General features: G+C 62.3%; 2 protein-coding genes and 1 long non-coding RNA gene across 7 annotated transcripts; 1 reads left to right on the top strand and 2 right to left on the bottom strand.

Annotated features, from left to right (window-relative positions):
* Positions 1-14,226: 14,226 nt before the first annotated feature.
* EBF4 (EBF transcription factor 4) lies at positions 14,227-32,243 on the bottom strand. Of its 2 annotated transcripts, none has more exons than XM_090035249.1 (17): positions 31,843-32,243; positions 27,302-27,458; positions 27,036-27,099; positions 26,872-26,927; positions 26,547-26,620; positions 26,139-26,207; positions 20,427-20,508; positions 19,778-19,895; positions 19,120-19,253; positions 18,527-18,623; positions 17,208-17,296; positions 16,893-16,958; positions 16,632-16,809; positions 16,342-16,527; positions 16,034-16,237; positions 15,873-15,947; positions 14,227-15,352 (listed from the first exon to the last, which is right to left on the bottom strand). In XM_090035249.1, the coding sequence occupies exons 1-16, from the start codon at positions 32,214-32,216 to the stop codon at positions 15,877-15,879; spliced, it is 2,019 nt and encodes a 672-aa protein (XP_089891375.1). In that variant the 5' UTR covers positions 32,217-32,243; the 3' UTR covers positions 14,227-15,352; positions 15,873-15,876. The 2 variants fall into 2 exon arrangements, with proteins under 2 accessions (XP_089891375.1, XP_089891374.1); XM_090035248.1 differs by having other exon boundaries at positions 18,527-18,653; positions 31,843-32,240.
* A 2,837-nt stretch (positions 32,244-35,080) lies between these two features.
* LOC149869909 (RING finger protein 145-like) lies at positions 35,081-47,561 on the bottom strand. 4 transcript variants are annotated; one of them, XM_090035234.1, is made up of 10 exons: positions 47,298-47,561; positions 44,387-44,495; positions 42,791-42,882; positions 40,561-40,796; positions 40,029-40,201; positions 39,547-39,687; positions 38,897-39,079; positions 38,211-38,358; positions 37,418-37,774; positions 35,081-36,445 (listed from the first exon to the last, which is right to left on the bottom strand). In XM_090035234.1, the coding sequence occupies exons 1-10, from the start codon at positions 47,461-47,463 to the stop codon at positions 35,888-35,890; spliced, it is 2,163 nt and encodes a 720-aa protein (XP_089891360.1). In that variant the 5' UTR covers positions 47,464-47,561; the 3' UTR covers positions 35,081-35,887. The 4 variants fall into 4 exon arrangements, with proteins under 4 accessions (XP_089891360.1, XP_089891359.1, XP_089891361.1 ...); XM_090035233.1 differs by lacking the exon at positions 47,298-47,561 and adding an exon at positions 46,350-47,289; XM_090035235.1 differs by lacking the exon at positions 47,298-47,561 and adding an exon at positions 46,816-47,289.
* Positions 47,562-47,645: 84 nt separating this feature from the next.
* On the top strand, positions 47,646-63,527 carry LOC149869908 (uncharacterized). Its single transcript, XR_016440657.1, has 3 exons — positions 47,646-61,477; positions 62,713-62,849; positions 63,094-63,527. It is a non-coding gene; the product is annotated as an uncharacterized LOC149869908 (long non-coding RNA).
* Positions 63,528-68,222: the final 4,695 nt, after the last annotated feature.

Raw genomic sequence — 68,222 nt, 5'->3', positions numbered from 1 at the left:
CCTCCTTCGCGCCTGCCCCTCTCCCCTGCCCGGCGGGGCCTGGGGCGGCCAGCGCTGCCGGCCTCCTGCAAACCCGCCGCAGCGTCTCCCATAATCACAGATGGGCTAGAGCTGGCGGGGGCCCCCGAGGGCACTGCACCCGGATCACCCCCCGGGCCCGTCCAGCCTCCTCCCGCGATGGAGAGCAGCCCCGGGGCCGGAGCCGGTGAAGGCAGGCTGCTGTATTTTCTGACAAACAACACACAACTTTTCCCCCCGCCCAAACTGGCCCCCGATATTTGGGTGTTTACGTCAAGTAGGGAAGCTGATTTTCTGCCTGGGAGTCCTGCTCCACCTCAGGCAGCTGAGCGTATCAATGGATGTAATGGCTCCTTGTTCTTCGCTCCAGAGCTACTTATCATCTCCTCTTGTTTCTCCTTCACGACTCAGGCTAACTTTTCTGAAGGCAGTTTATCTGTCTGCCAGCTGCTCCTGTTTTATAACCTTGGAGACGCTTTAGCTCTTTTCAGAATCATAGCTCCCCGCTGGAGACCAGGCTTCAGCAGCAGCTAGGGGTTCAGCTCGAGTTAAGCCAAAAAGGGAGGATGAGCGAGCTGAAAATTTGGCTCTGTGCCTGATCTCAATGGGGAAAATCTCGTCCCCTTCCCCTCTTCATTTTGCCTGTCAAAAGCAAGGTGTGTGTTATATTCCAGGGAGGGTTGTATGCCAAAAAATGTGGCATATGGCCCCCAGCTAGCCCTGGCTACTGCATGAGCTGGGTTGCCAGGGTCCTAATGCCCCCAAACTGCTCCCGTGGCCAGGCAGGCGCTCCACTGCCGGGAGTCTCCGGCTGGCCTGCTCCTGCCTCCTGATCCCTGGCGCCCAGCCCCTGGGTCTGGCTTGCCGGCCGCCCGCCTTTGTCCTGCATCCCGGTTCCTTCTGCAGGCCGCAGCTCGGACGCCCGCAGCCCAGCCCCACGCGCCCGCAGCTGCCTGCCCCCGGCCCCCACCTCGTAACTTCGTGCTGGCTCTGCCCAAGGCGACTGCCTAGTCCCTGCCCGTCTGTTTTAGGCCCCGCTCCTGTCCCCGTCGTGCCCCAACCGCCCCGTGCTCCCCCGTGGAGCCTGGTCACCACCTCTGTGCCCCCAACAAGGCTTTGCGGAAACCACCTCTACAAACTCCCAGGATGAGGCTGGAGATCTCACCCTCATCAGGCCACCCGCATCTGCCTGGGCTCAGCACTGGGGGCTCGGAGCGGGGTGCAGGGAAGAAGGGCCGATGTGGGGGGGAGATGATGGAGGTCCGTGCAGTCCTGAAGGGCGCAGGGCAAGGGAACAAGGGCTCGTTGCGCCCCAAGCCTCAGGACACCAGAACCAGGGGGCACGGCTGAAGCGAGCAGGAGACAGGTTTAAAATCAACAAGCGACAGGACTTTTCTATGCAACGCGCGGTGAATTCATTGCCCCAGGAGAGGTGGGGGCAGAGAGCTCAGCAGGGGCTGGACACGGGTCTGGAGGATGCATCTGCTCGTGGCTGTGGAGCAGAACAAGTGGAGACGTTTCCTCTGGCATCTCGCGCCCCGTAACGGGGGGTGCCAGGCAGGGCGGATCCCGGTTCAGCGCTCCCCCGCTATAGCACCCACCCCCGCTGCCGCCCGAGACGGGCATGGGGCCAGCGGGACCATTAGTCCGACCCAGTCTGGTCCGGCTGCTGCTCAGGAGACACAAAACCCTCCTTGCTGTAACCTGACTCGTAAAGGCAAGGCATGTGCTACATCCCGGGGCGTGTTGTACGATAGAAACGATGGCCGGTCACCCCCAGCTGGTCCTGGCTACCTTCTGGGGGGGCTGGGGGAAGTTTAAAGGTTTATACGGACCACTGCTCTGCCCCGGCTGATGCTCTTCTGGTTTAAAATGGACCCATTTGGGAAAGCTCAGAGACAAGAGGCTGCAAAGACCAAACCTGACTCAGGCCACAAGAAACCCCAAACAAACCCCAACTTTTTTTCCAGTTCTGACCCAGTGAAACTGCCCTGCGCAAGGGAGGAGGCGGGGGAGACCCTGGCAGGTCCTGGGCCGCCCTGAGCTCTGCGTCCTCTTTGCTTTGCCAGGAGGTTACGAAGCATTGGCTGCTCCTCGCCCAGCCCCTTGCCGAAGCCCGAGCCTCTGAAGCGTCTTGCTGGGAGCAGCAAAAACCACCAGCCCTTTTCTTGTCTGGTTTTTCCCTCTGCTGGAAGCTGCTAGCAATGCGGCCAGGACCCGCCGCTTTCAGGAGGACTCACGTTTGAGTTTGGGGGCAAATCTCTCGTTCCCCTGCAGCCTCTTGCCCTGGGAGGGCGATGCCCGGGGTCCGGCGGGGCAGGTCGCGTCTCCCCAGAGAGGCTTTGAGACCGCGGCGCCTACAAGGCTTGTGCTCGGTGACCGGACCTGGCTTTGGCTCCAGGAGAAGAGCTCGGCCCAGGGGGTCGGGGACGCTCCTCTGTCCCGGGGGGCAGGTGGGAGGGGACGCCTTGCTCTGAGCCCACGGGATTGCCTTTAACCCGCTCCCACGTCCCCCGGGAACCTGCTAATGCCAGCCCCGGGGTTATTTAGTGCCAGGGCCTGGGAGGGCAGTGCCCTTGGTTGGAGGCAGGATCCAGCCAAGGGCTTGGCCTCGAGTGCTTCGGGAACCTGCACCCCGGGTGCTTGCCCGAGTCCTGCAGCTGGAAATGGCTGTTAAATAGTCAGAGGTCAGAGCCCCGGAGCCGCGGGCGGGCAGGGACCTGCAGGGTCACATCCAGTCCAAGCCTGGCCTGAGGCAGGACCAGCCCCATCCAACCCCCCCAGACAAACCCTGTGTCCGGCCTCGGAGCCACACGACACAGTCGCCCAGACACTGCCCCCACCCCCAGATAAAGGGGGGCCGCGGGTGCCGGGGTGGGGGGGCATGGGCGCTGCAGTGACCACAGGCCCAGGCCGGGCCCCCGCTGCCGAGGAAGGGGAAACCTCCAGTCTGCACCAGTCTGAGCAGGGGGAAATCTCTTCCCACCCCAGTGCAGCATGGGGCTGAGCCTGAGCGCGGGGGCCAGACCCCCCAGCCAGGACCCCACGGGGTTGGTGCCGGCAGCATTGGCGCAGCCCAGCCCCAGCCCCAGCCCCAGCCCCAGCCCCAGCCCCAGCTGCAGCAGGGCCTCGGGGGAAGGATTAAGCCCCCTGAAACAAGAGACGGGACTTTTCTCTTGCTGTCTTGTTCGCAGCATCATCTTGCTGCTGGGGACAGCGCATGTTATAACTGAGGAAATACGGTCACATCAGCGTCAAGGCGGGCTGGGGGCGACGAGGGGGAGCGCAGTGAGCCTGCTGGGCTCTGCAGGTGCTGCTTCAAGGCACGATCTTCCCTGCTTTGTTCCGCCTTTCACTAACAAGGCGCGTACCGTCTACACGGGGTGTGTTGTGTGCTCGGAAATACGGTGCGCACAGGGCTCGGGCTCCCGTCTCCTCCAGAGCCCAGCATGAGGCAGGAGGGGCCAGAGGCTGGCAATGGAGCCGGGTGCACGGGGATGCGCACGGGCACCGTAGCGCCACCGCCGTGTCACAATGGCCCCAGCCGGGGTGGGAGGGAGGCCTCGGGGGCCACAGCACCTGCCAGCACGTGGGCCGAGGGCAGAGCACGCGTGGCAGGGGCGGCATGGAGCCCTTTGCCCGTGGCTGAGCAGGAGGTAGCCTCGGGCTCTGTGGCGGGGGCTGGGGGGCACTGGGGGCTGGGGCGGATCCTGGTCTCTCATGGTCAGAGCCGTGGCTGCTCCCACCCCCTGGTGCTGGGGCTCGGCTGGGGCTGATGGAGCTGGGGATCCCCCCAGAAGGGTGGATGGGGCAACACAGCGGAGCGAACCACCCCCCTTCCTCCACAAAGACTGCCTGTGCACACGCGTGATCACGCCTGGAGAGCCGTGTCAGCGTGTGTCACTGGACAGGCTGGTGGGTGCTGGGCTCTGGTTTGGGGGCCTGGTCCCTTTTTCCATCTTGTCCCAAGCCTGAGCTCCCCTTTCCCACCAAAGCAGACCATGACTCGTGCGGGGGCTGTCGTATTTTCTGGCAAATAACGCGCCTCCCCGGTTCAGCAGCTGGGAATCAGGGTGCGAGTGATAGTCCCAGAAATACGGAAACTGTCCTTTGTGCCCCTCTGAAGGCTGCAGGGAGCTGCCAGGCTGCTGGCTTCGTGCTACGGGCATCTTAGTGGGGTGCTTGGGCAGCCTCCGGGGTGTGCTCGTGGCCTTGCCCCGTGGCTCTGCAGGGGCTCCCGCACATCCCCCTGCTCCATGTGCCTTCCCCTGGCCCTTGTGTGACTCGGCGGCTCCCTGCTCCCTGCGGGGCACGGTGCCCCCCTTGCCCTTTCTGCCCCCCGAGCTGCACGAGGACCCACCAGGCACCTGCTCCCCTCCAGCTTCCACCCGGTACAGATGGAGCAACTTAGTGCCCCTTGTCTGAGCTGCCCTGGGTGCTCCGGACCCCCGTGGAGGCCTGAGCCGTGGCCTGGATGCCGCGGCTGCTGTGGATGCAGGTCGGCGGGCGCAGCAGCTGTGCACGGGGGGGTGGGTGCAGATACCCCTGGGTAGCTGGTTACTCAGTGCCAGCCCTCACCAGGCACTTGCCGTGGCCCAGGCCCCTCCAGGACACCCCCAGGCCAGCCGCATCCCACCTCAGGATCCCTGGTTCTCTGCTCCCGGTTCTGCCACTGCCCTGCTGGGTGCCCCGGGCAAGTCCCTTGCTCTCCATGCCTGCTCCAGCCTCTGCCTCTCCCTACAGGGTGCCAGCGGCGGGGGAGACATGGGCACAGGTGCCGGCCCCCTGCAGCAGGGGCCCATCCTGCTGTGGCTCCTGGAGGTGCTGGCCGGGGTGACGATGCTGTGCGCCCTGGCCGAGACTGGAGCACTCTTCTTGCAGGCCGCGGCGGGCGCCGGGCACGTGCTCCTCACCCAGCTGCTGCCGGCCACGCTCCTCTTCGCCCTGCACCTAGCGCCGGCCCTGGCCCTCCTGCCTTGCCTGCAGGGCCTGGCCTCCGCCGCCGCCGGCCTCCGCCGCGCTCTGTGACTCAAGACACGGCTCCCATGCCACGCCGGGCTCTGGCTCCTTCCAGGGTGCAGGGGTGTGCATGGATCACATGCATGGATCACGTGTGTGCCCCGTGGCCCGCTGGCTCCCGGCACGGCTGCAGCCCTGGGTGCCCCCAGACCTGCGCTCTTCCTGCCCAGCAGTGCCCCGGCCCCCAGCAGGGAGGGACCCTGTGGGCAAGGCTGGCACTGGGTGCTGCGCCGCGGCATTGCCTGCAGGAGGCAGTGGGGCGCCGCACACCCCAGGCATGGATCGGTGGGAGGGGACAATAGGTCAGTGCCCCCCCCACACCCCAGCCTCAGCCGTAGCCCCGTGGGGAGGGGGCAGCTGGCTAATGGGTCCCCTGGGCCGCGGATGAGGCGATGCCGCAGTAATTGGTCCCAGCGGCCCTGGTGTTTGTGGCTGCTGCTCCGTGCAGCCTCCCTGGGGCCGGATTAGGAGCAAACAAACAACCAGCCCCAGGCCTGGGTGGGGACGGGGACGCTGCCAGCTGCTCACCGCAGCGCTGCCTGGGCTCTGGGCGTCCTCTGAGACGCGGGCAGGGCTCCTTGGGAATGGCTCTATGCCCTGGCAAGGTGTGGGCACATCACCAGAGAGAGGGAAACTGAGGCACGGAGCAGGGCAGTGGCTCAGCTGCTCCTAGCCCCCGGGATCATGCCAAGCCCCCGATCACAGGCGGGCACAGGAGTGCGGGAGATCCCTCGACCTTTTGCTCTGCATCTGGACCGTCCTGCAGTGTGGGCACCCAGGGGTCAGAGGTCACAGGGCTCCGGCCCTCCTCGGTGCCCAGCAGAGCTGGGGAGATGCAGCCGCCAAAGGAGGGGCTGTGTTTGCAGCCCCCACCAGCACCCCGGGTCCGGGGCAGGAGCAGGCGGGCGGCTTTGCAGGGTCTGTGCCAGGGCCCAGGAGCCGGGGGGCGGACAGGGATCTTCGGGGTCACATCCAGCCCAACCCCTGCCTGAAGAAGGATCAGCCCTGTCCAAACCAGCTTAGACAGACCCCATGTCTGACCTCGCACCCACATGACACAGTTGCCCCATCCATGACTATCCAGCCAGGGCAGCACCTGGGCCTGGGGGGTCTTGCAGCCATGTCAGGGGCGTGTGCTGGGCGAATGCCACGCGGAGGGGAGAGGGCTGCTCTCAGCATGCGGCAGAGACAAGGGCCTGCCCCAGGCTCCCTCAGCACTGTGGCCTGGGCCCGTCTGCGCCCAGCTGGTTGCAGCCTAGAAGAGCTGCTGGGAAGGAGACAGGAGCCTGGAGGTCGGTTTCCAGCTCTGCCACTGACCTGCTCTCTGCCCCCGGTCATGTTACTTAGCCCTGTGCCCTGGCAGCATGCAGCCAGGGGGACTTCAGACCCCCACCCCAGATGGCAAGCTGTCTCCTGTGGTCCCTGCCATCCCTGGGAGACTTTAGCTTCCAAAATCTCCCCCAGCAAAGAGAGGGGCAAAGGCAGCGGCTGGACCCCGAGAGGGTCTGGGTGTTCCTCGGGGGGGGGGGGGAAGGAGCAGCTCCAGCCCCTGCTCTGGCTTCTTTTGGGGGAGAAGTGTGCGTGGGCCCAGGCAGGTGTGACGTGTGTCACAAGTGCCAGCTCCACCTAAAATCGTCGGCCTGCCCCACAGCCCCCACGATGCATCTGGGGCCCCGGCCGGGCTGTTATGGTCCCGTAGGGACCCCAGTGCCGGGCGGACACGGGGCCATGGCCTGGACCAGCCACCTGGGCCCTTCGTGGCCTCGAACCTGGACCAGGGATCACCTGCGCCCCAACCTTTCTGCCCGGCAAGGTGCCCCCGGGGGCCGGCTCTGCGCTGGCTTTGCCCCAGCCCACGGCCCTAGAGAGACGAGCCCCACTTTCCCCCGCTCGACCGGCTAACCGCGTCTCCCCGCGAGCAGGCTCCGGCAGCCGTGATGAGCGCCCGGCTCTGAATTAGCTCTGACTTCTTAATCATTTACAAGTGCAATCTGTTAATGGGGGGGCGGGGGGGGGGGCTGCATGGGGTGGCAGCTCGGCATCTGTCTCCCCGCCGGGTTTCTCCAGGCTCCGAGCTCCGGGGTGTGGGGCCTGTGGGGGCCGATCTCGGGGCCACGGGCTGGGCTTCGCGGGGACTATGCTCTGAGCTGGGGCCGAGGCTGGTTGTGGTGGGCTTCCAGCCTGGGACCCCAAGAGGAGGCAGCTGTGGGGGGGATGCCAAGAGGCCGCAGCCGGCTGGACATACCTGGGGGAGCCCAGACGACCTGGCCGCAGCCCCGCGGCGCTGCCCCAGACCTCTGGGGACCCCTCCGAGGCCCTGCTCCCCCCCGCCAGTCCGGGGGCTCAGGCTCCCTGCCCCGTGGCTCAGCAGAGGCTACAGGGGCAGATGCTGCTCCATGGCCTGTGCTGTGCAAGCGCTGCAAGTGTCCCCGTGGGAGCACCAGGGCTGTGGGAGCACAGCCGTGCGAGGGCCATGTCTGTGTACTGTGTGTCACTGCCTGCATGTCAAGGCTGTGCAAACATTGCTGTGCAAGCATCCAGGCCGTGCAAGCACTGCTGTGCAAGGGTGGAGGCCGTGCGAGTGTCACTGCGCGAGCACCAGGGCCGTGCTAGTGCCACAGCAGGGTGCCAGTGGGGAACATTAAATGGCACAAGTGGGCTAGGAGGAGCCTGGTCCGTCCCCATCCACCCGCCCCGCCATGGCGCACGGTGATTGATGGGCTCCATATGGTGCTTGCAGCTCAGCGAGTGCCACATGCCGCCCCCCATCTCCTCCCCCCTGCACTGCCAGTGCATAAATCAGAGCAATTAGCGAGCGATGCGGCTGGCTCCTAACGAGCGCTGGACACGGCTCATTGGCTGTGAGCATCAGGCGCCCACACCCCGGCCCCCAGGAAGTGCCCTGGTGGGGCAGGTGGGGAGGGGAAGGGGGGACCCTCCGTCACTGGAGGTGTCAGGGAGGGGCTGGACGGGCGCTGCGGGGGTGGTCCAGGCGCAGCGATGCCCGGGCTCTGCTCTGGGGGGGTCCCAGGCGTCGGGGCTGCGCTGGTGGCCCCTTCTCCCCTCTCTGCCCCACGCCAGGGGGGTTTAGGGCGCCGGCGCTGCTGCAGCCCGGGCTGGGCTGGCCCGATGCGCCTGCTGCACCGACCCGCAGGTCCTGGCCGGAGGGTCTCGCCCCGGCGCTCAGGCTCACTGGGGCAGGGAGGGATTTCCCCCTGCTCAGACTGGTCCCCTTCCTCTGCAGCGGGGGTGGCCTGGGCCTGGCTCTCTGCGGTGCCCACGACCCCCCCGGCAGCACCAGGACGTTGGTGGCCGCGGCCCCCCTGCTTTGCTGGGGAGGGGCGATGCCTGGGGCTGTCGGGGTGGCTGCGTCATGTTGGACGCGGGGTTTGGACGGGGCTGGCCCTGCCTGGGGCAGGGCTGGGCTGGGCAAGACCCCGCAGCTCCCTGCCCGCCGGCTCTCTGGGATTTGCACCGCGCTGCGGACCCTCCCCGTGGGGCCACACGCCGGTCTCCCAGCCCCGGGGTATGTGGGGCAGGGGCAGGATCGGGGCCGCACGCCGGGGAGCGGGGGGTGGCTCCCCCCCAGCCCAGCACTGGGGCCCGAGCTGCTGCAGGGGCTGGGCGTTGGATCGCCCCATCGCCAGGCCTCCAGGCCCCTCGGCGCACGGGGGTCCCGGCGCCCCCAGCACCCGCCCCGGGCTGCCAGGCTCTGGCTCCCACCCGGCAGCGCATCCCGGGGGGGGGGGGGGGCGTGTTTTTCCGAGCAGCTGGAGGCCGCGTAGCAACAGCCCTGTTTGCGTCCGGGCCCCCGGGCACGCGGCCTGCCAGGGGACTCGTTAGCCGGCCCCGGGAGCCGCTCCGGGCTGCGGCAGCACCGGGCGCGGGTGCTTCGGCGGGGCCCGGGGGTCTTCACTGCCTGCCCCGAGCCCTGAGACATGGGGGGGGCAGACCCCGGGGCCGTCTCCGTCCGCAGCACCCCCTCGCCCCGGGCAGCACGGCGTGGCTCTGGCGCGCCGGGGCCGGGGCAGGCCCTGCGGTTTGAGGACGAGGCAAGGGGCAGCTGGAGCCCGCGCTCGGGGGCAGCTGGGGCGCGGGGGGCGCCGCGCGGGCAGCAGGGTACGTCCCAGAGCCGCGACCGCCCCCCGCATCGCTGCACCCGGCGGCAGCCTCATTAACCTTTCTTGATGAAGGCAATTATTTCCAGCACGTTACCCGCTAATCTAAACAGCGCAGAGCGGGCGCGGGGGCGGGAGTCTGCCCGGCCCTGGGGGGGCCGTGAGTGCGGGGGCTGCCTCCCCGCGTCCCTGGGGTCTCGGCGGCCGGCTGCCCCGGCGGTGCTGGGCGTCGGCGTCGGCGTCAGGGCCCTGCCCCGTGCGCGAGCGGGCGGCCGGCCCGGGGCGCGGGGGCGCCCTGAGGAGGGGAGCTCGCACTCCCTGGCAGGGGCGAAGCCCCGTGTCCGGCTCCGGGGAGCCTGAGCTGAGACCCACGGCGGGATACCGGTGCCCGGTGTCTTTGTGGTTTGGGCCCGGGCGGGTGCAGCTGCAGGTGGGGGGCGTTGGGAGCCTGGAGCAGTGGGACCCCCCCCCCAGCCCCAGCCCTCGCTGCTGCAGCTGGGGGGGAGAGGGGCACCCATGGAGCGCCGAGAGGGCGGGGGCACGCGTGCGCCACCGCGGTGATGCCTGCCTGAGCCCCCGCCGGCAGCCCCGCCCTGGCTGTGTGCGCACGAGAGCCCCGCTGGCCCACGGGGCGCGTGTGCATGAGCCCACCTGCTTGCGTGCACATGCTTCCACGTTGGTGCAGATATGTGCCCCTTTGCGTGTGCAGGCACGTGTACTTGCACGAGGGTGTGCATGAACATGTGTGTTCCTGTGCTCGTGTGTGCATGGGAGTGTGCATGTGCGTGTGTGTGTGTGCGCATCCACCTGCCTGCATGTGCATGCTTCCATATTGATGCAGATATGTGCCCCTTTGCATGTGCAGGCATGTGTGCTTGCAAGAGGGTGTGCATGGACACATGTTCTTGTGTGTGCATGGGAGAGCATGTGTATGTGTGTGCACATGTGTGCATGGCTCTACACCTATGCAGATATGTGCACATGTCTGCATGTAGGCCTGTGTGCTTGCACATGGGCATGCCTGAACGGGTACGTTCCTGCACACAGGCGTGAGAACGTGTGTGTAAGCCGTGCCAGCAGCTCCATGCCAGGCCTCCTGGCACATGGCCCCGGTGCTGCTGCAGCTCCCAGCTGTCTCCTCCACCCCTCAGCTGTTCCCGCACCCGGGCGCCAGCCCAAGCCGCCGTGTTGGGGAAACTCCGCGCGAGAAGTTCGGCAACAGGCGGGTGCGTGTTGGCCGACGGCGTGGGCGAGGCGTGAAGCGCCATCTGCTTCTGGTTCCCTGTGCACAACACTCCCCTGCGCGTGAGAGCTGGCTGGGTGTGCAATGCTGCTTTTGCTGGGCAGTGCTGTTGCAAGCAGCAGGAGGGGTTGCCCTTGCCTCAGTTTCCCTTCAGCAGCTGGTTTGCAAGGGGCACTTGGCCTGGCGCGGGGGGGGCAGGTGGGGTCGGTGGGGTCAAAGCCCTGGGGCAGGAGCATGGGCTGTCCTGCTCATCTCTCCGCTCTGCAGGGGTGACCGGCCCTTGCCCCTTTTGCACCCTCTTGATGTTCCCTCCTCAAACGATCCCTTCTGCCTGGTTTCCGTCTCCCCCCTTTCCAAAATCCTACATCCCCCTAGGGCTGGCCTGCCTATGACCCCAGCCCCCACACCCTGGCTTGGGTGCGAGGAGCCCCAGGTGCTGTCTGCGGTGTGAACCCCCAGAATGGCCACATCCCAGCTCCGTGCCTCAGTTTCCTTGGCTGTGATGTGAGCTTTTATGCCTTTAAGCTTTTATGTTTTTAAGCCTGTACCACCTTACAGCTTTTAGCCTTTTAACTGTCACCCTCCCCCGAGCGCTGGACGCCAAGGGCCGCGCGTACCTCGCCATCAGGCGATCCCCAGCGCTGGTCGCCTGGTGATAAGACGTAACATCGGCGACCGGCGGGGGGCTACTTTTGGTCCTTCCCACCTCCCACTGGGGGGGCGGGTGCCTCGACTACCCGCGGCCGTCCTCCTCAGGCGGCCCCAAGGACTGGCGGCACTGCCGCGTGACCGACTGGGTTAACAATAGTGTGGGTGCAAGGGCCTGTGCATTCCTGCTCGGGATGGGGGGTTGAGAAGGGGCAGTGCTGGGCCCCCCCCCCAGCAGCCCAAGCCCAGGGGGCAGAGGGATGGGGTTGTTTTAACTTGCTCTCCCCCCCCACCCCCGTTACTGCCAGGCCCCTATGGGCCAGCGCCGAGTCAGTCCATTGGGACCCGCCGTGCCTGGGGCTGTACGTGCAGCAGAGACCACCCCACCCCCCGGCGCACAGCTGGATTCGATTTGCCCACGGGGTGGGGAGGATTTATGGGCGGAAGCAGCCCCCCCATGCAAGGCTGGGGGCCTGGTGCATGCTGGGATAGGCCAGGGCACACGGGAGGCATCTGGATCTCATTCCTGGCCCCGGCTGTGCATAACGGGGCTCCGGGTGCGTGGGGGGAGGGGGGATGCAGAGAGGAAGGCCGGGGGGGGGGGGTCCGTGCCCCTTCCTCTCAGATGTGGAGGCTGTAGCCGCTCGGTGGGGTGTGATGAGTTGGCCGGGGCTCAGCCCAGCTGGAGCTGGGAACCGCGGAGGCGGTGGGTTGGGCCTAGCTGGGGAGGGGGCAGAAGCCTGCAGGGGCCCCTTGTTTTTTGGGGAGGGGGCTTCATGGGCTGTCGTGGGCTCCGCACCCCCCTCCAGCAGGCAGGCAGGAGCACGAAGCCCCTCGGAGATGGGGCCCAGCCCCGCTCTGGTCCTGGCGTGCCTCAGTTTCCCTGTTGGGGGCTAACAGGGTCCGCCATCAGGTCGGTCTCAGACCAATGCAGCCCCCCCATCCCGGCTGGACCCCCCCACTTCTGCCACTTCTGCACTGCCCTGGCCTCGCGCTTCTGTGCTGGGCCACAGCGCCGGGGGGAAGCCACGGTCCTGGCCCCACGCCCGGGCCTGGCTCCGGGGGCTGCAGCTGGGGCTCGAGGAGCGGGGGGGGGCCGAGCCAGACCCTGTGACCCCCCGCCTCGGCCCTGGAAAGCCCCAGCTCCCTCCCCCGGGGAGGCCGTGTGCGCCCAGCGCCGTCCTGCAGCCCACAGCCATGGCCACGTCCCGCACAGACCCTGCCCGGACCCCGCCAGAGCCCCCAGGGCCTTGGGGCCTCCCTCTGGGCCCAGGGAGCTGCTGGCAGCCCGGGGCAAGGCCTGCCCAAGCTCCAGCTCCTGGAGTCCTGTTACCGAGTGGGAGCTGAGCTGGTTTGGGCTCTGCAGCCAGGGCAGAGGGGGGCATCTCCTGCGACACCCCCAGGCTCCCAGCATGCTGTGCCCCAGGATCCTTCGGTGCCGCACCCCATAGACAGCTGCAGGCGCGGGGGGGTGGGCAGCCAGCGCGCCCTGCCGGCGGGACGGGGTCTCCATCCCAGGCGCAGGCTGCGCGGCCCCTCGGCTGTGGTGGTTCAGTGAGGCCTGATCCTGCCGGGGGGGGGGGGGGGCACACGAGACCTGATGAGACCCCCACCAGCCCCACGCTCCTGGGGCCGTACCCCTGGCCTGTCTGCTCCGTCTCAGCGGGATCAGCTAAGGGAGCCGGGTGAATGGGATATTGGGGAAGGGGGCGCCGAGGAACGCGGCCGGGCGGTGGGGCGGAGGTGGGGCGGGGGTCAGCACAATGTCCTGGGGGGTCCCAGCTCTCGGCCAGCCCCTGGTGCCCCCAGCTCGGGGCTCCCCGCTCCAGCACTAGGGGCAAAGCCTAGCGTTGGTCCTGATGGGCGCTGAGCGGCTCGGACACAGGGCCGCGGCTCTGCTAGGCGTGGGGGTGCCCCCAAAGGGCCACGCCAGGGCAGACCCCCGCCCCTCACACCTTCCAGCCATGCACGTGCCCCCCTCCCTGCATGCACATCCCTGTGGGCACACACAGCCCTTTGCGTGCACCCTGACCCTGGCACATGGGCCCTCGCTACCACGCACACACCCGCAGCCTTGCAAACATGCGGCTCCCCCCATGCACACATGGCCCCCTCCCATGTGCATGCTCGTCCCCCCCACTCTGTGAATACACATGCGTGCTCCTTCCCACATGCGGACATACCCCCCCACCCTGTCCACACACACACATGCTCCCTGTGTGCACATTCCCCATCCCCCCCCACACAAGTGCTCCCTCCCATGTGTGTGCCTCCTTGCACATACAAGTGTGCTACCTCCCATGTGCGTGCACATCCGTACCCAGCATGCATACACACACATGCTCCCTCCCACGTGTGCACATCTCCACCCTGTGTGCATACACATGCATGCTTTCTCTCATGAGTGTACACACCCCTGCACCCCAGGCTAGCACAGGCTGGTGCACACTCACAGACACAAGTCCCCATGGGGTGGGACACACCTGTGCCTCACGTTGGCATGCACCGCGGCTGGGGGCACAGTCCTGGGGCAGCACCAGTGCCCACGGGTACCTTGCACACACATGCACATGCCTTGTCACTACTGCCAGCTCCCCCAGGCTGGGGGGTCTGGTCCTCCGACCCCCCAGCCCTGGCACTTCTGCTTTCACCCAGCAGTTGGCACTGGGGCACACACCCCACCCCTGTTCCTCCGGATTTGCACCCCAGCCTCCTTCCCTACGTGCAGCAGAGCCAGGAGGCTCCGGCTACTTGGGGGGGCCGAGTCTGGCTTCCATTTGCCCCCCCGAAAGGGGCCCTTGCTCCCCCCGCCAGCGCCGGGCTGCTCCATGACACTGGGCGAGGGCAGGGCCGGGGGGACACCGGCTTCCTCTCGCGGGCGGCGGAGGGGGCGGCAGGATGTTTGCCTTGGCTCCAACGGGTGTCCAGCTCCGGCTGAGGCCTGGGGCAGCGCCAGAGCCGGCTGCGCAGGGGGGTGGCTCCGGCAGCTTGTGGCCCGTGTCACCCCCCCACCCTGCACCTGCGTGTGCTGGGGTCTGTGTACCAACGCCCCCGCCCAGGGGTGCAAGGCAGGCTCCAAGTGCCACCCTGGGCAGCTCCTTGCCCCTCCAGGACCCGCAACCCCTGTGAGCGGTGGGTGCCCCCCGGCGCGGCACAGACCCATGCGCACCCGCCGGCTGTGCAAGTCGCTTTATTTCGGTTTCCAAACCCGTCTCGGGTCCCGGCGCCGGGTCCCGGGGGTCCGGATGGGGGGCCTGGGCTGGCCCCATTGACCCAGAGACCCAGCAGAGAGGGATCACAGCTCCTGCTGGCCTCCATGGGGCTGGGGGAGTCTGTCCAGCTGCCCCGTTGGGTCTGGGGTCTCTGGGTGGGGGGGCTCTAGGCCTGGATGGGGCTTGGGGCTGGGGACCAGGAGCCCTGTGTTCAGAGCTTGCTGGGTGGGAGGTTCATGGGGGGGTCTTGGCTGTACACAGGTGACACGGAGACTGCAGGGAGGGTGACAGCTATGCACGGCTGCAGCACACATGTGGACAGGGGGACACGCGATGCAGGACACGTGGGTGGGGGGGACACACTGGCCAGCCCCCCCCGCCAGCCCCCAGGCTTGCCCCTATATACAGCAGCCCTGATGCGCTGGCCGGAGCGTCCCCGGCTCCCTCGCGCGCCTGGGCCTGGGGCCGAGCTCCCCGGCTGGACAATGGAGCTGGGGGTGGCGGCTCCACATCTGGGCTGGAACATCTGGGCAGGTCAAAGTCTGCCGGGGGGGGGGGGGGGGGGGGGGGCAGGCTGGGCATCCTCGAGCTGGGGGGCCAGGCCGGTGTCTCCCAGCATGCAGCACCGTGCACAGGCCCGGAGCTCAGCCCCTCGTGGCGCCTCCTCCCCCCAGGAAACGGCCCCAGAACCCAGGAGTTCGGCCCCCGCCACCCCGGCCTCATCCTCTGACTCCCTTTCAAAGCTCCCCACAGCCAGAGACCCCCCCGGGCAGCACCCTGGCCTGGCCCTGCGGGGGTGGGGGCGGGGGTTACCTGAGCAGTGTCCCTGGGCCGGCACCGGGCTGCCAGGGACCGGCTGCTTTGCTCTGTGGGGGGGGACAGGGGCGCTGCCCTGCAGAGGGGACCTGGCCCCTGCTCCGGGCAGCTCCGTGCCGGGTGGAGGCTGGTCCAGGCCCCCCGGCCGCTCCGGACGTGGGCCTTGGTGCCAGGTGCCAATGGCCAGGGCGTGACCCCCCCTCGCCTGCGGTCGGGTGCAGCGGGGTCTGGGCGTCTCTCCTGGCATCCAGCCCTGGCGCACGCGGGCTCCGGTGCAGCTGCAAGAGAAGGGGCAGGGGTTAGACGGCGCGGGGGCCACGGTCCCGGGTGACCTGACCCCCCTGAGTTGGCTGGGAGAGGCCCAGCTCAGCCCCCAGCACCGGAGCCAGGCCCACAAGCACGGTGCTGCCTCAGGCCCACCCTGGCCTCACTCACGCATGCATGTACATACACATATGCACACGCACACATACATACACATGTGCATACATGCACACAGGTGCATGCTCAAGCAAACGCATACACACACATATGTGTACACATGCATACACACGTACACACATGTTCATGGACACACACATGCACATGCGTGCACACACAAGTATGCAAACAAACATGTGTACCGATATGTGCATTCACACATGCACATACATTTATGCACACTACACACATATGAGCACACGTGCAAACATGCGCGCGCATACAAAGGCGGACGCATGCACATGCACGTGTGAACACACACCCGCGCACACACAGAGACACACGCGTGCAGGCGGGGGGGGCCGCGCAGTGACCTACGCGCTTAGGAGTAGGCCAGTCCCTGCAGCGCCCGCGCCGGGCCGTGGTACTTGTCCGAGTCCTCGAAAGCCTGGTCTGAGGGGCGAGGGGCAGCGTGAGCGCCGCAGGAGCCGGGCCCAGGCAGCAGAGACCCCGGCCCGCGCCCTCCCGCGGCGACTCACCCTGGAGGGTGCTGGCGCCGGCGCTGGCGCAGGGGGGCGGCGGGGAAGCCTGGGGCCGCACCACGGGCGCGAAGGCGCTCTTCTGCTTGACGGCCGAGATCATGTTGACGGGGGAGAAGGAGAAGACGCCGGCGGGCGTGGAGGCCCCGGCGCCCGCCGGGAGGCTGATGGAGGACGTGCCCAGCGGCGGGCTGGAAGGCATGACTGGGGGGGGGGCGCAGGCTCAGGGCACGGCCGGGCACCGCGGCCCCTGCCCCGGAGCTGGTCTCAGGTGGGGCGGGGGCGGCAGCAGGGCCGGAGGGACTCACTGGCGTAGGGCGAGTTGGCGGTGGAGCCGTTGAGGAAGCTGGGGGAGCCGGGCACTCCCAGGCCGGCCATGGCGGCACCGCCGTAGCCGTTCATGCCGGACGACAGCGTGCTGTAGCTGCCCGGCTGCGGCGTGGAGCTGGGCACGTAGCCCCGGGGCGACACGCTGCTCGTGCTGCGCGCGTAGCCTGGGGGAGCGCACCGGTGAGGGGGCACCCCGCCCGGCAGCGCTGGCCGGGCCGAGAGAGACCCCGGGCGTGCGGGGCCGGCCGGCCCCTCGCCCTGCACCCACCTTGCTCGGCGCCCTGCGCGGCGTCGCCGAGGTTGACGCCCAGCTGCCCGCCGAAGGAGCCCACGCCCATCACGGCGCCGTGCCCGTGGTTGCCCGCCAGCGCCGTCAGCTGGCTCGGGGCGCGCGGGACGCTGTACAGGGCCTCCGCGATATCCGCTGCCCGCTTCAGGATGATGTCCTGCGGGGAGCGGGGGGTCACCGGGCTGAGGCTGCCCCAGCTCGTGTCGCGCGTGCCCGAGGCGGGCGGGGGGCGCGGCGTACCTGGTTATTGTGGGGCATCCCGTAGAGCGCCTCCACCAGGTCGGCCGCACGCTTCAGCAGGACTTCCTGGGGGCACAGAGCGGACATGGGGGGCCTGCCCCAAGCCCCCCCACGGCTGTGGCCGTGGCAGGGTTAACGCCGTGGCTGGCTGCTCTAGCCCACGGGACCTCCCTCCCCGCCAGAGCCGGGAGAAAACCCAGGGGCCCGGGCCCCCAGACTCCCGGCTCCGGCCACTGAATCCCCCTCCCCTCCCCCCCAGCCCCAGGGGAAGAACCCAGGGGTCCGCGGCCCCCCGCCCGCCCAGCCAGCCCCTACCTTGGGCAGGCGCTCGGGGTCCCCGGGGTGCCGCGGGATGACCTTCTGCAGGCGCTGGAACCCGTAGTCGATGGTCGGCTCGTTGAGCGCTGCGGGGAGGCGGGTGAGATCCCAGGAGGGGTGGCAGGGATCCGCGAGACCCCCCATCCCGCCCCACAGCCCTGTGGGGAAGGCCCCCCGGTGTCCGGGCTGCTGGACACCCCCACCCTCCACAGCCCGGTGCACGCAACAGGAGGGGCCGGGGGGTCTCCCCTGGTCATGGGGGGCTGGGAGTGGTGCTGTGCCCAGCCTGGGACATGCTTGGACACGTGTGTGCCCCTTGGCCTGCTTGTGTGCCACATATCCATGTGGGCTGTGGCCTCTTGGGTGGTAACGTGTTGCCCCCACAGCCCCCTGCCAAGAGGGGCACACGCACACACATGCACGCACACATGCATAAGTTTCTCTCTCCCCCCAGAATCACAGACCCAGGGTCACATGCTTGTGCACATGCACTCAGATCATGCTCAGTGTCAGACACACCCATGAACACAGGTTGGGGGTGATACCATTTGGTGTATTGCGTGCACTGGGTGTCAAGCACATGCGGTGTCACCCCCCACCCCCGGACGGAGCCTCACACGTAGTGTCAGACAGAGCAGGAGGGAGGGGGAGAGGCACAGGGCATCAGACATGCAAGAAAAAACACACACACAGTTGTGCACACGGTCCCAGGCACACATGTGCACAGCGGGGGGAAGGTCCACACAGCATCGGGCACATGCTGCCCCTCTCTCGCTCTCTCTCTCATACACTCACACAGGATTGTACACACGCACAAGATGGCTCAAACATACACAGGCATGTGGACACACAGGCAGGATCACACGCACACGCATAGATCATATACACGTGCTCACTGGATCACACATGCACACACATTAATGGGATCACACCCACACACATGCACAGACCTGCCCAGGATCACACGCACATGCACACGCGTACAGGAGCACATGCACATGTGCACAACATCCCACACAGGCACACGGGGCCACACGCATGCACACAAGAACACACGTGCACACACATGGTATCACACACATGTGCACACACACAAATCCAAACCCGCACAACCCCAGGGGGACAGAGAACAGAGCCCCTGGTGGGGGAGAGCAGCTGTACCCCCTGGCCCTGCCTGTCCCCCCACACACCTACCTGTCCACAAGCCCTCCCCTCCCATGGCTGCAGCCACCCAGCCCCCACCATAGCTGTGGCATGTGCATGAACACATATATGAGGTCGGATGCCTGGGTCCCGTGGGGGGTCCCGGGACTCACCGGTGTAGACGAAGCGTCCGGGCGCCCCCTTGCAGAACTGCTTCGACTTGTAGGACAGAGTCACCTCCACCACGCCTGGGATGTGGCGCGGCGGCGTCTGCACGCGGATGGCGTGGGGTGTGATCAGCTGGGGGCACAGCCGTGTCAGGCCTGGTGTCCACAGCAGACTCCCCCACCGATCCCCCGCCCCCACTGTGCCTGGAGAAGGTCATGCATACAACAGGTGCACACACACCTGCACATGCAACATGCATGCGCATACACATATGCACATGCACACATACATGCATGCATATACATGCGTCCATATGCACATGCATGCACACATTTATGCGTGCACACATGCACATAGGTATAGGCACATACACAGACACGCACGCATGCATATACATTCATGCATACATGTGAACATACATGCACATATACACATACATGTGCACATGCATGAGCTCATGAGTACATGTGCACATGCATGCACATATACACAGACACATGTCCACATGCACACCCATGCGCTCATGCACACACACACAGATGCACACACAGACATGCCTACCCACATACACACGCGTGTCCCCACCCTGCGGGCCTACCTCGCTCCACACCAGCATGGTGCCGAACACGACCTGGAGGCCATCAAAGAAGTTGTCTCCAATGACGATGACGGTGGCGCCACCCGTGGTCCAGCCCTCGCTGGGGCTGATGGCCTTGATGCAGGGTGTGGCAGCTGCCGGGGGGTGGGAGGAGCACATCTGTGTGCGTGCATGACTACACAGGTGCATTCATGCACATGCATGTGTGTATGCTTGTGTATACAGACATGCCTGTACATGCATGCCTGTGTAAACATGTGTGTCCAAGTGCATGTCTGAGTGCCCAGGTGTGTGCTTGTGCATGCCTGAGGGTATGTATGACTACGTGTGCATCCATATGCACGCACCTGTGTGCATATTTGTGTGTACATGCATGCATAAGTGCATAGGTGCATCCATTCATGTGCACGTGTGTGTGGCTGTATAGATGGATGTGTCTGTATGCCTGTCTACACGTGTGTGCACACACATTCCTGTGTACACGTCCAGGAGCACGCCTGAATGCATGTGTGTCTGCATGGGGAACCAGCCCAGAAGAGCTAGAAGTGCACGGATGATGGAGGCCATGGGGAAGCCCCCGTCGCTGCCGCAGCCCGGGCCCCCTCCACCTGCAGCATACCCCCCGGGGCAGCTGACCCCGATCCCCAGCAGGACTCACCCTCGGAGGGGTCCAGGCGCCGCGCCCGCCGCCCATGCTTGGAGTTGTTGTGCACGAACATGTTGTCGGACACGGCCAGGACGTGGCCGTCCACGTTCACTGTTGTGGACACCACCACCTGCGGGCACAGCGCCAGTCACACGCCATGGCCCCCCTCCCCCGACCAGTGCCCCAGTGCATTGTGGGAACGCCGGTGCGGGCAGCTGGCACTGCCCCTCACAGCCGGGCATCCCCTGCTGCCCAGGTCCGGTGGCTGGGGCACCCAGCACTGCCCGGGGCGCCTCCCCGCACCCGCACGGCTCATCCAGGCGGGGGATTGGCTGTGCTCCCAGCGCCGCGCAACCAAATTGCCTGGGTCGTTAATCATGCAGAAATGTCACAATTATCATATCACTCTGAGAGCCCCAAAGATGGTGCCAGGGCCATGGGAGCGGGGCACAGGACAGCCACGTGTGGGCAGGAGCACGGGGCACATCCCTCACCTGTGAGCACCATGGACTCAGCCCCCCGTGTCCGTGCCTCAGTTTCCCCCTCTGCCCTGTAACTCCCTGGGTGCCCAGGGCTGCCTGGGGGCTGGCGCAGCTGGCGGGGGAGAGGGAGCCCTGGTGTAGACAGGTCGTCGGTGCGGGGCGGCGGGGCTGCCACGCACCTGGAAGCGCCGCATGTCGCGGGGGTTGCCAGCGTTCTTCAGGCAGTTCTGGTTGCACTTGAGGAAGAACTTGAGGAAGAACCTGCCAGGGGCAGAAATGGGGAGGGGGGGATCAGTGCCAGGGCGCTGGGGTCACGGCGTGGGGGGTGCCGGTGCCGGGAGCCTTCTGCACACACCCGCAGGCCAGCACGTGCCAATGGCTGCACATGCCAACACGCTCATGCATGTGCCAGCTGTCACCTGTGCACACAGGCACAGGTATAGGCAAGCCGCCCTGCAGGCGAGCACACCTGGACACATGCATGCATGCAAGTGCATGCACATGTGCAGGCAGGTCAATACGCACTTGTAGGCATGTGCACACACACACATCAGTGCAAGCATGCGCATGCCAACCTCCATGCCAGCATACACATGCGCATGTGCGGCTATATGTAAATGCAACCCCCAGACTGCATGTGGGTCTGCATGTGTCTCAGCAGGTGTGTGTGGGCATGTGTCTGCATGTGCATGCATGTGCACCTCTGTGTGTACATGTGTACACATTTGTGTGTGTGTGCATGTCTGTGCTTGTGCAAGGGTGTGTGCCTGTGTATACATGTGTGCAAGTGCATGTATGTGTCCATATGCATGTGTGTGAGCATGTGTGTGCACACCCTCCAAGAACCGGTGCCAGTGCCCAGCCAGCAGTGCTCACATCTGGAACTGGGCTGCAGGGAGTGCAGGGCTCTGGCACATGGGCATGGCACAGACACGAGTGCACACTGGGGCACGCACAAGGATCTGTACATGCACTGGCATCCCCCCAGCACATACCTGCACACATGCATGCATGCTTGGACACAGGTAGGGATCCACCAGCATGCATGCACACACATATGCACCCCCAGACACCCGTAGAGCAGTACAGAGAATCCTCCCCATGGGCAGTACCGGGGCCCAGGACATGTGGAAGGGGCCCAGCTCGAGACGGTGCTTATGGGGTGAGGCGGGCGTGCAGCCCCACAGTCCTGGGCAGGATGGATTAAAGCTGCAGCCTTCCAGGGGTGGAGGGGTGTTAGCCCCAGGGGCTCCACCTGGCTGGTGCCCCTCGCTCCCGACCCGCAGCCCCCTGCCCGCCCTGTCCAGCCATGCCCGGTGCTGCTCTTGCCAGGAGCCTGCACCCAGGGCTGGGAGCAGTCAGCCAGGGGAAGGAGAGAGGAGGCTGGAGGGGGTCACAGGGGTGGGGGGGAGCAGAGGAAAGGGGGGAGGGGGCTGAGCTCAGCTGATGGCAGCAGCACAGCGGGAAGGAGCCCACTTAGCGCAGCCCCATTAGCGGCTGATTGAGCTGCAGCCGGTGGCAGGGAGGGGGGGGACCCTGACACCGGCAGGAGAGGGGGGGAGACCCCCTCCACCCTCCCAGCCTGGGGCCTGGCCGTGCTTGGATGCCCCGCCACCCCGGACCCAGGCCGCTACCCACTTGTGACCCCAAGCCCTAGGGAACCAGCCTGGCCATGGTCCTTGGGTCTTGCCAGAGCCCCCACAACCCCTGGGGCAAGCGCCTCTTGGGGCTGGGAGTGAACCCCACTGAGAGCTTAGTCTAGGGCCTGTGCCAGAGCTGCCTAGATCTAGCCCTGAACCTGTCATAAAGGGACCTAGAACCAGCCCAGAACCACCCCGCCCCAGCCCCAAACCTTCCCTGGAGAGACCGAGAACCAACCCCGAACCCGTCGTAGGGCAACCTAGAACCAGCCTGGAGCCACCTAGCCCTGGCCCTGAACCTGCCCTAGAGAGGTCTAGAACCAGCCCCGAACCCATCACAGAGCCACCGAGACCCAGCCTGGAGACCCTCGAGCCGTCCCGGAGCCACCCATGCCCGTAACAGGTCCCGTGGCGGCTCCAGGCCCGGGTGACCCAGAGGCTGCGACCGTGGCGCCTGGCGCACTCCAGCACCGTGCCCGGTGCTGCCCCCCCACCCAGAGCCAGTCGGGGTAGGGGCTCCTGGCAGCCCCCTGCCCCCCCCCGTGCCAGCCGCGCATATGGGGCTGGGAGTTAAAAATAAAGACAATGCGCATACATTAGCATAGCTAATGCGCTGCGCTCCCCATTTAATATGCAAATGCCGGGCGCCCGGCGCCGAACACCTTCTGTTCCGTGCGCATAAATTTGAATGCGCAATTAGGCTAATCTTGGATAATTAATGAAAAAACGCGTCAATTTTAGCTCCTAAGTAATTTGATTAACATGTTGATAGGGCACTTAAGCCGCCTCTCCACGCCGGAGGGGCCTGGGGGGAGGGCTGGGAGGTTGGGGGGCAGGGCTGGGGCTTTCCTGCCCTGCGGCGGGCCTGGAGGGGTAGAGGTGTCCAGAGCCTGGAGGCGGGGGGGTCCCAGCTCAGGATTGGGCCCTCTGCCCTCAGCGGCCGCAGAGATGCGCCCAACTCTGGGGTGGAGCCGGGCTGTAGCACTGCTGTCCGCAGGAACAACCTACCCTGGGGAGAGGGGCGAGGGGGTCGGGGCAGCCAGCCGTGGCCCAGGCATGCATGTACAGGGTAGGGCCCAGCAGGGGATGGCTGCTCCTAGTCACTGCCCCCAGGCAGCATGGAGCAGGGGCACCGGAGCGTGTTTGGGGGCACAGCGCATGCAATGTCCCCCCATGTGTATACACGCCAGCCCGTGGCATGGAGACAGACACATGCACACGCATCCCCCTGCCCCCCGGCTCTTGCTCACTGGAAGACCGTCTATATGTCCAGCTCCTGGTCCCCATGGCCTGGCCCTGGACATGCATGTCCACATATATGCACATGTGCGCACACACAACTGCACATGTGCATACACTTATGTGCACACACAGGCCCATGCACACAAGTGCACACCATCATGTACACATCTGCACACACCTGTGTGCGCACACATACACAGGCAAAAGCACACACATGTGAACAGACACAAGCATGCAAGGGCTCATGTGTGTACACGTGTACATGCACACATGGACTTGCACATGCCTGCACATACACATATGCACACATATGCACATGCACATGCACAGCTGGATCCCAGCTGAGGCTGCCTGCGCCCTGGGAGAAGCAAGCCTCCAGATCCAGGCTCCATCGCCCGGGGTGGCAGGGCCGTGGGACCTGGGTCCCAGGGCTGGGGCACCCGGTGGGGGTGAAGGGGCACAGGCGGATGGAGGGACGAGGGGATGGGAAGATGCAAGGCAGGTGGATGGATGCCCTGGGCCTGTGCCTCGGGCAGGCAGGTCTGGCCATGTGTGGCTCTGCACACACCAAGGCCACTTGGTGCCTGGGGGTCACAGCAGCTCCACTGACCCCTGCTGCCAATGCCTGGGGGCTCCGGCATGTCCCTGGCACGGCGCAGTTGGGGTTAGGGGGAGCAGCTGCCACTGGGGCTGGATGGAGAGATGGACACACGCCCAGGGACAGACAGACACGTCTGTCCAGGGTCCTCGACACTGCACACACGCAGGCTGGCACACTTAGGCAGCTGTGTCCATGTGCAGACGGTCACATGACATGCACATACATGCACTCGCATGCAGACACATGTATGCATGTGCACAACTGTACACACATACATACACATATGCAGACACACATGAACACGCACATGCATGCCCCCAAGTGCACACACATGCAGAGACCGCTGCGTGCACGCGCAATGCCTGCACATGAGCAACCCCACACTAAAGCCCACACGTGTGTGCGCTGTGGCTGCCTGGGTGCTGACATGCACATGCTGGCCGAAGGCAGACTGCGACATGCATGCACTCTCTGACAGATGTGCTGCAGGCTCACACAGGCACAACCATGCCTGCGCATGTGCATTGTCACACACATTGCCTTGCAAGCGATACATGGATGTATTCCCCTACTGATACACATGCATGCACACGTGTGGACATGCTCCTACCCTGGCACCCCTGATGCACAGGCTGGGTTGGGCTCACCTGGGGACAGTCACAACCACCCTAAGGCCCCGACAGACCCAGACTCTGACACAAGCAGCCACAACTTGCACAGAACTGTGCAGACACACATGCACACACGCACAAGCACAAATATAAATGTGCATGCGCACGCACATACAAACATGGACATGCATGCATGCATACACACATAGATGCATGTTTGCACAGACATGGATATAAACACCCCCCCATGCACACATATGCACACACCTACCCACATGTGCATGCACACACCTGCGGGTGCACACTCTCTCCCACCCAGGGCTCAAGCCCACAGACAGCCCTGGGGTTTTGGCAGGGCCTGGTTCCCTGTCCCCCTCCTCACTGCAGCCCCCAAAGAGCTCACACGTGTCTCCCCACATCCCATGTCTCCAGAGTGGTGCTGCAGGCCCATCCAAGTACACGGGGGTAGAATTTGCATGTGCAATTAGCTAACAAGCTCCCCTGGCACATCTAGTTCCTGCCTCACTCCTCTCCATGACACTGGGCACCAACCAGCAACATGAGTCGATCATGGGCAGCCCTGTTTGTGTGGTCACGGCACCCTCATATGTGTGCCTGGCATGTCTGGATGTGGGGGCTCGCAGCAGTGCTGGAGCATGCAATGTGTGTGTGCATGTGTATGTGTGAGCATGTGTGTAAGGAACAGCAGCACAGGGAAAGAAACATGTGGCAGAGGCACACGTGTGCAAGCTCTTGTTATGCTAGGTGTCATGTGCATGCCTGGCAGGCTGCATACACACAAGATAGCACACAACATGCATTTGCACCTGTGTTCACATGTGGAAAGAGCCTGTGTGTCTGAGTGCAGCATGTCCCCGCCCATGTAAGGAGCTTGAACAGGTGTTTCTATGTGTTTGGCATGAGGGAGAGTCTATGTGTACACAAAATGTGTGTGTGTGCACAGGGCATCTGTGTCTGGGCATGGCCGGTCTGGAAGCGTGTGGCCTGGCAGGCCTGGACCTGGCATGTGTATGCATGTGTTTGGGGGGGTTGTGCCCACATGTGGCATCAGACTGACCTGTGTGTGACAAGCATGTTACATGTCTGTGAGAGCTGCCTCCAGGTGTGTAACATGTCTGTCTGTGCTTGACATGCCTGTGTTTGAAGCAGTTGTGTAAAGGGGTGTGACTATCACAGGTCTGTACAGGTGGCATGTACACAGCTCTGCTGTGTGCAGCCCAGCCCAGGCAGGCATGTGTGCACGTGAGACACGTGGGAGATTCCTGTGCAGGGAGGTCTGTGTGTGAGCACTCATGAGCATGGTGTGTGCACATGGTTTATCCACATAGGCATAGCACAGGTGTGACTCTGGTGGCAAATCACATGTCTGTGTGTGCACAGCACACACACACGTACTTACAAGTTGCGTCTTTCTGGCATGTGCACAACATGCATGTGACACTTGTGTGAGCACGAGGCACATGCCTGACATGTGTGCAGTGTGCTGACACAGGCCTGTGTGTGTGCCTGGCCCAGGCGTGCCCCTGGCATGTGCAGCCTCAGATGCCATGTGGCCCTGCCAGTGCCCCTCACTCCCGACCCACAGCCCCCATGCCCCCTGCAACCCTATGGATGCCCCTCACTCCTGACCTGCAGCCCCTGCCCCAACTCCATGCAGCAGAGATGGGTCCTCTCCCCTCCCTGCATCCCCTTTACATGTGGGGAAACTGAGGCACAGCTCAATTGAGCCTCAGGAGCACAGGGAGGTCTGGATCCCAGGCCCCCACCCCCCCATACCTGTCGATGATGACGGGGTCGGAGGGCGTCTCGTTGCGGTTCCCGCAGCTCTTCTTGTCGCAGCAGCGGCTGGGGGGGGAGGGGGGCAGGACAGCCTGTGACTGCTTTGCGGGGGGCTGGGCCCAGCCCCCAGGAGAGGAAACTGAGGCAGCACCACAGGGCCCCTGCAGTGCTCCTCACCCCCTCCCTGCTGGGCCTGCAAAGGGTTAATGTGGGCAGGGGGAGGGGGGCCCTAGTGGGTAGACGCAGGCAGGGCCCCCCCGGGGACTCAGCCCAGCACAAACAGGCCCCCCGGCCTCCCCTGGGCTCGTTAGTGCAGTGCTGCGGGGGCAATTAGCCGTGCTCCGGGGGGGCCGGTTCCACCCCAGGCGCAGCAGCAATGGCGCCAGCGCCAGCGCCAGCACCCACCTGCACATGATCTCGTGGGTCAGCAGCACGCGGCACATCTCGGGGTTCTTGTCCTGCCCCTCGTAGATGATGGCCTGGGGGGGCCGGGGGTGAGTGCGGGGCCTGGCCTCCCCAGCCCCCCCAGCCCTGCTGACGCCCCTCACTCCTGACCCGCAGCCCCCCAGGAGCTGGGCCTGGCAGGGCCAGGCATGCCGGGGCTGTGGGGCTGAGGTAGGGGACGGGGGCAAGTATGGGGGGCTGATATGAGCTGCCCCCAGAAAGCCCCAGCTGCCGGGGGAGGCTCCCAGGGCCCCCCTGAGACCCCTCAGCCCTGGCACGGCACTACCTGCTTGGACATGGAGTCGATGAGCCGCACGTAGAGGTCCTGCTCCGTCCGGATCCCTGCGGGGGAAGAGGAGAGGGTCAATGAGGTGCCCCCACGCCCAACCTGCACCCCTGCCGCCAGCCCTGCCGGCGCCCCCCACTCCCGACCCGCGGGCTCCCCCTCACCGTTGCTGTAGAGCAGCTGGAGCCGGTAGTGGATCCCGTTGTTGGTTTTCTCACCGTTCTGCTCCTGGGCAGGGCAAAGGTCAGGGGCAAAGGTCAGAGGGAAAAAACTCATGACAGCCCAGCCCAGAGGGGGCACGGGGGTCCTGTCTGGGCCACATCCCCCCCAGCCCCCACCCAGCACCTCCACCTCTTCCATGGCCCCAAACCTTCTCCCCCTCCCCACCCCACAGCCCCCCAGGAGCTCCCCGGTGCCCCTCACTCCTGACCCGGTCCTTCTCCACGAAGTCGATGAAGGAGGTGCGCTCGATCTCCACGGGCTGCCCCTGCCGGTCGTACATGGCCAGCACGAAGTGGAAGAAGTTTGACTTGCGCAGGTTTGAGGGCGGCTGCTTCTCGAAGTGGGCACGAGCCAGGCCCACCCCGCTGTGGGGAGAGGGGGGAGCGTGACCCCGGCCCCCACAGCCCTCAGACCCCACCCCGTGCCCTCCCAGACCCTGCTGCCCCTGCCTGGTGGGCAGGGGACATGACCAGGGACATGTGGGCAGTCAGTGGCAGAGCAGGACTCCCCATCCCTGGTCCTGGGGGCACACAGGCAGGGGCATGGTGGTGATGGGGGGCTCGGGATCAGTTCGAAGCCGCCATGGAGTGGGGGGTCCGGAGGGAGCTGGGGGGTCTGGATTAGTGTGTGCGCATGTGCAAGCATGCATGTAGGCAAGCGTGCACATGGGGACATGGGTGGAAGTGTATGCAGGGCTGTGTGCGTGTGTAGGCATGTGTGACTGTGTGTGTCACTGCCCCCTGCTGGACAGGCCCAGGATGGGACCGGCATGTGTCCTGCTCCCTGCACTGATGGCAGCCGGGGGTGCCCTCACTCCTAACCCCCGGCCCCCTGCCCATCTAGCCCCTGGGCTCAGACGTATCCATGCGTGCACACACATGCACGTCTGTGTGCACATGTATGCACATACGTGATCACGCACATGCAAGTGCACATGCACACAAATGCACCGCAACTCAAGAAGAAGCCAGGCCCTGGCTACCACGGCCTGGCCCCATGCACCCGCCGGGAAGGACGGGGTTAACCCACTGCCCTGGGTACCAGGCGCGTTGCTTAGCAACAGCAGCATCCTCCCAGGACCTCACCTGCCCCATACCCCTGCCCTGCTCTCCAGGTTGCCATGGGGTGGCACAAGCGTGGCAGGTCTCAGCCCGGCGCCAGCTCTCCTGGGCCGGCGGGGGCACCAGGCCTGGGGTGGGGGCGCCTGGCTGGGGTGAAACCTGAGCTGCCCGTGGGGGTGGGGGGCGGTTCTTGAGCTGGCACCATGGTTGGCGCTGCACCTGCGGCCTGGTGGGCACTGGGGAAGGCAGACCTGCACTGAACACACACACGCACGCCCAGGAGAATGGGTTGGACACACATACGTGTGCGCACACAACCAGGATACACACATACACAATGCAAAACCCAGGAATCCAGGACACACACAGATACAAACACAAGCCAGGCATTCAGGACACGCACGCACACACACGTACACATAGGGAACCAAGGCATCTGGGACACACACACGTGCACCCACACACATGCATGCACACACAGACACACAGAACTCAGGTGTCCGGGGAACATGGACACACACGGATGCACACAGAACCCAAGCATCTGATATACACACGCACGCATGCATGCACGCATGCACTCAGGTGTCCAGGATATATACACATGCATACAGAGCATCCGGGCACACAGGACAGGGACACACACATTCACATGCACACACATAGAGAATCTAGGAGTCTGAGACACACATGCACATGCATGCACACACAAAACCAGGTGCCTGGGACACATGCATTCACACAAAGAACCTGGGTGTCCAGGATGGACACACACATGCACACACATTCACTCGCATACACAGAGCCCAGGAGTCCGGCATGGACACACACACACGCGCGCGCGCGCGCGCTGCTCCGCTGTCCCCCGGCACCGCGGCGAGCCGGTCTGGGAGTTGCGGCCGCGGCCCCGAAGCTCTGAACACCGACCCAGGGACGGGCACAAACCAGGCGGGGACTCCCCCTCCCCCAGCCACAGTGCAGCGGGGGAAACTGAGGCACGGAGCAGGGATGATCCGTGCAGCTGGCACTGGGCAGGCCCCCACCAAGGCAGACAGGCCGCTGCCCGGCCTGATGCACACACAGAACTCCGTGGCCCGGCACACGTGTGGAGCAGGGCACGGGTGCACTGACCCAGGCAGAGAAGCACATACGGACATGTGTGACGTGACACGCTCATGTGTGCTCATGCACCCAGGCACATGCTGAGTAACATGCTTATGCCCGCAGCATGCTCAGGCCGGCACACGGCTGTACATGCTGATCTATGCTGAAAGCCATTCGTGAGCCTGCTGGAACACACCCAGTGGCACGCATACACCCACCCATCCACACACACACGTGCACACAAGCCTGCCAGCACACTCCCAGTGGTGCACACACACGCACACTCACACTCACTGGACGCAGCAGGCCCAGGACAGGTGGACAAGGCCTGGACCCCACGTCCCCTCTGGCACCAGAGCCTGCGGCACGGGGGCCCAATCCGGCCCCTTCTCAGCTCCGGGGCCCAGAGGGATGGGCAGTGGTTGGCCTGGCATGGGGGGAGCGGAGCTGGGCAGCTGCAGAGGAGTGCAGGGGTCTCTTGGCAGTAGCCCCCACCCCCACTGCGCCGTGCCTCAGTTTCCCCTGCCCCCCCGCCTGGAGGCGCGGGCGGCGGAGGCGGCGAGCCATCCGTAGATGGAGCCCCCATGAATTATTAAAGGGAATCAGAGCATTTCCTAGCAGGGCCCCGGCCGGGCGCGCAGCGCTTACAGGAAAGCCAAGCTGCGCGGGCGCGGGGGGTGGGGGAGGCTGGCGGCTTCATTCCAGCCGGTGCGGCGACGGGGTCTGTGACACGTGTGTTGCGTGTGTCGCGGCACCGGGGAAAGGGGGAGTGTGGGGTGGGGGTGAAGCGGCCCAGCCAGGGAGACGCGGGCATGGCCGGATTGCACATTCTCCTGGCCACGCACACTCCTGGCAGGTGTTGGGGGGACATGCTCGGCTCCTGCCCAGAGGGATGGGGACACACTTGCACACGCACGCCAGACACACTTGTGGGCCATGGCCTGGATGTGGGCTCATGTAAGTGCTCTTGTGGCTCCCACGCCCTGCTTGCCTGCAAGGATACGCAGGTGCACACGGAGCACAAACGAGCCCACAAACAAGCTCACGGGGGTTTATTTGGGGGAGTGTATGCACACGCAAGCACACAGCTGCACTGGCATATGCATCCACACACACACACAACTTCACTGGCATGCACACATTCACACACAAATGCATGTGGGGACATATGCGCGCACACACATCCAGACATACATGCATGCAGAAACACAAGTGCACTGGTGTGCGCATGTGTCCACACATGACTGCACTAGTGTACACATGCACACATGTCCACACACACACACACACACTTACACACAGATGCACACATCACCCCGAGACTCTCCTTCCTGTCTGCTTCTATGGTCTTGTGTACAGAGCCTTGCACACGCAGTTGCACCCCGCCACCTACATGTTCCCGGGCTCCCCACTCCTTGCCCCATCCCCCTTGCCACCATCCCTGGACACAGCAGATGCGGCCGCAGTGCACGGCTGCCACCCAGCCCAGCACCTTTTGCGCACACGTTTGCACGCGCCCCGGTGCTCTCTCTTCTCTCCAGCGCCCGCTGCCCTGGTGCTCACGCCTCGGCCTGGCCGCGCCATGGCAGGGCGTTTCCTCCTGCCCAGCGAGGGGCTTGTCTGGCCTGTGTCCCGGGCCGGGCACGCATGCAGAGAGGAGCCCCCTTGCCCGAGCGCAGCCCCAGCCCTTGGGCAGGCCGTGAAGCAGGGTCGGAGCGGGGGCCAGCTGGGAAGTCCCGCCTGGGCTTGCTCCGGGGGAGATGCAGATCCCTGGGCACGAGTCCCCGCAAGGCCGAGCCCGCGTCCAGCCCCGCCAGGCCCCGCGCCCTGGGGTCATTTGTTTCGGGTCATTCAGGCCCTGGGACAAAAGTGCCCCCCCCGGCCGCTACGGCCCCTGCTGCGGCTCGTCTCCCGCAGGCCGGGGCGGGCGCTGGGAGCGGAGGCGAAGGAGGCTCCGTGGCAAGCGCCGGCTGCACGCGGCTTCGCGCGTTGCGGGGGGAGCGGCCGGGAGTTTGGTGGCTTCGCCGAGAGCAGCGCCCGGTCCAGGGCCGGAGCAGGGGCAGCGCCGCCGGTGCCGCCGCCGGCCGCGGGGTCACGGCTGCTCGGGCCTGCTGGGGCCAGGCGCGGTGACTCCTTGCGAGACCCCGCGGCAGCTCGCGGGCGTCTCCTGGGGCGGGAGGTGGTCCGGGGAGCGAAAGCCTCCCAGCTCGGGCAGACCGGAGGACGGGCTCGTGCGCCCCGAGCTTGCCCCGGGGAGACGGCCGGTCCCCCACGCTGGGAAGCCCTGGCCGGCCGGCCGGCCGCCGCACGGGGAGCGCCGCGGGGCAGGGGACCCGCGGGCACTGTCAGCGGGCAGTGCGCCGCCCGGCCGGGGCTCGGAGGCGCGAGAGGCCCCCGGGGCCCGGGCTGGGCACGGCCCCGCACCCTGCCCCGCGCCCCGGCTCCACGGGCATCCAGCCGCAGGCGCGTCCCCGGGCAGCTGCCGGGCGCCGACGGCGGTGCCCGGCGCTGCGCGTCCCGGGGACGGCCGTGGGCGCGGGGCGGCGGCGCCCCGTCCCGCCCAAGTTGGGGGCCCGGCTCCTACCTCTGCGCGGCGGTGCCCGCGTCCAGGATCCCGGCGCCGGGCATCCAGGCGCGGACGCTGAGCGGCTCCTCCTTCATGGCCAGCGCGGCGCGGGGCAGCGCGTCCTGCAGCGGGAACATGGGGGCGCGCGGCGCGGGGCGCGGGGCTGCGCTGGCTCGCTCGCCCCGGCGGGAGGCGGAGGCGCGGGCGGCGGGCGGGGGCCGGGCCCGAAGTTGGCGGGGCAGGCGGGGGCGGGGCGGGGATGCCGTCCCGGGGGCCGGGCTCCGCGGCGGCGGCGGCGGCGGCGGGCGCAGGACGCGGCCCCCCCGCGCCGGCGCCGGCTCCGGCAGCAGCAGCAGCAGCAGCAGCGCCCGCGGCCCCCCCGCCCGCGCCATGCCGCTCCCCGGGGCCCCCCCGCCCGGCTGACATCACGGCGGGGCGGGGCGGGGCGGCTCGGCCGGCCCGCGCCCCGGGAGCACCCCGAGTCCGGCCCGGAGCCCCGACTGCGCATGCCCCCGCCGGCCCCCGGCAGCGCTGAAGCGGGGGAACGGGCACCCCACACCGGACACCCCCGCAGGCCCCCGGCGCCCCGCGTGTGCCCCCCACCTCCACCGGGGCACGGGGTGCCTGCCCCCCAGACCTGGTGCCCTCCAAAGCCCCCTGCCCCACGCACACTCCCAGCTCCCTGCCCCCCGCCCGGGTTTGAGCCCTCTGCTCGGCCGGGCTGCGCGGGGGGCGCGGGGGCAGGACCCGGCCCACAGCGGGTCTCGGGCCTGGCGGAGCTGGCGCGGCGCGGGGGCCCGGCTCGGGTCGGCGGTGCCAGCAGGACCGGCCGGCACGGCACGGCACGGCACGGCACGGCCCGGCCAGGAGCGCCCCTTGCAGTCCGGGGCAGCCGGTCTCCCTGGGGAGGCCTCTCCGGAGTCGGGGCCCAGGCCCGGGAGGACGCGGGCAGGTTGGGAAGGGCCCAGCGCAGCGCAACCACGAGGGTCAGGGCCTGGGAGGCAAGAGACGCGCGTGGGGAGAAGGAGCTGCCGGGACTGAGTCTGAGTTTGCCCTGCAGGGCCATGGCGGAGCAGCTGGGAACAGGACTAGGAGCAATGGCCTCCAGCTGCAGCAGGGGAAACTGAGGCTGGGCGTGAGGAAGGCGCTGGATCCACGGGGGCTGGACACGCAGCGGAGCCTCCGGCCCTGGCCGGCCCTGTGCTTGCGGGGTCAGGTCCAGGCCGGCCTGCAGCGAGTCCCCTCCGGCCCGGTTCTCCAGGGACCCTGGGGCTGCAGAGGCTGGCTGGGGCGAGCTGCTTGGCGCACGGCTCTGCAGCTCGGCTGGCCGCGGCGTCCCGACGCACCTCACCTCCGCGCAGGTGCCCCCGGCACCCAGGGCCGGTGCCCGGCAGAGCCAACACCTCCTGCGCCCCAGGCAAAGGGCAGGGCAGGACAGGGCTGGCTGAGATTTGCTCCGGGGGTCCCGGGCAGAGGCTGTGCCCCCCACCTCACGGCAGCCGGTAAGGCCCAGCAGCCCTCAGCTCTGCTGTGCAGCCTGCAGGCTCCCCCCTCACCCGACTGGCCCCCAGCTGGGGCCCAGGGTGCTGCCGAGGCCAGCGCACCCGGGCAGGATGCTCCCAGGCCCCCGCAGCTGGAATTTAAGCCAAGGAGCCCCTGGCTTTATGCTGCCCCCACCTGGGGGGGGTCACAGACCAAGGGGCAACTGCCTGGGGCATGGACCCCCTTCCCTCCTGCAGCTCCCTGGTGCTGGGCACGGCTCTGCCGCAGCCCCGAGACGGCTCGTTTGCCTGCTCCGATCCCGGGAGGGAGCTCCGGGAGCTCGGCCCAGCTGCAGGCCCCGGAGCCGGTGCCAGGGAGGCCTCGCTGGACGTGTGCAGATGGGGGTCTCAGGCGGTCCTCCCAGTGTGTGCGGGGCCCGCTGGCAGGCTCCCCCGCTGCTCAGGAGGCAACACCAGGCTGGAGGGGGGTCTCTGTCGGCTGCCCCCAAGCTTTCCACCCCCGTTAGCAGGATCCGGCTCCCGCACAGTCCCTGGGGACCCCAGTTCCCTGCGCTGACGTCACCTGCCCTAATGGAAAGCCGTGCATGGAGCTGGCTGGGCAGGGTGTATGGAGGGGGCCGGCTGGGACCACCCCCCAGAGCCAGCGAGGGGGCTCAGGCCCAGGCTCCGTGATGCCTGGGGCTGGGGGCACCCCACAGAGGGAGCAGCTGCACGGCTCCAGGGGAGCATGGACAGATGGATACAGGCTTTGCAGTGGGGGGGGCAAAAGCCCCCTTGGTTATACCTGCCTTATCTGGTGGTGCTGGGGACTCCTTGCTCCCCCCCCGTAGGCGTGATGGGCGGATGCCCCCCCCATAGCTAATGGCTGCGCGGGCCCAGCTGGGCGCCTGCCATCGCGGCGCTGCTAAGTGCCTGGGCGGGCAGAGGCAGCCGGAACCAGGTGGGGGGGCCCATTTACTCAGTCCCCAGGGATGACTGAGGCTCCAGGGGGGCTGCTCCCTCCCCCTGCAGCTGTAATGGGCCAGGCGGGTGCTGCTGGCACAGCTGCGGGGTGGGGGGGCAGCTCCCTGCAGCCTGGCACCCCCAACACCCAGCTGGGCAAGCACAATGTGGGCGGGGGGGCCCCAGGGCAGAGCCCGAGAGCTGCCGGGGGCACAACCCTGAGCTTGGCTAGCCCTGCACGCTGTGCCGGGGGTCGACAGGGGTCCCTTTGCCCTCGTGGGGCCTGAGGGTACACCCGTTCTGCTCAGAGAGATGCCCTGGGCAGCTGGCGTGAGCGCCTGGCCCCGGAGGCAGCAGAGAGGCGCGAGACTGGAGCAGCCACAGGCCGAGGCAGATGTCCCAGTGCCCGGGAACGTGGGGGCCTGGATGGGCCCATCGTAACCCAGCCCCGAGCCAGGAGAGCAGTGCCTTCGCCTGGGCTTCTGTGAGCATCTCTACCCAGGCGTGGCAGTGGCATGGCTCTGCTTCTACGCAGGAAGGATCAGGCTGGGTCCCTCTGCCCCATGGGAAGCAGGGTCTGGCCCCGAGGAGGGCAGAGTCCTGCTTGGAGCAGGTGGGCAGGTACCGCCCGGCCGGAGCAGGGCACTGCGGCCAAGCCGAGGGGCCCGGCCCCAGCCCAACTGCCTCCTCCACGCGTGACATGCTGGATGCCACATGCTTCCGGGCCCAGCTGGCACCGGGCAGGGGGCACCTGCCACAGCCACGTGGCCCAGCACAGAGCCCAACACATGATCCAAGAGCCCAGGGCTGGTTCTGAAGTTTAATTGCACTTGAGTCGTCAACGTGACCACCCCCTCAGCGCACCACTCGCCCCTGCCAGTCCCGTGTCCCCAGACCGTAGTACTGGGAGAAGCAGGTCCCCGCCCAGCCGGCTTTGTCCCTGCCCCGCTGCCTGCCTGTCTCCGCAGCGCAACTGCGGGTCCCTGCTAATTGCTAATCCCTGAGGCTTTGCAAATCAAGGCGCCTTCCACCACAGCGTAATTGCGTTCCCCTGGGGCCCGCGGCGGGGGGTGTCTGCCACACAAAGCCCTCCGGGATATAAATACATGGGAGGGGGGAGGGACTGCAGCCCCCATAGAGGGACCCGCTGGCCTTGACCCGCCACGTGGCCACAGCTGGGGTGGGTCGCGGCAGCTGATGTCAAACTAGGTACCTTGGCCAGGAGGAATGATGCCTCTCAGGGTGAGCTTGCTCATGCTGGAGCCTGCCCCCTGCTCACCTGGGAACCCCTCCTTGGGCTCCAGCGCCCTGGGTAAGGCAGACGTGCCCAGCCAGATGAGCTTGTGGTGGCACCTGCTGCTGGCTCCCATGCTGGTGCTGGCAGGTAGGGCTGGCTGCCGGCTGCTTCTGGCTGCGATGCCCCATCCAGCCGGGGGTGCTCACACCCACAGCGAGTGGGGAGCGGGGGACATTGCGGCTGGTTTTGGGGGTCCCAAGGGCAGCTCTGCCTGTGCCCAGCCCTGGCTTCTCCTGGCACCTGTGCCCTTGGGTGGGCCTGGTGGGCACGTGAGAAGGCTTTGCCCATAGGCTCCCAGGGCTCTTTTATTGTGAGAATGGCGCTAGGAGGGGGCATCAGAGTCCACCCTGTCCCTGGCTTTGCGGTCACAGCTGGCAAGGGAATTGAGGCTGCTGTCTGTGCTCTGCTCCGAGGTCTCTGCCCCACTAGGCATGGCCTCCGGAGGTACCGGGCTGGGATCCCTGAAGGGGTCTGGTCCTGATATGACAGCACTGGCATCTGGCTGTGGGGTGCTGCCCTGTCTTGGTGATGCAATCCTGCTCCCGGCTTGGTCCGTGGGCTGATGCCCTGCTCCGGGCTTGACCGACACAGGCTCCCTCTGCTCCAGCCAGCAAGACTCTGTGCCCTCCACTGCCTGGCCAGCACCTGGGGCTGGGCTAGCGGTGGCCTCGTTGTCTCCTTTCCCCTGCTCTGGGGGTGGTGCTGCTGCCTCCTCTGCCCCAGAGCCCTGCTCTGGGTGGTCCGGCGGCAGGTCCTGAGTGGCTGGGGGCTTCACCTGCTGGTGGCACATGGGGCAGGTGTCCTGCACGTACAGCCACTTGCGGAGGCAGCCGTCGTGGAAGAAGTGGCCGCAGGGCGTGATGATGGCCACGTGCATCCCCTGGGGGGAGAGAGAAGGGGGGTCAGGGGCAGAGCTCCAGCTGGGAAGAGCTGGCCAGGCTGGCAGGAGATACATGGTACCCGCAGCTTTACATTGACTGGCATAGCACAGACCCCACCATGCTGGGCTGGGCTCTCTGTGGGGAGCACAGCCAAGGTCCCTAAACCCCCGTGCGTGCACGCGCGCGCGCGCACACACACACACACACACGCACGCACGCGCGTCACATCTGGTGAACTTCATGGGTGATGGGGTGCCTGCGTCAACCCAGGCTCAGTCCGAGGGTACCCGCCAGCCTCCCTGCCCCACAGACACCTGGGCTCACTGCTGCGGCCCTTTGCAAGCTCAGGAGGAAGCTGCCATGCTGCGCTTATGGGCTGCTCTCCAGGTTTTGCTGGGTGGCTGGAAGGGCTGGAAACCCCCCTTGCTGTCTGCTCCCACCCCACAGGAACAGGGGGCTGGCACCCAGCATCTGTCTGGACTCCCAGTGCCCAACTGGGCAGGCATCCAGGACTCCTGGGAGTGGAGCAGACTTCCCCGATGGGGCCTGAGCAGAGCCAATGCTGCAGCGTGTGCCTGAGTCTGCAGAGAGCCTGCGCCTGAGGAGCGACGCTAGGCATCTCTGGCAGCAACACCCTGATCTCTCCACACGGTTCCCTGGGGTAGCAGGGGGCACAGAGGGCCGTGTGGAGGCCTGGTGCCAGGCTGCAGTGTGAGCAGGAAGCTGCAGAGCTAAGTGGGGCTTAGGGCCCCATCCACAGGCTGCACGTAGGCAGAGAGGGGCTTCTAATCTGCATGGGGAGACCTCTCCTGTTCCCTCTCCAGGCTGGGAGCAGAAGCACGCTCCCTGTCAGGTCCCCCAGCTGGGTGCGTGGGAGCAGAACCAGGTCAGGCTGGCAGGGGTTGGAGCTGCCAGCGTTCCCCCAGGGCAGAAAGACAGGGAGGCCACGGCCAGAGCAGGGGGAGAATCACCTGGAAGCAGATGGCGCACACATCATTGTGGTCCTGCAGTTGCCCCTGCGTGGCTCGCGGCAGCAAGCTGATCTTCTTGGCAGCCTCACGGCGCAGCAGGAAGCTCTTCCAGCCTGACTGGGCCCGGAGCCAGACGTTGAAGTAGGAGTGGATGACGATGACGGAGGCGCCCATCCAGCTCCATTCGCCAAAGAGCAGCTCCCAGGCACCGTAGCCCACCACACACATGGCCACCAGGAACTCCAGCACGCGGCTCACCGCGTTCACCGCATAGATCACCTCATCCATCCGCTCCAGCGGCTCCTCCTGCAGCAGCTCGATCATGAAAAGGGTGTAGAGGAACAGTGTGCCCATCACCTAGGGAGGGGAAGTGGGACATGGCCTGGTCATGAGGGCAGCCGGATGCGGGTGCCCGCTACCCGAGCTCCCTGTAACCCTCGGCAAAGCTTTGTGCCAGTGGTTGCAGGGAGCCGCAGAAAGGTGCAGAGCATCACTGCAGCCCAGAGGGATTTTGCAAGGCAGCCTGTAAAGTCCAGCAGGGCCTGGCTGAGCTGGGAGGGGAGCAGGCAGTGCCAGGGAGCCAGGGCCATGGTCAGCCAAGGCCTCTTTAGAAGGACCAGGTAGGAAAGCATAGGAGAGAACAGGGCAGCGGGGCAGGGGACCCTGTCGTGCTTGCAGGGGGAGAGCAAAGTCTCCAGCCACCTGCAGGGAGGGAAGCAGGAATCTGGGGACCAGGGCAAGGGCAGGGACCTCTCTTATCTGCAGAGGGATGTCCAGGAGGGCCCTGCCATACCTGCAGGGAGGTGAGCATACAGCTGGAGACCAGGATGACCAGCCAGAAGTCCATGTGGAAGAAGCGGACAATCTTGTAGGCCATGAGGCAGGGAAAGATCAGCAAGAAGAGGCACATGGTGACGCCACGGAAGTGTTTCCATGGACTCCTGCAGGGACAGCAGATGGGTCACTGCCCCACAGCCCAGCCAGTGCGGCTCGGATGTTCTCCTCCCAGGTCCCGCTGTTAGCCAGCAGGTTCTCCCCACACATGGGCAGAAAGCAGTAGGTGACCGAGGCACCAGGCCAATGGGAAAGGGCCTCCAAGGCCTGATCAGGGTGCCTAGCTGCAAGAGGGCACAGGCACACTAGGCAAATGGGCCATGCCCTGTTCCCGAAGCCGGCTGCTGTCTTGGCCCCAGCTCCTCCAGGAGAGGGTTCAGACAGGTGTAGGCTCTGCCTCTTCCAGAGCCGCTCCAGGGCAGATATGATAGGAGTGTTTCTCAAGCTCACCCTCCTGGGAGAGCAGCTAGGACACCCAAGACAGGGCCGCAAAGCCTGGCAGACTGGCTGGGGCAGGAACACTCCCCTGTGCCCTGCTCCAGACAGGCGGATCCCTGGAAGCGCGGGAGCCCCGTGCTGTGATGTGGCCCCGTGTCCCGGGCTGTGGGGTGCCCCTCCTGCTGGGAGGGAGGGGCTGGGCGCTACCTGTTCCGCGAAGCCCCCAGCGCCAGCACGATGGGGTTGGCAATCTCGATCATGGACTGCAGGGTGGAGGTGACCACGATGAAGAGGATGATGCTGAGGAGGAAGGTCCTCTGCAGGATCTGCAGGTCCAGCAGCCCTGTCTGCAGAGCCAGCAGCAGCAGCGTCACACCCTCCGTCACACCCCTGTGAGGAAGGCAAGGTGAGGGGGATCAGACGGGCACCGTGGTGGGCCAACTTGGCGGCTGCAGAGCCCCTCATGTGGCCCCACAGCCCTTCCCCTACCAGCTGGAAACCGGCTCAAATCCTAGCCCAGGGCCCCGCGTCCAAAGCCAATGGGCCAGGGAACACCCTTGGCAAGGGCAGCAATGCCCCGAAACCCATGCTCACAGCACTGGGGCCTTGTGAAGAACCCCTGACCCATGGTGGTCCCCTTGACTCAGAGTCTCTTCCCCCACAACCCTGGAGAAGCAGGTGGAGGTGGCATCTTCTCACCCAGGTGGGCAGAAGATGCCAGGACCTGGCACTAGGGGCAGAGCCAACTGGACACCCCCCTGTCCCAGAGCTGGGCATGCTCTGGCCAGCCAGGCTCTCTTGCTGGGGAGTAGATGACCGGGTCCCAAGCCCCACCCTGGTGCCATGCCGCCCCTCACCTGTGCATGACGTTGCCGTTCTGGAAGCCGCCGAAGCCACCCAGGTAGAACTTGCAGAGGTTAAGCATGCCAAGGGCCAGGTAGGAGACGGTGAAGGTCAGGCCCAGCAGGGAGTAGGGTGTGCTACAGCACTCGGCCACACTGAGAACACACGTGGCAGGGTGTGAGCATGGCCCCCGCAGTCCCCTGGGGAGGGGCAGAAGAGAGGGGGGGACCCCCAACCTGCCAGGGTCCACTGCAGGCCACGGGCAAGTCCTGGGAGGCCTCTGGACATCTATGCCATGTCCTGGAGTGGGTGCCTGCACCCCGAGCTCATGGGTGCCTTAGCCATGCCTCTGCAGGATTGGGGGCAGAACCCACATCATAGGTATGACATGCTTTGCTGTGTGGGCTGGCCACAGTCAGAGACCCCTTGAGCAGAGTTCCCCTCCCATGCTGCCCACCTGACTGGGGTCCTACACCTGGGCGCAGCCCCCTCCTACCTGCTGAGGAAGATGAAGATGAGCCCCGGCTGGGCGGGGGAGCCACCAGAGGCCAGGGCCGAGTACAGCTGCAAGGCGAAGAGCACCAGCCAGAAGATGAGGAAGAGCACGGGCACGGCCAGCCGGCTCCAGAGGCCCATGCCCAGCACCACCAGCTGGTACGGCTCCAGCACCTAGGAGAGACGGGGCGCTCCAGGAGCTGGCACCAGCACCCCTGGGCTGGGGACCAGAGTGGCAGGCCCCTGGCAGGGTCCTTCCAGCTCTTCCCGGTTGAAGCAGGAGAGAGCCAGGGCACCAGGTGGCCTGCCCAACCTCAGGTCTTAACTGTGCACATCACTGAGCCCTTGGGGCTGCAGAAAGCTCCTCTGGGTCCCAAGCCGTATCACCACCCCTGGCCCTCACCCAGTCAGACCCCACCGAGGGCCAGATCCCCTCCGGAGTCCCGTGCCCCTTCCCCAAGCCTCACTCAGCAGTTCCCTGAACCCTCTTCCTGGGTTAACTCACCCCCCCCACCCCATGCGCTGGCTCTCACCTGTGCCACCTCCCTGCAGGCTGCGGCAGCCAGGCGGAAGGGCACGAGGATGTGGGAAGCCATGATGTAGAGCACCTGGAGGGCGGTGAGGGCCATGGCGAAGATGCTGGCCATAGGCAGAGCATGGAGGGGGAGGCCGCAGAGGTAGGCCAGCAGAGGCAGCAGCGGGGCTGAGAAGAGCCATGCCTGCCGTGTCTGCGTCAGCAGGCAGCACAGAGCACATGCGATGACCTGGCCTGTGGAGGGAAACGGAGAGGTGAGGCTCAGCATGGCAGGCTTGACCCTGTTGGCCTCCTCCCAACAGCTGTGGCTCCCCTCAGCACCAGCTGCTTCTAGCATCAGAGACGGCTGCAGCCGATGAGCTGAGCTCGTCCAGGACTCCTGGGTTCTCTTTGCAGCTCTGAAGGGTCAGTCAGAAAGCAATGCCTCCTGATCCCCAGCATAAGCCAGCAGGGCCAGTGAGAGTTTTGTCCAAGCACTCGAACCTCCACTTGCAACTGTAATGTGACATGCAAAGAGCCCATCTTTGGGGGTGCATGACAGCATGGGCCCACGGGCCACAGAGGCATCTTGCTGTTTGAACAGACTGCACCATACCGTCCCCTACGCAGCTTGCAGGGTGGAGGAGGGTGACATTTTCAGGATGACAGTGGCAGTGGTTGTTACAGAGGCATAGAAATCCAAGAGCCATGGGGCTGGCAGGGACCTGCGGGGGTCACATCCAGTCCAAGCCCTGCCCGAGGCAGGAACACCCCATCCAAACCAGCTCAGACAAACCCTGTTCGACCTCTGAGCAAAACTAGTCACCCCCGATACAGCCCCAGGCATCGCCCCTGCCCCTGCCCCTGGGAAAGCAGGGGGGCCACAGCCTCCAACGTCCTGCTGCTGCCGGGGGGTGGGGGTGCAGAGACACTGCAGAGAGCCCAGGCCGTGGCCCCACAGCAGAGGGAGGCAAATCCGCCAGACCAGTCTCCCAGTCTGGACCAGTCTGAGCAGGGCGAAATCCCTTTCTGCCCCTAGTGCAGTGTTGGTATGAGCACTAGCGCAGGGGCGAGACCCTCCAGCCAGGACCCCGAGGGGTTGGTGCAGCAGGAGCACTGGCACAGTCCAGCCCCATCCCCAGCCCAGGCGGCAGCAGCACCAGCCCCTCTGGGGGAGGATTAAAACCCCCCTGGAACATGGAGCCGAAAGGGGAGGGTGGGGAGCAAGAAGCCTGGGGCATCCCCATAGCAGAGCACAGGTATCGTTGTGCCTAGATCATCCTAGCCCAGTGCCCGTCCAGTCTCATCATGAACCCTTCAGTGACGGAGAGTCCCCCCCTTCCCTGGTGTCTCTCCCACGGCCTCCCTGCTCTATCCTGGAAGAAGTGTTTCTTGATCTCCAACCGCACCCTGACTCACCAGTGCAAACGGGCCACAACTGGGGACTGAACCCATGCTGCAAACCAGTGGGGTGCTCAAGGGTGACGCACCCCTTTTCCACACCAGGGCCATCGTTTCTCACTACCATTCAGCTGAGAAACATCAAAATGGGAGGCTCAGCTCAGACTGACCCGTCTGGCTCTGGGCAGATCACGGTGCTGTGCGGGACGTGGGTCACACTGACCCGCTGCCCAAGGGGTAAAAAGGCAGCAACATTGGTGATCCTAGTAGGAAGGCCCTAGGTGGCAGGAGCCTGGCCATGTCCCACGCCAGCCTTGTCTCTCCATACTAGCTGGGGATGACGGGGCTTGGGGCGTGGGGTTCTGGGGTCTGGGCCTGGGAAGGAAAGATCTTGCAGGAACTCGAATAATCGCTGTCTCCTCTGCAGCTCTCGGCAGGGTGACAGCCAGAGTCCCCCAGACATTTCCAAGCTGGGAGCCCAGCAAAGCAATGTCTGGACACATCTTCCTGGGCTAGTTACATGGGCACTAGCCCCAGAGCAGGGCATCCTCCTCCCCAAACCTGCTGCCCAGTAATACAAGCTCAGCTGCAAGATCCTGGACAGGCCACTGCAGCCTTTAACAGGGACCGGTGGGTGGCCAGAGACCACATGGGGCTCCTGCGGCCAGACAGTGGGACCTGGCTCCATTCCTCTGCTCAGGGAAGTAGGAAACCTCTGGCCTTGGCATCTGCTGTGCTCCCAGAATGGGTCCCCAGCACTCTCCCTCTTTCAGGCCCTTCTGCGAGCGCCCTGGGTTGGAGGGGAGGGCTGGGGAGGGGATGGGGGCCGGGCCCCGAGGCCGCCTCACTTGTCAGGGCGGTGACGAAGCGGCTGAGCGCGACAGGGTCCTGGTACACGGCCCCGCGGAACTCGTACTCCATCTCCCGCTGGATATAGTCCCTGGAAGCAGAAGGACGGGGGCTTCACCGCAGGGGTCTGCATCCACCCAGCCACCCGTGCTCACCAACACCTGGCCCCAGGGACAGGTCCCCTCCCAGCCAAAAGTGCCCGCCGCTGTGATTTCCTATTTGCCTGTTGCTCCAGACACCCTGACCACCACCCCATGCCGGGTCCCTGCACTGAGCACAGCCAGGGTAACAATCCATGGCCTGAGGGTAGGAGTCTGTGCTGATGCCGTAGCTCCAAGCCTGGGGAGTATAGGATTATAAGAACTGCCATGTACTGGGCCAGACCCCAGGTCCAGTGTGCCCAGTCTCCAGTGTCCCACAGCAGCTGGAAGGGAGAGTGACTGGGTCTGGGCAGAGTTTTCCTATTTGTCTCTCCCCTGCAGCCTCCAGCACTGAGGCTCCAGGCAGGTCTGATGCAGATGTCATGCCCCTCACTCCCTGCCCAATAACAACTAATATGCCTTTCCTCCAAGGATATGCCCAACCCCTTTATGAATCTGCCTGAGCTCTTAGCGTCCCCCACATCTGGGGGCAGCAGTCCCCACTAAGGGTGGCCAAAATTTGGACTGGGTTCCCAAGGGAGGTGGTGCTCTCCCCTACCTTGGGGAGAAGGCTGGATAGGCATCTGGCTGGGATCATCTGACCCCAGTGCTCTTTCCTGCCTAGGCAGGGGGCTGGACTCGATGATCTTTTGAGGTCCCTTCTGACCCTAACATCTATGAATGCCAGGCTGGGGAAACCAAACTGCTGGGCGCTGGTTTTAAACTGCCAGCTGCTCCTCACCTGTTGTGACCCCTCCTTGTTTGGCGAGAGACAGTCAGTGATAAACCCCTAGTGACTTTCTCTCTGCCATTTAGGATGTTGTAAACCCATCTCCTGTCCCCCCTCCAGTGTCTCTTATCTAGGCTGCCCAGGCCTAGCCTCTGCAGTCTCCCTCCTAGGGACGCCCCTGCACATCCATCTTCCTCGCTGCCCTTCTCTGCATTGTTTCCAGTTTTTTTCTCTCCTTTTGGAGCTGCGGGGACCAGAGCTGGGCAGGTGCTTAAGGTGTGGCTGCACCAGGGACTGATAAAGGGGCATCAGGATCCTTTGACTCACCATTCCCTCCATCACCATCCCTCACGTGTTGTTTGCCTCTCTGACAGCTGCTGAGCCCTGAGCTGATGCTTTCAATGAACTGCACTTAAGGTAACAGCTCATTGCTGAGCCTCTCACAGTGTAGGTCTAGTCTGGGTTGTTTTTGCCCAGGTGCATTGCTTTATGCTCCTCCATGTTAAATTTCACCTGTTATTTAGTTGTTCATTTGCTCAGTTGTGCCAGATCCTTCTGCAGCTCCTCCCTTGGTCTTTAAAACCCTTTGAATATTTTTGCGATGACCCTAACCTTCACCCCATGGCTGAACAACAGAGAACTGCATGCCCGGGGTGACCCTGGTAGCAGACAGCGGCATCCCTCAGCAGTGGGGCAGGCAGGGGAGGGCAGTGCCTACAGCTCACCTGGCCGTCTGGTGCCCCATGTAGAGCAGCAGCAGCGTCAGGACATGCAGGTACAGCTTCGCCAGGGACTGCACCGGGAGCAGCAGCACCACTGCACACAGCACATGGCCTAGGGAGGCAGGGAGAGGACCACGGGTCAGAGGTGGGCTGCAGCCCCACAGCACCCGCCCTCCCCTCCAGTGGCCCGTGCATGCCACCACCCCGCAGGCAGCACTGGAGGGTACAACTGGGAACAGCCATTCCCTGCTCTCCAACCCATCCCAGTCCACTTGTAAGCTTCCCCCGCCCTTCCTGGGATCCTTTCCCCTGCTGCTGCAATGCAGCTGCCTCTGGGGTGAGAGACAGCAACACAGAACACAAGGGAGGTGGAGCTCACATCCAGGGGTGCAGACAGGGAGGGTGGGATGTAAAAGGGCAGTGAAACTCGGCCTGGGCAGCCCTGCAGCAGCAGAAGAGGCAATGAGGATCTTGCCTTCATGGCTCATTGAAAAGAGAGCACCTCTGGGGCATGAGGGCCCATACCAGCTCCGGGACCTGCTGAATAGCTAGTGTCACCCAGGGGTGGCTCGACTAGCCCAAGCGATGCTGACCAGCCCCAACAGGGCTCAACTTGTGAACTGACGCCACCATGGGAAAAAGCCATCCTTCCCCTGCTCACCATGGCTTGTGGCAATGCCAGTGTCCTGTGGGGTCAGTGCAGCTGCAATGTCACACCATGAGCAGCATCTGACAGGATATTTGCTACACGCAAAGCTTCACTGAACTGGGCCAAATCCAGGGTCCAGACCTCAACCATCGTCACCGGGAATCAGAGGGAGAAGTGGCAGTTTGACATGACATCCGCTCATTGCAAGAAATGCAGCCCTGGGTCCCTCCCTGCAGGCAGGGTGCGTTGCCAGCTCCGATGTCTGGCTTATCTTGTCCCAGGAACCACAGGGGTAGCTGAGGCCTGGTCTGCACAGGACTTCCTTAATTATTTATCAGAGAGTTAAATCAACAAGTAGTAGACTAACTAGGTTTAAATGCTTGGTAAAGCTTCCTGGCTGATAGTCGCAGCAATGCAGAGGGGCCAGCAATGGGTACAGACTCATGCCCCTCCATCCTGGGGACAGGCTCCGAGGCCTTGCAGCAGCAGGAGGTACCATCAGGTGCAGGCAGGCTGCAGGGCTTCAAACAGCCCAGCTCCTCTGCCCTCTGCTCAGGCCAGCCCCTGGCAAGGCAGTCTTTGCCCGGGGCCCTACAAGCTGACAGGCTGGCACCAGAGGCAGGTGCAAAGTCTTGAGGGGTGACAGCTGCTCTCAGATGGCTTGGGAACAGCCAACACCCACAGGAGGGCTGGAGGGGTCCCCAGTCTACTGCCTGAGGGGGAGAGCACAGAGCTGGGAGGCAGGAGACACAGGCTTGCAGACCCATGCAGCTAGAACCAGGTTTTCTGCCCCTAACCACTAAGCCGTGGGGGGATCCTGCTCTACCCAACAAGAGTTTTGCCTGGCTGCAATTTCAGGCCTTGGCTGCATCCCCAGGCAGGTCGGTATTGTCCTGTACCTGCCCGGGCACAGCACAGGCAGGCTCTGTACCCTTGCCCAAACCAAGCCGACTCCTACGCCATGCCCAGGAGCCAGCCTCCCGTGCCCATGCGGCCTCCCCTTTTCCAAGTCAGGCAGTGCCAGGCCCTTCTCCAGCACCCCCATGACTTGGCCAGTGCTGCTTGCAAAGGTGCGTGACTTGCCCAGCATCTGGGGGGGATTCTGCCAGGGCCTCCCCGATCCCTCCTACCCTGACAGGCTAACGAAGCTCCTTCTCGCTGGCCAGAACACCCCTCCCCAGGCCTGTCAGAGGCTTTGCCCTGGCTCTCCCAGTCCCTGCTGCCCCTGGTCATGCTTCCCCTGTGACTCATCTTCCTTCCAGGCCCTACGTGCGTCTATTAAGTAGCTCCCTGTGCAGCCTCCTGCGTCTTTCCTACCCCACGTGGTGATGGGACAGCAGGTTGAGACTCTGATGCCACGTCCTTTAGGATCTGCCAGCTGCCCGGGCCCCAGCTCCCTTGTCCACGTGACCTTATTATCTCTCCAAGTTGATCCACGTTCATCCTTGTGAGGCATCCTTGGTTTGTCATCCTCGTGCCTCTCTGTTTGTGGCATTGTGACCAGTCACACATGACTGTGTCCTTCTAGGTCTCTGCTCACCTCTATAACCAGCTCTACCCCACCCGGACCAAGCTGTGTTACATGATCCTCTTGCAGCCCGTGTTTTCACGAGGACGCCGAGAAACTGGATGGGGGTGCAGAGAGAAAGCTGCCTGGTGGCTGGAGGGAACCCTGCCCGGCGGCTCCTGGATAGATCTCAAGCTGCTCCTCTTCTCTGTGGGGGGAGAGAAGCGCGCAAGCATCGTCCTGGGAAGAAAGCGCCGGCACTGGACAGACCCTCACCATCTCATGCGATGTTGGAGACCAACGTCCAGCTCTGCGAGCCACGGTCTGGTGCTGCCACTCGAGCTCCACCTGCCCCGTCTGCGTGCTCGTGGGGACGCAGCTTCCCACGAAGCGCTGTGCTGTGCTGCGCTGCCTGCCGGATGTCTCGGGAAGCTGCTGCGAGTGTCTGCGTCCAGATCTCAGGCTGCTCCGGTGAAGTCGGGCACGGCACGGCACGGCACTGTGTGGAGGAACGGGGCTGATCTCTCCCAGCCGCCCCCAGGCTCGGCTCAGCAGCAGCTCGGGTGCTTCGCGTCCCAGTGTTTGATGGCTTCCGGTTAGCAGGCGGCCGCGCACAAACTCCTGCCTCCACCCGGCTGTGGGAGGCACACGCCGCCCCCCGCGCGGCGCAGGGTCCCTGCCTGCTGCCCCCCCCGCCGCCCGCTCGGGGGTCCATGGCAGACCCCAGCCCAGCCCCGCGGGGGCTGGGGCGCGCTCACCCAGGGGGAAGAGGAGCCCGAGGGCGCGGGGCGGCAGCGCGGGGGGCCTGTGGGGCGGCTGCAGCGTCTCGGCGAAGGCCTGGGCGTCCCCACGGTACAGCAGGTCCAGCACCACCACGCCGGGCACCCGCAGTGCCACATTGGCCACCGCCTCCAGCCGGGGCATGGCGGGGGGCTGGGCGGGGGGGCAGGAGGGATTCCCTGGGGGGGGCGTTGCTTGGGGAAGGGGAAGGGCAGGGGGGATTCCCTGGGGGTGGGGGAGGGGCACAGGGGGAGGGGGATTGCCTAGGGGGGTGGGGGAGAGGGGCTTCGAGGGGGAGGGGCAGGGGTATTCCCTAGTAGGTGGGGGAGGGAGATTCCCGTGGGTGCCCCGGGGGCAGGGGGGAGGGGTCCCGCCTGTTCTGGGGGGCGTCTCTCCCGGGCCAGCCCCCGCCGCAGTGCCCGGCCCAGGCCGCCGCTCGGGCACTTTCACTTTCTCCTTGCCCCTCCCCCCGCCTGCCCTGGGCCCGCCGGCGACGCCCCGGCGGCCATGTTTGGGAAGGGCATACTTCCCGCCCTCGCCCTCCTCCTGCTCTGATTGGTCAGGAAGGCTCCGTCAGCCATCTTGGAAGAGGCTGCCACCGCCCATGGGGCTGTCATCTTGCGTGAGGGCAGGCCGGCGACCTCCTCGCTCAGGCGGCCATCTTGGGAGAGGGCAGGCTGACTCCAGCCGAGCCAGGCACATCTTGAGTGAGGGCAGCTTGACCCTTGACTGAAGCCAGGCAAGGGAGCCATTTTGGGTAGGGGCACCCCTTTCCCTCCACTTTCACCCGAGGCACTTGCAGGCCGAGGCGGCCTGTTTCCTACTGGTACCAGGGCAGGCCCGCGCGCCTCCGGGCAGCCCGCAGAGAGGCCTGGGCTGTGGAGCGGGGTGCGCCTGTGCCAGGCATGGTGGGAGACCAGTGCTCTGTGATGTATTTACTAACGAGCTGGACTGGCCAAGTCTGCAGATGGCACCGAAGTCTGGGGAAGCGCGGTTACGCCGGAGGACAGGCTGAGGACCCAAGCCGACTTAGGCAGGCTTGCAGGGTGGGCCGACGAAAACCCGATGACTTTCAATATAGAGAGCTGCAAGGTGCTCTGCCTGGGGAGACAGCACCCGCCCCAGACCTGTAGGCTCGGCGGCGCTTCACTCGCTAGCACCATGTTCGAAAGAGACTTGGGGGTCGCGACTGACCACGAGATGAACATGAGCCACCAATGCGATGCCACAGCCGGCAAAGTGAACAAAACTCTCGGTTGCATCTACCAATGCTTCTCAAGCAAGACCCGGGATGTCATCCTCCCGCGTTACTCAGGCTTGCTGAGGCCGCAGCTGGAGCACTGCGTCCAGTGCTGGGCTCCACGATTCAAGAAGGATGTGAGAAGCTCGAGAGAGTGCAGAGGAGAGCCACGCGCAGGATCAGGGCAAGACAGCAGGTCTTATGAGGAGAGGCTGGGAGCCACGGGACTCTTCAGCCTGGAGAAGTGCAGGCTCGGGGGGGGCCTGGTGGCAACCTGTAAGTACATTGGGGTGTGCATCAGGATCTGGGGGAGCGCCTGCTCACCAGAGCACCCCAAGGGATGACAGGGTCCAATGGCCACAAACTCCTCCAAGACTGGACATAAGGAAAAACTTCTTTACTGTCCGAGTCTCTAGAGTCTGGAACAGACCCCCCAGAAGTGGTGCAAGCACCTACTCTGGACACATACAAGTTGCATTTGGATGCTTACCTTGCTAGGGTCATCTAACCCCAGCTGACTTCTACCCCTGGGGCAGGGGGCTGGACCTGATGATCTTGCGAGGTCCCTTCCAGCTGTAATGTCTATGAAATCTAGGAAAATGTCAAGAAAGGCATGTACCGCGGTGCACGGAGCAACATGCTACCGGAGCTTCACCTTCCTTGCAGCACCCGGCATTTCTTCCTCGTGCCCCTGCATTCTCCAAGCAAGACAAAAAGTTCCCCCATTGAGAGAAAAGGGCTGGGAGAGCCATTCCTACCAGCTGGAGCTGCTCCGGTGCTTGGGACAGGGCAGGGGAGGAGGGGAGTGGATGCCACAGGCAGCATCACAGCAGCACAGAACTGCTTGCACCCCAGCAGCGAAGTGGAGGGCTGCCCAGGCTCCTGGGGCAGGACTTGCCTTCCCCGCGAGGGCCATGCTGGGGTGCAGATGGGGGTATCCCACAGCCCCCCCGCTGCCTAGAAGCAGTGCGTTGTGGGAGATCCTGGCAGGTGGGTGAGGGGGAGTGAATAAATCCCTGGGGCGGCCGCATCTCGCACACAGCTCTGGTCTCTGCACCTCCACATATGTGAGTGGTTTTGTTTCCTGCCCAGAGGTGCTGGGTGATTTTGTCAGTGGAGAAGTTCCTCTTCATTTTGGTGGGTAGCTTTCCTGCCTCGTGGTGACCGTGGCTCATTAGCAGGGAGCCATGTTTGAATGCATTCGAGCACTTCCACAGTCTCCTTCCCCACACTTCCATCTTCACAGACCTTCGCTGAAGGTCAGTGCTGACAAGTGCAAGGTGCTGCACCTGAGGAAGAAGAATCAAAAACACTGATGCAGAATGGGGGAGCCCCAGCTGCATGGCAGCTCCACGGAGAGGGATCTGGGAGTGCTGGTGGATCACAGACTCAGCCGCACAAAAGGCCAGCACGGTTCTGGGCTGTGGCAATAGAAGTATCAGGTACAAGGCAGGGGGCTGCTGGTGCCTCTGTGCTTGGCGCTGTTCTTCTAGAGCCTCGTGTGTATTTCTGGGCTCCATGTTTTAGACAGGTTATGGAAAAGTGAGAGGGGGTCCAGAGGCAGCAACAAAGATGGTCAAGGGCTTGGAAGGCAAGTCCTGGAAGAGAGGCTGGAGCTGGGCAGGTTCAGCTGGTGGAAAAGGAAGAGGGGACATGGCAGCAGACTGCAAATCCCTGGAGGGCTGCCAGAGAGACAAGAGAAAGTGTCTGGTCTCTCCCGCTGCAGAGAGGAGGATGTGGAGCAATGGCTGGAAGTTGCACCAAAGCAGGTTTAGGTTGGAGACCAGGAAACGCTTCTTCACTGTCAGATCAGGGAGGTCGTGGAAGAGATGCCAGGGCTGGAGGGCTCAAGGAGAGGCTGGATGGGCACTGGGAGGGGGGATGATCCAGGTGTAGCAAAGCCAATCTTGTACCACCGGGATTTCTCAGGCTTATGGGCTTTGCTGGTTGCCACATGGAGTAGGGGAGAATCCTGCCCCGCTTTCTCCCTTTCTGCCCCATGTGTCAGGGTTTTTTTTCCTAATCCTCCCCCAGAGACACTGGTGCTGCCGCATCTGGGGCTGGGGTGGGGGCTGGGCTGTGCCAATGCTCCTGCTGCACCGACCCTGCAGGGTCCCAGCTAGAGGGTCTTGCCCCGGTGCTCAGGCTCAGACCTATGCTGCACTGGGGGCAGGAAGGGATTGCCTCCCTGCTCAGACTTGTCTGCACTGGGGGGGTTTGCCTTCTGCAGCAGGGGCACAGTCTGGGCCTGGGGTCCCTCCAGTGTCTTTTATAAACCTTTTATATAAACAGGACATTGGTGGCCGTGGTCCCCCTGCTTTCCCTGGGGCAGGTTCAGGTGTGATGTCTTGTGGTGTGGTGGGGTTGACAGTAGTTTTATGAAGTTTAGATGCTGGATTTGTCTGGGCTGGTTTAGACAGGGCTGATCCTGCCTCGGGCAAGGGTTGGACTAGATGTGACCCTGCAGGTCCCTGCCAGCCCCGCGGCTCTAGGATTTCTATGATTTCACCTGTGCATCCTCCTAGTATCTGTGGAAGGGTATTACTATTTCCCTCCTCCAGGTTACAGATGCTGAGTGGAGGCATACAGACCCACAGAAGGATTCAGATGCCTGATGTGGGACTGAAGCACTGCAGCCAAAATCTAGATCCTAATGACCATCACCGAGCTGCAGCCCAATACTGGAGGTGCCCAAATCTCTCAGCCCCCCAGGCTGGTCTGTAAAGCTGGGATCAAGCCACTCCGTGTCTGCTGGGCTCTGTAAATGAGGCATCCCTACACCTTTCTCACTATAGCTGGTAGTCTCAGAGCATCCTTCACAAAACAGCATCATCGGGCCCTTGTACACGTTATACCTCTCCTGTTACCACATTACACTTTTCCTGTTACCACTTTACAAAAATCACCATTCAGCTAGCTAAATCAAGTCAGTGTACCCACGTTATCAGCTGATTTTATCATTTTTATATTTTTTCTTTGTGGTAATTTAAAACGCCTCCAACATGTTTGGCTTCTACCCTGGGGGTCTTTAAGAGGAGGTTAGATGAACACCTTACCAGGGTCGTTTGACCCCAATGCTCTTTCCTGCCATGGCAGGGGGTTGGACTCAATGATCTCCACAGGTCCCTTCCAACCCTAGAAACTATGACTCTATGTTTTATTTATGCCCCAAAATGGGATTTTCCCTGCTTTGCAACTATTGCACCACCAGGTGCCGCTTGGGTTCACTTGTAAGTCCATGGAAATCCATGGAAGCTCATCTAATTTCTCCTGCACGGATTTTTCCGGATGCCAGGTGCTAATCTTGCAAATTTTTACTGATTATTTTATTGCTTATATTAGATTAATGAAAAATGAGATTTCCAAAAAACGTGTTCTGCCTTTTTGCACACACCTCGCTTCTGGCTGTCCTTATCAGCCAGCAGCCTCTTTCCACTTGGACCCCAACCTTTTTTCCCCTGCTTGCTCCTGCCGGGACTGGGGGAGGGGGGAACCCCTGCCACTGTGCCTGCCCCCAACAGTGCCACAATCTCCTTATCACAGCGAGCCAGCTGGCCAAGCCAGCCTCAACCTCTTTGCACCTATATCCCAAACTTCACCCTGTGGATTATCATAGGATCACAGACAATGAGGGTTGGAGGGAGCTCAGGAGGTCACATCTAGTCCAACCCCTGGCTCAAAGCAGAACCAGCCCCAACTGCATCATCCCAGCCAAGGCTTTGTCTACCCGGGTCTTCAACACCTCCAAGGACGGAGACCCCACCACCTCTCTGGGGAGCCTGTCCCAGTGCTTCACCATCCTCCTCTGGAGAAAGTTCTTCCTAATATCCAACCTCAACTTCCCTTGCTGCAGCTTGAGCCCATTGCTCCTTGTCCTGTTGTCTGCCCCTGCTGAGGACAGTCCAGCTCCATCGTCTTTGCAGCCCCCCTGCAGGGAGGTGCAGGCTGCTGTTCAATCCCCCTTGGTCTTCCCTTCTCCAGACCAAAGCAGCCCAGTTCCCTCAGCGTCTCCTCACCAGTCCTGTCCCGCAGCCCCCAACCATTTTCATTGCCCTCTGCTGGACTCTCCAATGTGTCCACATCCTTTCTGTAGTGGGGGCCACAGCTGGACACAGGACTCCAGATGTGGCCTCCCCAGTGCTGAATAGAGGGAAGAATCACTGCCCTCCATCCACTGGCAGCGCTCCTACCGATGCAGCCCTGGATGCCAGTAGCCTTCTTGGCACCAAGGACACACTGCTGCTTATATCCATCTTCTTGTCCCCTGTCACCCCCAGGTCCTTTTCTGCAGAGCTGCTGCCCAGCCAGTCTACCCCAGCCTGCATCGGTGCATGGGATTGCTCCTCCTAAGTGCAGGACTTTGCACTTGTCCTTGTTGAACCTCAGGAGATTTCTTTTGGCCCAATCCTCCAATTTGTCGAAGTCTCTCTGAATCCTATCCCTACTCTCCTGCTCATCGACTACTCTCCCCAGCTTGGCGTCATCTGCAAAATGTTAGCCACCTTCCTTCCAAAACATGGCCAAAGAGGCAACATCCCATTTCAATACTGGAGCTCAGTGGTGAGAGCACTCACGTGGACTGCTGCCACGTTGTCGTGGTCCTGATGTTTTCTTCACCTACCAGGACTTTCTCGTTCACTCTGCTCGGGGGTTTGGAAGCACTTCTACCTCTCCAGCTGCTTGCACCATCTGTGATGGAAAAGCCCCGGTAGTGGTGGGGGGACAAAGCCTCCGGCTTCATGTGCTTGGCTGCGCTGAATCCTGACGGCTGGTCCTGTGGGGAAGCCTCGGTCTTGGCCTCCGGGCTTCACACGTTGCACGCATGTGGAGCGACCTGTAGCGCAGGCTCTCGGAAGAGCAGGCTGGCTGGCACAGAGCGGCTGTCTGCACTTTATCTCCGGGTTGGGATTTCTCTCTTGCTTTGACAAGAACCATATGCTTCATGTACAGACCAGCTGGCTCCCTCCCTCCCACACAAAGTGTGCCTCTGCCGTATGCTGTGGGTGCACGGCTCAGGCTGCTGCAGCATGTTTAGCAAGCCGGGTTAAATTTTCACAGCTTTCCCAACCTGATTCTCTGTAAGCCCCTTCGCTGTGTTGGAAAAGAGGGAAATCCCCTGTCAAATTCAGCACCAGGGACGCCAGTTGGAAAGCCACCTCTCAGGCGCTGTGCTGCTGCCCAGCACCTGCCGGCATGCGCAAGTGTTTTGCCCCTTTCTAAACACTTGCTCAGTAAAAATGGATGTTCCCGAATTTGAAGGTCTACAAAGCAGGCAGGAGGCAGATGCTGAACGTGGGAGTGAGGGGCACGGCCTCCATGTCAGAACATCTTGGACCTGAAATGCTGGAGGCTGCAACGAGAGAGGAACGGGGGAAAAACCCGGTCGGACCCAGTCACTCCCCCTTCCAGCCTCTGCTCCCTGCCCCCGTGTGACAGGAGCCTGGGCGAGACGGACCCAGGGTCTGTCCCAGGACACAGCCCTGCCCTGCTTTTGCAATGCCTTCTTGGGGTTTTAACGGCCTCATCCCTCTCCCCAAATGTTTTTTCACCTGCCTGATCCTCAGCTGCTATAGGAGAGGCAATGACCCAAACACTCAACGTGGATTTATTGCTTTTCCTGCCTTGAGCCCATCCCTTTTCCCTTTCATACCAGCCCTAAAGCTTGCTACTTGTATCGGCGGACACCAACTCTTCAGCACATCCATCGGACAGGATCTTGCTGGACACAGGGTTTGTGGGATGCTGCTTTTTTGTTGGACCGTAAGTAGAGCTGAGAGAGAAGTTAGGCAAGTCAGGACAGTCTGAACTTTGTCGAACTAGTGACAAGGCCGGTCAGAGCAGGTCGGTATTGCTAGGATATGAGGCTAGATTCTTTGCAACTCCCAACCCACCGGGCCCATATCATCGATGAATTCACACATACTCAAGTCAGTCCTGAGGCCACTGCGATCACTGGGGCTCCTTAGATGCTGTAACAACCCTCCTTCCCTCTGCCCTATGTTTGGCTAGCTTTGTGCAGTCTGTCACTTGAAACCCTGCCCAGCCCTTGATATTGGTTCCCCAGCTCTTCTTGGGTCTGCCTCTTTGCCTCTTTCCCTCCACTGCGCCCTGCTTTACAGTGTAGGCCAGGGTGTCCGGCCTTTTTGCGAATTGTCCAAACCATTGCAGCTTCCTTTGTCGCACAACCACCAACGCGGTTCATCGGTTCCAGTGTCTTGACTGATTTGCTGCTTGACAAACTCCTCGGTCTGGTGCTCAGTGTGCGAGACACGCTGCAGTCACATTGCAAATGCCTCGATTCTGCTCCCTAACTTCTAATTAAGCATCCATGCCTCGCAGCCACAGGCACCGAGTACGTGGGGGCCAGGGGCCCTGCCCTCCCTCGGGAAGAGGGTACGTCCACCTGTCCCTAATCGGGTGAGACGTCTCGAAATGGGAACATCAAGCCCCAGTCCTGGGCTGCATGGCTGTGGGACAGCATTTGTCCCGGATTCCCGGGGATCTGGGTTTTCTGTTTACTGCGGAAAAATGTGGGAAGTAGCAGGTATCCCCTTGCAGGAGTTCCTGCAAGGGGCTGCGGGGAGCGGGATGCAGGGGGCTCTGCATGCATGTCCCTACCTTGCTGCCCCCTCTCCGGGAGCCCCACACTGGCTGCACTGCCATGGTGAGGTGTCGCCTGCCCACCTGGCAGCAATGGGGCAGTGGTGCAGAGCTGTGTCCCCACCATGAGGTTGACTTGGCTCTGCTCTGGTTGTGTTTGGTGCGGCGGGGGGCGGAGCAGGGGCATCAACCTAGTGCCCGCCCCCCAGGCCAAAAATAAAAGTTGGTGCCTATGCCCACAGCCATAAAGCATTGCAGAGATGTCCACAGCATGCAGCAGATGTAACTTTATCTTCAGTGAATTCACAGAAAGACGCTGTTTAATAAAGTTGGGTCCATTTGCTATACCAGGGATAAAAGGAGCTGTTTTCTGGCTAAATTTATCTCCACAAGCAACTTAGGAATAGACTTTGAGACATTTTTCAGGGTTCTCTGGAATTCTGCCTAGGTAAATATTCATCTTTTTCATTCTCATCCATAATGGACTGTTTTTTTTTATTTTCCAGCACAAAAAATAGGCCTGTCAGGGCCTTCAGATAGTCGTATCGAGTCCAACCCCCAACTCAAAGCAAGTCTGAACCCTCCAGCTAAGTGGTGGTCCAAGCTGCACTTGCAGATGTGTAGTGGTGGAGATCCCAAGGCTTCTCCAGATATCTGCTGATCCCCTCATAACAACCCTCAGAGCTGGAGAGAGAGCTCTTCCTAATCTCCAAACCTTTATCTCCACTGTTGAAATGTTGAACCATTTCTTCTTTGTCTGTCCCCCTGGACATGGACTCATAAAATCCTGGAGCAGTGGGGCTGGAAGGGACCTGCAGGGTCACATCTAGTCCAGCCCCTTCCTGAGGCAGGGTCAGCCCTGTCCAAACCAGCCCAGACAAACCCATTAGCTAAACTCGACATAAGACAACCCTCAACCCTGACACAGTGCAGATGTCACGCCTGGCCCTGCCACAGGGAAAACAGGGGACCAATGTCCTGCTTCTGCGACATGTTGTCAGTATGCGGGTGGCAGCACAATGCAGACGCAGAACAGCCTTGTGGGAGGATGCACCAGGAAGCGCTGGCAGCAGGAGGGGCCGCTTTTATTCCACTCTGAACAGCAGTTTCTCTTCCCATGTGTTAGCCCCAACAGCTGGGTGCTTTCTCAGGGTCTGTCCTGGTCCTCCACTGTCCTCTGCCTCCACTAGCAGCCGTCCTGGGCTCTGCTCCCTCACTTCATCCTGCCCGGTTGGAAGGGGGCATCCCCTCCAGTGCAACAGTGGAGGAGCCTCCACATGCACCTTATAGATTTCATAGACATTCGGGCTGGAAGGGACCTCGGAAAATCATCGAGTCCAGCCCCCTGCCCGAAGGGCAGGAAGTCAGCTGGGGTCAGGAATTCCCAGCCTTGTGCCCCGGTGCATGGGCTCTGCCTTGCCTCTCCTGCCCACGTGCTGATCTCTTCCCTAGCCCTTCCCTGGCTCTTCTTCTACATGTGGCCAGTTCCCAGGGCTGCTTTGCCCAAGAGCCTCTCCCCAGGCGGAGGACAGGTCCCCCGTGCATCTCCCAGCAAGCCTGAATGAGCTCACCCAAACACTCCGTCCCTTTGCCTGGGAAGGTGAGCTGGCTTGCAAGGGCCAGCTCGTCCTGTGACATGCCTTCCCCCTGCGTGCACCCTTTGAAGTATGATCCATCTCCAGGCAAGCTTGACAAAGCTACCAGGGCTTCATGTCCTATTTCAGCCTCTCTCCCTGCCATCCCTTCAGTTCTCCAGTCACCTGAAGAACTCGGGTAATGGACTGTTGTCGGTCCTGCCATGTTGCCCGTTGGGTCCTGCATCAGAACTGCAGTTCTGCTTTCATCCTCTGGTATCTCTAGGTTAAATCCAGCCCTAATTTCCTCTTTGCTCACTCAGTTCCTTCCTCCAGGGCTTCCGGCTGGGTTTGCACTGAAGTGGGAACTTGCGAGTTGAAGAAGTCTGGCCTCTCACATCGTCTCCCCTGGGTGCGATCATGACTCAGGTGGCAGCTGGAAGAGGCACAGAGTTCCCCTTTGTGCTGAGTTCCCACTCGGTGTCTTGCTGTGCCCCTCGGTGAAGGTCCAGGGTGCTCCTCTGGGACGTCTCAGCATCTCCAGGTATCGGGGGGTTTTAAGCCTCCCTCAAAGGCACTGGGTGCTGCTGCAGCCCAAGCTGGGGGGTTTTGCCTTCCTCTGCAGCGGGACCATGGCCTTGGCCTGGGGTCTCCGGGGCATGTTTTAACATCCTTTTACAGAAGCAGGACGTTGGCTGCCACAGTGGCAAGTGTAGGTGGCAGGTTTGGGTGTGATGTCTGGTGCTGTGTCAGGGGTGATGGTAGTTTTATACAGAGTTTAGATGGTGGGTTTGTCTGGGCTGGTTTGGACAGGGCTGATCCTGTCTCGGGCAGGGCTGGGACTTGATGTGACCCTGCACGTCCGTTCCAGCCCCGCGGCTCTAGGATTCTTCCCGGCAAGATGAGGCAGGAAACGTGGCTTCACCTCTGAGCCTTGCTCTTCTGCCTGCCCCGTTGGTCCCCAGCTTCTGCCACCGCATCCCAAGCGGATGCTGCAGCTGGTTATGGTGCATTCCCTAACCCAGGTGACTCTGGAGCTGCTCTCCCACCCAGCATGTCTCCAGCATGGTGTCCTTTTTATCTACAAATCTCTCCCAGCATCATGAACCTGCGCAAGACAGGTGACAAATGAAAGGAGTGCCCAGGTAAGAAATGGGTCCAGAGAGTCTCCCAGATTGGGGTGTGGCACACGCAGCTAGGCAGGGCCTTAAATGCCTATATACTAATGCTCGTAGTATGGGGAATAAACAGGAGGAACTCGCCCTCAGAATAGCCAGTTCAGACCCAGACATAATAGGGCTAACAGAAACGTGGTGGGATTCACCCCATGACTGGGCAGTTAGTATTAGGGGCTATCGGCTTTACAGGTGGGACAGAGAAGGGAGGAAAGGTGGGGGGGGGGCGCTCCGTGTCAAGGAGCAATACACATCCTCTGCCGGCAGAACGGGGTCGGAGGGGCAAGCGGAAGTGCTCTGGGTCAAGATACAAGGGGGCCATGGGGAGAGGGATCTAACGGCGGGGGTCTACTACAGACCCCCCAGCCAAGGGGAGGAGCTGGACCAGGAATTTTTGGGCCAGCTTGCAGAGGCACTTAAGGCAAGGGATGTAGTTGTCATGGGCGATTTTAATTACCCGGACATCTGCTGGGAGGAGCAGTCAGCCAGGTTGGGCCGTTCCAGGAGGTTCCTGGCCGAGATACAGGACCTCCACTTAATTCAGGAGGTGCACAGCCCCACCAGAGGAAGTGCCCCGTCGGACCTGGTCCTGGTCACAGGCGACGACCTGGTCAGGGGCCTCCAGGTCCTCAACCACCTGGGAGATAGCAATCATCGCTTGCTGGCATTCACCATCCAGGGCAGGGTGTCGAGGGCCTGCAGCAAGACGGTAGCCCTAGATGTCAAGAGGGCCAACTTCAAAGAGTTGAGGAGACTAGTAGGGGAGGCGCTGGGGTCCTTGAGGGCAGGGGAACTCAGTGTCCAGGATGAGTGGTCGTTCCTTAAGGAAACAGTACTCGGGGCCCAGGGGGTGACCATCCCTACAAGAAGCAAGGAGGGCAGGTGTGCCCAAAAGCCCCCCAGGCTCACCAAGGGCGTCCAGGAATGCTGATTGCCAAAAAAGGCGGCGTACACCCAGTGAAAGGGGGGTGCTATCTCCAAAGAGGAGTATACCTCCTCTGCTCGGGCCTGCAGGGGGGCTGTCAGGAAGGCTAAGGCGGACATAGAGCTAGGACTAGCGTCCAAGATCAAGGATAATAAAAAGTCCTTTTTCAAATATATAGGGAGGATGAAGAAGGCATCGGGTAATGTGGGGTCCCTGCAAAGTACGCTGGGCAATCTGGTGGTTGCGCCAGAGGAGAAAGCAGACCTCTTTAACCAATTCTTCACCTCCGTTTTCTTGTCCAGGGACCGGGACTTTCCCACTGTGATGCAAGACAGACTCGAGGGGAACGCCTCCAGACCCCAGGTTGGGGAGGACCGGGTCAGAGAGCTTCTGGAGGGGCTGGACATGTTCAAGTCAGCGGGTCCAGATGCTCTCCACCCCAGGGTGTTCAGGGAGCTAGTGGGTTATTGCAGGACCCTTGGCACGGTTTTATGAGCGCTCGTGGTGCTCGGGCCAGGTGCCGGATGATTGGAAGATAGCCAACGTGGTCCCCATCTTCAAAAAAGGGAAGAGAGAGGACACGGGCAACTATAGGCCTGTCAGTCTTACCTCGATCCTAGGGAAACTCTTTGAGAAGATCATCATGGAGCACATCTGCGATGGGCCGGCCTCCGGGATGATGCTCAAGGGCAACCAGCACGGTTTCATTAGGGGCAGGTCATGTCAGACCAGCCTGATTGCCTTTTATGATCAGGTCACAAAGGCAATGGATGGAGGTGTCGCCGTGGACGTAGTCTTTCTGGACTTCAGCAAGGCCTTTGACACTGTTTCCCACCCCATCCTCATTAAAAAACTAGGATGGATTGCAGATTGGCTGAAGGGTTGCACTCGGAGGGTGGTGGTGGATGGGTCATATTCAGCCCGGGGGGAAGTGGGCAGCGGAGTCCCCCAGGGCTCGGTCCTTGGACCCCTGCTGTTCGATCTCTTTATCAGCGATTTAGACAACGGGGTGAAAAGCAACCTGTTTAAATTGGCTGATGATACCAAAATTTGGGGTGAGGTGAGCACGCTAGTAGGGAGGGAAAGACTGCAGCAAGACCTGGATACGTTGCAGGGGTGGGCTAGCAAAAACAGGATGTGTTTCAACACTGACAAGTGCAGGGTGCTGCATGTGGGCAGTAGTAACCAGCAACACACTTATAAAATGGGAAACTCCCTTCTTGAGAGCACGGCGGCAGAAAGGGATATTGGAGTCATTATTGACTCCAAGATGAACACGGGCCGGCAGTGTGGGGACACGGTCAGGAAGGCCAACCGCACCTTGTCATGCATCCACAGATGCATCTCGAGCAGGTCCAGGGAGGTGATCCTTCCCCTCTGTGCGGCACTGGTCAGGCCACAGCTGGAGGACTGCGTCCAGATCTGGGCGCTGCACTTCAGGAGGGATGTGGACAGCATGGAGAGGGTCCAGAGGAGGCCACCTGCATGGTCAGGGGGCAGCAGGGCAGGCCCTACAAGGAGAGACTGCGGGACCTGAACCCGTCCAGCCTTCACAAGCGGAGGCTGAGGGGGGACCTGGTGACCATCTATAAACTCACTAGAGGGGACCAGAAGGGTTTGGGAGAGACCTTGTTTCCCCTCATGCCCCCCGGCATAACAAGGAATAACGGCCACAAGTTGTTGGAGAGGAGATTCAGACTAGACATCTGCAAGAACGACTTCACGGTCAGGGCGGGTAGGAGCTGGAACCAACTTCCTAGGGAAGTGGTGCTGGCTCCTACCCTGGGGGGCTTTAAGAGGGGGCTTGATGCCTACCCGGCTGGACTCATCTGAGCCCAGGTTTTCTCCCGCCCAGGCCGGGGGTCGGACTGAAGATCTACAAGGTCCCTGCGACCCCACTTCTACAATTCTAACCCAGCTCTCTCATGGCCGTTTCCTCAACATTAGGGGCCACATCTCCTGGTGTTGATTGTGGAAAGGGCTTCGCTGGCCTTACCCACCTCAGCTACTTCCTTTCCGTGATCCAAGGAGGAATGTGGTGGTTTGACTGTGGTCTCCTGGACTAGGAGGTTGGGAGCAGCTCTTCTCAAATGGCTGGGAAGGTGTTTGATATACTGAGTGATCCCAAGCTCTTAGTTTTCACTTGTTTGCAATATGTGTTGTACCAAGTTGCCTGTATAACACGTAATGTTGGTGCAGCCATGAGCCTGTAGTTTGCAATGAGATTCTTTGACCCCAGCTGACTTCCTGGCTCTGGGGCGGGGGGCTGGACCCGATGATCTTCCGAGGTCCCTTCCAGCCCGAATGTCTATGAAATCCATGGGTACACTGCGGGGCTTGCCCCGTGGGTTTCTCTAGGCAGATGTGATGCTTTTTCCTCTGTGGTCTGTGCTTTCATTTCAGTTATTCAGAAGTTTTGCAGAGCTCACTTCCCGTTGACAGGCTTGGGTCCTACACTTCTGCCCCTCGGGCAGGCAGGAAGAGATGGCCACGGCGCTCTCCGCACACGGTGGTGAGACCAGCACAGGGAAATGACTGTGGCAACCTGATCGTCTCGGATGTTCCTCGCCAGTCTTGGGAGGAGGGTGACACTCTCCAGTTCTTCCTAGAAGGCTTCGTGCTTGTGAGCAGCAGCGGTTTGGGGGTAGGAGACAACACCGCTGTGCCACGCCGGCCCCCACGCAGTGTGCAGAGTCTCTTCCCATGGGGGTGCCAAGCCATAAACCAAGCAGTTTAAGAACAAAAAGGCTCCCTCAGACTGGGGCCGGGTGAGTGCGCTTACTGTGCCCGACCCGTTCAGCCCTTTGCTGCCGGTCGCGAACGGTGCGAGGAATGCCCTGACTCCTAAAGGAGGCATCCAGCACTGCGCATTTCCATTCTGGACTGGGTCCCAGAAGGGCCATGGTCCCTCGCCCTACGTGTGTATTTCCAGTGGAGTCCTGCTGAGATCCCTTCTGGCCCTTCACCTGGAAGGGGACCTCAAGGGCCAAGTCCCCTTTGGTGCCTCTGCTTGGGCAGTGGGACGGCTGGCACGCAGGCTTGGCAACAGAAGAGCTGTCCCGGTGCACGGGGTTGTTGTGTCCTACGTGCGGGACTGTGGACTCAGGCAGCAAGGCTGTGGTCTCTGCTGCTGTTGGGTGGCCCATCCCCAAGCCCCAGGCAACGGGTACAGTTGCAGCACTCTTTCTGGGCCAAGACTTAAGTCCTTGCTCCTGACCTCCTTGTGCTTTCTTGCTTTGCGCCTTGTATCTGTGGCCCTGCATCTTGGCAGACCACTTCTGTGGCTCCGGCTTTTGGCCCTCCCTGACCCTGGCTTCTGCGTCACCCCAGCATCTGCTTCGCTGTGCTTCCATCTCCCTGGGACCTGGCCCTTGGACTTTGCCTGCATTATCAGGTGGCCTTGCCCAGCCTCCCACAGCCCAGTTCCTAACGCCAGCCAGCTCAGCTGAGACTTTTCCTTCACTGCCCATCAGGGCCCTAGAACAGGTGTCCCAAGCTCCTGTCCCTGCGGCCTGCAGAAGTGCGTGCAGATCCTCCCCTTTCCCTGCCCCTTTTGACCTAGATTTGGATCAAGGGGTTGCCAGCTGGAGGGTTGGCCTCCACAAAGCTCGGGAACTGCTGGTCTAACAGCTGGGAGGTGGCTGTGCGGCAGGGAGTTTTCCACTGAACCGATCATGTGATGCATAAAACCGATGCCACCATGGACACGTGATTTGTGATGAACGGGGCACATGATTCTTCACCCTGCTCTTTCTCTGTCTCCAGTTGGGGCATTGCTAACATCTCAGCTGCACCCAACTTTCTTCTCTGTGGCCCAAGGGTGCGTGCTTTGCGTGATCGGAGAATCAGCTGAGCTCACTTCTGGGTCTCGTTTCACAGCTCTTGCACTATCGTGAGAAGACCACCTTCCCTAGACAGCCAGACAGACACGGCCACCGTGAAAAGGAGAGCAGAGGAGGATGACATCTATGAGAATATGTTTAAATCATCCGTCCCTGCTGTATCTCTCAGGAAGGGTAAGATACCTCCGATTGCTTTTCACACCTTTCTGGGGGTCTTTGTCTCCTTTTGCCTGTGTCTGAGCAGCAGTTGATGGTGCCTGTGGCTGTAGTTTGAGCCGTCAAGGCTAAAAAACCTTCTGCAAATTACAGAATAACAGATGCATAGACAATGAGGGTAAGATTCAAGGCACCCCTGGATAGACACACGGTGCCCATTGGAAGAAGCCAGTTCTTAGTTTTCTCCCTTTTTTTCCTACAGAAAAAGAATAGAGTAGTTTTTCTACTGCAGAGGACTCAGAAGAACCCCAGCTCTGGCGCCACGGCCCCCTGGTTGAGCGTGACTGCGTTGTGGGGGATGCGGAGGTTTATCGTCTTCTCTCTGAACCTGGCCCTGTGCCGGTTCTGGGGCCAGGGTTCAGGAGGGAGGTGCAAGTGCCCGTCACTGGTGTACATTTCCTCTTCTTTTTCCAGGAAACCTGCTGGAGTTGTCTCCTAAGAGGCTCCACGCTGTCCTCATTGTGCTGAGTCTCCTCCTCCTTGCTGCCCTGGTTGCCATCATGGTCACCTATAAGTCCAGCTGTAGTTGGGAGGTCAGCATGGGTCAAAGTGAACTCCCATGTCTCTTTTTTTTTACTTAGAAACAGTTCTTCTCTGGCACTATCTGTTTGCTGTTGCATTGCACATACAGGTGGCTGTATGTTCTGGACGCTGACACTAGCAAGCCATCTTCCACCCACCAAAGCCGACACAGAAAAAACAACTCAAGAACCACTCGTATTTTCTGTAGATAAATTATCTTGACTATGCCGTTTTCTTAAAGCACAATGATTTTTAACCACAACCTGATTTGTTCTTATGATAACCTGTGCTTTTTGCAAAGTCCAGTAAGATACCGGAGCTGGCTGCTCATAAGTCCTTCTTTCACTTTCCGGGGGTGTCAGGGATTGATTGCAAGACGCTGTAGGTTTTTCTCCAGCTGCCTCCTGAGTAAGCCTGCTGACCATGCAGAAATTCTTTATGCTAGGAAATAGGTATAAAGGAAAGTCAGTACTGGGCGCTGCTAGTGCAGGAGCTACCATCAGAGTCAGTTTAAGGCTTCTCTGTGCCTCTGCAGCTTCCTCAGGCATCTCCATCCCTGGAGGTTTTTAAGACCCGGGTAGATGAAGCCTTGGCTGGGATGATGTAGATGGGGCTGATCCTGCTTGGAGCAGGGGGTTGGAGTAGATATGACCGCCTGAGAGCCCTTCCAGCCCTTGTTGTCAGTGATCCTATGATAATCCACAGGGTGAAGTCTGGGAGCAGAGCCAAACCAGGGTCAGGAGCCAGGAAACATCGACAGGGAAAGCCAAAGCCCAGAAATAAGCTAAAACCAGGGTCAGGAGCCAGGAGGCCACAGAAGAACTGGGTCAGAGCAGGCGACTGGCCTGCAAACCCAGGGCCCAGCTGGTGCTAATGGGTAGTCGGCACCCACAGAAGCTAGTGAGGATGCTCGTTCCTCCTACACCGGGACAATGTTCACTAGCTGAGGCTTGCTGCGGAAGTGCCTGCTGAGGGTCCAGTTTCAGCCCACGGGCTGTGGGCTGCTGAGCCCGGGTGTGGACTAAAGCAGAGCTGCTACCAGCTTCTTTGTGACAGCTGTTTTACCAGACACGAGACGGCATATCGCACGATGAGGTAGAGTGTGTAAAAAATGTGAATCCTTGAGGGAAGTGCAGCCTCCACAGAGGCCTGAAGGAAATTCACTGTTCCACATGAGCGCTCACCAAGGGGAGGCAGAGGGGCAAAACCTCGGTCTTTCGGAGCCTCCCCTCCACCTCTCATCCTAACTGAGCCTGTCCCATCATCGTGCTCACAAATTCAAGGTGCTGCACCTCAGGAAGAAGAATCAAAAATACAAACACAAAATGGGGGACTCCCGGCTGGATGGCAGTCGTACGAGGAAGGATCTGGGAGTCTTGGTAGATCACGGGCTCCGTATGAACCTGCAGCATGATGCAGCTGCACCAGCAGTGAATGTGGCTTTGGTGTATATATCAATAGAAGAACCAGGGGCAAGACACTGGAGGTGATGGTGCCTCTCTGCTCGGCACTGGTCAGGCCTCATCTAGGGTAGTTTGCACACCTTGCTGGGGTTATATGACCCCTGCAATCTTTCCTGCCCAGAGCAGGGGGGGCTGGACCCGATGATCTCATGGGGACCCTTCCAGCCCTAAACTTCTTTGAATCTGTGTGTGTGAATATGCGCAATTTGGGCTCCATGCTTCAGAAAGTTCATGGAGAAGTGAGGGAGGGTGCAGAGGTGAGAATCAAAGATGATCAGGGGCTTGGAAAGCAAGTCGTACGAGGAGAGGCGGAAGGAGCTGGGCAGGTTTGGGTGGCACGAGGGCAGGGGATCAGGAAGAAATTTCTCCCTCTAGTCAGATTGCTGCGGACTTGAGGTGGGGTTCGTCTTCCTCTGTAGTGGAGGTGCAGCCTCCGCCTGGGATTTCTTGATCTTATTTTAACAGCCCCTACAGCAGCAGGACATTGGCCACTCGGCCTGTGCGAGGCTTTGGACAGAGCTTCGGATGCGGAGAAGCTTCAGACGCTTCGGGGCGTGAAGCAGCAGGTCCGGGTCGCAGCGCCGCCTCGGGGATCCGGCCACAGGGTATGATGGGGAAACAATAAAATATCTATAACTTTGTTGTTTCTTGTCTGAGTTGGATGAAACTTGCAGGGATGGTAGCTTCTGCTGAGAGCATGACACCTGCCAAGTTTCAAGAATATTGGTGCAGGGGTTTGGGGAGAAGAGCACTCCAAATTCTTGAAAACAAAACTCATGTCACAGCTAGGCGTTACAACATGGGGGGGGTGAAAACTGCAGGGCTGGTAGCTCTTACTGAGGCCCCAAAGCCTGCCAAGTTTCAAGAAAATAGGTGTTTGTGGGGAGCTGCCCCTCAAGCTGCAGACAAGCAAAACTGGTGCCGTGGGTGCTGTGGGATTGCTGCGTCTGGCGTGGGGCGGGGGGGACACGGCTGCAGGCCTGGTGCTGAGCTGCCGTGTTCCCAGTTACCAGCCAGTCAGTCATGATCCACTCAGGGACCAGGGACTCAGGGCCCAGCTCAATACACAGCACCTCCCTGCTACGTAACGACTTAACGAGCAGCGAGTTGCACCTACAAAACCAGGCTAAGGAGAGGAAAGACTCAGCACAGACCATCAACTGCGCCAGGACAGAGACAGTCTTGGCACGAGTTTTGTCTGTCAGCAGCCGGGGGGCCGGGCCCCAGAGCCCCCCACACCCATCTCCTCGACGGCTGGCACGTCTCAGCAGGGGCACCGCCCTGCAGCTGTCACCCCGCTGCGCCTCAGCACTCGCAGCAGCGCCCATGCCACCGGTTTTGCTTGTCATAGTTTCATAGTAGCTAGGGTCAGGAGGGACCCGACCAGATCATCTCGCCTGAGCCCCGCCACAGGCAGGAATGAATGCTGTCTAGTACGTGTGATGCCTCGCTGTTTGGTATCGGCGTTGCCCTCAATCACACATTGCATGATGGCACGGACACACCTGTCGCTTTTTACTCAAGCAGTTAAAGCTGGAGCCACAGCATTAAAATATGACTGTAAAACTACCTACCGGGTAATTATATGGTAATAAAAGTCTCGTGCACCAAACAGTGGAAGTCACATAGCAGCAAGGATTTCTCCTCAGCAAGGAGCCCTGAGGGGACATCGAGGCCGCTCCACTGTTGCTAGTGGCTGTAACGTTTGTGCTATCCCGCTGTGAGGGACAATGGCCTGCAGTTCTGTGTCACTTTTAAATCCACATTCCAGCATCAAACACTGCCGTGACACTTATGTGGTTGCACCGATGCTGGATACCACACTGCCTCGTTCCCTGTCTGGCCTGGCCTGTGCATGTCCTCTATTGCTCTGGGGTCACTAGGATGTCCCCTCCTTTTGGCCTTCCTCCAGGTTCAGTCCATTTACACGTTATGCTCCAGGCATCCACACACCCAGCAGTTTGTTCTAGCCCTGTGCTGCTCCCGCATATCACGCACACACCCATGCATCCCTGCCAAGGGCTAAGTTCAAAGACACCACCTTTACTGACCTATTTTCTGCAGTTCTGCCCTTCTAAAATTTTTGCGTGCTACGATATTCGCTTCATCTCTCCCGCTCCCTGAACCAGGAATGTCATTGCCCCACAACAAGCACAGCGACTACAAGGGGAACTCATTAACTCCCTCCCCTGCCCAGCTACCACCACTCCAGAGCCCAAAATGCCATGATGTGTATACGTACCAGGCCGTCACAGGAATTTTCCAGCTGAATGGTTTTTCACTGGAGAACATCAGTTTGTTAAGAGAAATATAAGACCACCTTTATTTTCAGAAATGTGTGTGTTTCAGCGACATTTTCATCAGGAAAGGTTTCTCTGGTCCAGGATGGACTTCCTAGTCAGAAGGAGAGATCCAACACAAAATGGGTAACAAGAGATGAACACCCCCCCCAATATTATACGAATAAGAAAAGATAACTATTTCACATGGTTCTGTTTTAACATTTCCTGATAGCAGGCTTGTTACTATTCGTGTTAGATGTCGCTTTCATTAGGTGCCATATTCCATAACTTAACAGTGGGGTCTACTACAGACCCCCCCAACCATGGGGAAGAGCTAGACTGGGAATTCCCATGTCAGCTCACGGAGGTCGTTAGGTCAAAGGACGTGGTCATCATGGGGGACCTGAACTTTCCAGACATCTGCTGGGAGGAGCAGTCAGCCAGGTCTGACCGCTCATGTAGGTTCCTGGCCCAAATGCAGGACCTCCACCCAACCCAGGAGGTGCACAGCCCCACCGGGGAGACGCCTTGCTGGACCTGGTGCTGGCCACGGGCGACGACCTGGTGCGGGGGCTGCGGGTGCTCGACCACCCGGGCGACAGCGATCATCGCCTGCTGGGATTCACCATCCAGCGCAAGGTGGCAAAGGCCGGCAGTAAGGCAGAGGCCCTAGATTTCAGGAGGGCGGACTTCAACAAGCTAAGGAGGATCGTTGGGGAAGCGCTGAGGTCCCGGGGGGGAGGGGAGCTGGGTGTCCAAGGAGAGTGGTCGCTCCTTAAGGAGACGATCCTCCAAGCCCAAAGGGCGGTAATCCCAACACGGATCAAAGGGGCAGGAGGGGGCACAAGCCCCCACGGCTCACTAAAAGCATCCGGGAATGTCTCCTGGCTAAAAGGGAGGCACACCCCCGATGGCAGGGAGGGGCCACCCCCAGGGAGGACTACACTGTGGCTGCTCGGGGCTGCAGGGGGGTCAGGAAGGCCAAGGCGGAGATGGGACTGGGACTAGTTTCCTGGATCAAGGACAACAAGAAGTCCTTTTTTAAATACGCAGGGGGCAAAAAG

This window comes from Crocodylus siamensis, chromosome 2 (assembly GCF_052110815.1).
Source record: "Crocodylus siamensis isolate JL-2025a chromosome 2, ASM5211081v1, whole genome shotgun sequence".
Classification (NCBI taxonomy): Eukaryota; Metazoa; Chordata; order Crocodylia; family Crocodylidae; genus Crocodylus; species Crocodylus siamensis.
Note: the sequence above shows the minus strand (reverse complement) of the source record. Positions and strands in the feature narration are given on the sequence as shown.

Excerpts from the sequence above, each read along its gene's own strand:
- EBF4 (XM_090035248.1), bottom strand. The coding sequence starts at position 32,216 with ATGGCGCGGGCGGGGGGGCCGCGGGCGCTGCTGCTGCTGCTGCTGCTG. Across the intron at positions 16,959-17,207 it reads ACCCCGAGCGCCTGCCCAAG|GAAGTCCTGCTGAAGCGTGC; the intron begins GTAGGGGCTGGC and ends CTGTGCCCCCAG. Across the intron at positions 15,948-16,033 it reads CGGCGCCAGCACCCTCCAGG|ACCAGGCTTTCGAGGACTCG; the intron begins GTGAGTCGCCGC and ends CTCGCCCCTCAG.
- LOC149869909 (XM_090035233.1), bottom strand. The coding sequence starts at position 46,527 with ATGCCACAAACAGAGAGGCACGAGGATGACAAACCAAGGATGCCTCAC. Across the intron at positions 42,883-44,386 it reads ATGGGGCACCAGACGGCCAG|GGACTATATCCAGCGGGAGA; the intron begins GTGAGCTGTAGG and ends TTCTGCTTCCAG. Across the intron at positions 38,359-38,896 it reads CTGGGGGCTTCGCGGAACAG|GAGTCCATGGAAACACTTCC; the intron begins GTAGCGCCCAGC and ends CTGTCCCTGCAG.